The following is a 72089-nucleotide window of genomic DNA, read 5'->3' on the forward strand; positions in this document are numbered from 1 at the left end:
TTGTCCTTAGGAAACGAACCCTAACCCATTATCCGAAAAACCCCAAAATATCCCAAAAACCTCAGCCTACCCAGAAACAGTCTGTTTTGGAAAGGCAGCCCTCTTCACTGCTCAGAATCAATCACGTGAGTCCATCTGAGTCATTTAGGCGAGAAGAAATATTAAATGACATTTTCATCTGCGGCAAAATCAGGTTAACGAGAAGACTAATGTAGACCAACGGGAGCGTCTGTGTCGTCTGGTAGTCTGCTGTTTGTGGGGAAACAAAGACCTGCTGTGCTTTGTATGTAAACTCAAGGGCGCAATGCTGCTCTAGTGCGGTATTTATGGTTACAGTCTGAGGCCTCGTTTCAAATGCATTTTTTGAAGTGAATGCAGCGTGAATTCTTTTGTGTTTCTCTGATGTTGAAGGGATCAGATGTTTTTCTATTCATTCATTTCCTCCAAAGCCTCTTACAGTGATTTAGCCGTATTCATAGCTGGGATATCTTTTACTGGAAAAATTCAGGGTAAGTACCTTGATCAGGGGTACTGCAGAAGAAAGTGGGATTCAAACCCGCAACCTCCAAATCCAAACCTAGCAGCTTTGACCACTTCTACTTCTGCTGCCCTGTTTTCACTTTTCTAGTTTACAGATCCATAACTGTGAACTCCTCAGTGTCATAATCTCACTGACCAGTATTCCATAAAGTTCATCACGCCACAGGGGCTTTAGATCGTTCATGTGGTAAAGTGATGCACCCACATTGTACCACATACCCAGAGCCATGTATGATCAGAATAGTCAGCAGCCAAGGCTCCACTCAGGTACCACTCCGGTAGTGTATCACTCCGTGTTTCCCCGTCGCTGGTCTTCACATTGTATGCATTCATTCTGGGATCACAAGCATTTCTTATTATGAATGACAGGGACAGACAGTCACTGTGTCATATTAATACATATGCTACTGTATTATATATATTTAGATATGTATAATAAATACAGCAGTATATATAAATTAATATGTACCAGCTGTATTATTATATACTGTGCTGCTTGAAATTATGTTAACCCCACAGGGAAGGTCATTATTCTTGCATAAAATATTAAAATAAACATACAAAATCTAAATGTTAAACCTAAAAATTAACTTATAAAAGAATAAATGATGATTATTTACATACCTGATTCTACTAACCTCCTTGGTGTAACCAGTACAACTTGTGCTTCGCTTATTTTTGCACCTGCACTGCTTGCGTGTTTCTACTACATAATTTCCTCTAAAGCAACATATGGAATTGGTCTGTACACATATACATATACACACACACACACACACACACATTTTCAGAACCGCTTGTCCCATACGGGGTCGCAGGGAACCGGAGCCTACCCGGTAACAAAGGGCATAGGGCCAGAGGGGGAGGGGACACACCCAGGACGTGATGCCAGTCCGTCGCAAGGCACCCCAAGCGGGACTCGAACCCCAGACCCACCGGAGAGCAGGACTGCGGTCCAACCCACTGCACCACCACGCCCCCCATATACATATACAGTATGTGTATATATGTTTACACATATATGTATATATGTTTATACATTATACACATATATACACATATAAAATATTACACAGGTCCTTGCAGGGCACATAATATAAAACTGCAGACCACATGCACCCCTCAGGCCACACGCTAAACTCCACTGTGTTATGCCATTCTCTCAGCAAACTCTGCTGCTCTTGAGTAAAAGCAAAGAAAGCAGCTCTTCATATGGCCTAAAACCATTTTGTCAGTGTCTTCCATGTGCCAGCAGAACCATGTGATCTCCAAAGCAGAGGATGGAGGGAGAAGGTTTGGTTTGAGCAGGCCACAAGGCACATGTTCCTGCTTTCTGTCCTGATTTCTCCCAAGTTTACGATCTTGCTCCTCAAACCGCTCTGTTTCTCCGTGATCCTTTCCTCCCCGTGGCCTTCGGAGGTCTTCTGAGGTCTGATGCATGAGCTCAGCAACTAGACGCACACAGTGTACGACTCGAAAAAATGTCAGTTCCGCCTCGTTGATTACGGCGCTACAGGCAGTGTGTCGCGGCACTCGCAGCTCCCAGTCTGCAAAAGCGTCCTAGAGTTTGACAAGCTGCAGCAATTCAGCAAGGCATTGAAAGTGAACACTTCCTGCTTCGGAATGAATTCCAGTATCATCTGCTCAAGTCCCAGAATTGCATTCCAGTTATTCAAACTTTCTGGGAAGATCCAGCTTTAAAAGTGATGAATTCAGCTGTCATGATAATGAATGGGTATGGGCATGAAGCGACCTGTGGAATCTGCCGTCTGTCTGCGTGCAACACTAAGGGGTTACAGTCAAGGCTGGAGCTATGGTTCATCTATCTCTGCATCAACGAAGGTACACACGCATATGTGTGGCAATAATCATTTTATTCTTAATTTTAATATATAGACACCTACAGGTCATGAAGAAGGGATTTATAAATAAAAATGGGTATAAATGTTTTATGTAATTATGATAACGTGAATATTATATAGAACACAAATTTAAGCAATATAACACATACATTAGAGAACACATAGATATATACTTTTCTCTGTAAAGCCAGTTAGTTCCATAGGAATTGTGACCCACAGAGTTGCAACATTTCAAAGAGATGTGATGCGTTATATCATGTTTACTTAATATATAAGGTGGCAGATCTTCCTTAGTTTTCTAATGTAAGTTTCTTTAATAATAAAAAGCAAAAAAAAATATTACCAAGCATTTTTTCTTCCCAAATTACAATTTATTTTTCCATTCTAGTAATGAAATGTACTGGCCCAAATTTCGGAGGTTGCCTAGGTTCACCTAATTATAAAAGCAGCACTGGAAACAGTCGGTTGTCCTAAAGAGGAAAAGCAGAGTGGGAAAACAGATCAATGTTTAAACAAGTGAGATTGGTGGTCAGCAGTTACAGTATTTTATGGACAGCCGATGTAGGCCGTGCCGCCATGGGTCTCTTAATGGACCAAGTGCTGTAGCAGCCGACATACAGTCAGTTCTGCTATAACGCAATATTAGTGTTGAAACATGAAACATCACATTATACCAGTCTGCCTAATAAAAACACCAGTTTCGATGGGAAAGGGCAGGTTGGGGCAGAGAACACTGAATTCATAACCTACTAAAAATTCATAGCCTAACCAAAATCAAATTACAGGATAGGGCAAAACCAACCAAAAAAAAACAATCTTTTGCAAATAAATGCGAAAACACATGGAAAATAAAAGAATATTTGATTTGTGACGCTTTGTTCTTCTGCTTCTTTTTACCATCCAGGTTCTGCATTTACATTATGACCTTTCCTTTATAATCCCCACTTTGACTAAAGAACACTCCTTGACAGTCATCACTTGGACCAACCATGTACATTAAACGCTAAATTAAAAAAAAATGAGGTGAGGGGGTTTCAAATGTGATCACATTATTTTCAAAAAGCTGACCCTAAATAGTTCCTGTTTTAATTGCCATTAATTGCCTATTATTTATTTATTATCGTTAATATAAAACATTTAAAACATTTGCAGTGTGACTGCCTGACTTTTCCAGTAGCAGAACACTAATAGAAGTACTATTAGCCTGCTGTAAATATTAATAATCGGGATATAATTTCATTTCAGCTGAGTTTGTAGCACTATATGCAATCATGTTGACACGCATCACTTTGTGGTGATTTTTAGAAGCATAAATGCAAAAAAAAAAAAAAAAAAAAAAAAAAACGTTTTTTTGGTTTGGCATTAAATGTCATTACTTTTCAAATGGAAACACATTCACTTTACATTTATTCATTCATCTGACTCACAGTGATAAGCTACTTACAGTGATTGTTCTATTGTAACAGTAGGTAGTTTTTACTGTATCAGTTCATGGTAAGTACCTTGATCAGGGGTAGTACAGTAGAAGTGAAATTTGAACTTGGATCTTTTGGTGTAAAGTGGCAGCTCTAAGCACCACGCCCCCTGTTGCCAACATCAGAAACACAAATTAGCCCTGTCCTTCCTAACTTCTCAAATTCCACGTGTTTGTCCACCTTCACTTTTTTCTTTGCTTCTTGCATCTCCTGCATAAACCCTACATTTTTATGATTATCTGCAGTATAAAGACCATGGTATGAAGAGCCATCATCTCTGTCAGCCTGGTTGTTTATCAGCTTTTTCTTCTGAACTCTTTATCTGTGTCCTGATGGCTCTTGGGTAACAGCAACAGAGTTTTGATGGTGCTCTCTTTACCTGCAGATATGTGTCTGGCAAGAGGCTGTCCATCAAAAAACAGGTCTCAAACTACATATTTGCATCTACTCATGTGTACCTACGTCGTTTAAATAATAGCTGTTGAATGGATGGTCTGTGTGGACCAGGTTTTTCCATATCTCCAACCCCCTATGATGTTCCCATGATGCCGACTGTGGTCAGAGAGGGAAGCTGTCTGAGGAAGTGTATGGTTTTCTATGAACTGGAGAGGCTGTGTCTTACAGGAAAGCGTGGCCTGTGGGCATAATTTACACTGAAGTGCAGTTCGGACTTATCGCGCTACACACCCATGACAAGAAAAACAGGTCGAACGAAGACAAGTTAAAAAATCCCTGTGTCTTTAATGTGTTTCTGTCTTACTACCGTTCTCAATATACACTCAGTCTCAGAGCACAATTACTCATGAATGAGGTTTGGATATATATTATCAAAGCATATTTTTTTAATAATGTTTTGCTTTTACTTTGTTAATGAAATTAAAAATAAGCATTTTTTTTTCTTTTGAACGTAGCCATGAACTCAGTGAATGATGCTGATGAAACAATATAACAATATACAATTTTTTAACTGTGTCAACAGAACTAAAAGCAGTTCAAGTGTATGATGAAGAATACACACACACTGAAACCGCTCGTCCCAGGCAGGGTCGTGGCAAACCTGAGCCTAACCTGGCAGCACAGGGTGCAAGGCTGGAAGGAAAGGGGACACACCCAGGATGGGATGCCAGTCTGTCACAAGGAACCCCAAGCAGGATTTGAACCCCAGACCAACTGGAGAGCAGGCCCTGGCCAAACCCACTGGGCCACCACCCCCTCTGATGAAGGATATGGATATGTTTAATTTCACTATAATGGTGCGGTCTAGGTTTAGCCAGTACCTGCTCTGTGGCAGGTCTGGGGTTTGAGTCCTTCCTGGGGTGCCTTGAGATGGACTGGTGTCCTGTCTGGGGTGTATCCCCTCCCCCTTCAACCTTGTACCCTGTGTTTCCAGGATAGGCTTCAGCTCACCACAACCCCACTTGGGACAAGCAGTTGTTGATGTTGGTTGGAGTGGTCTGTATTGTTCTAATTCTATTTTCATGAAACATAACCAAGGAAACATGTTTCGATCACTCTTACATTTACCTGATACTTTTCTTCAAAGTCACTTACAACGTTAACGTACCTACAATTATTTACCCATTTATACAGCTGGATGGTTTTACTAGGGCAATTTAGGGTAAAACTTGCTCAAGGGTACTACAACTAGAGATGAGTTTGAAACCTGCAATCCTGGGGGTCCAAAGACAGCAGCTCTAATCACTACACTACCAGCTGCCCCCCTCTTCTCTGTAGACGTTGCTGTGTACGTGAGATCCCTGTCATGTTTGGTCATGTCAGGTTAGCAAAGCTACAAAAAAAAATCCAGGATCACATAGCCACATGGTGCACTTCTTCAGAATTTCAAGATTTAGAAAACTGTGGCTGGTTGCTCATCATTTTACAGAAGTGAGTGTGGCTCTTCGCTCACAGTTATGGCTTCCTAGAAATTCCAGTGTAATGTGGTGCCTACTGTGATGTACGTGTCCCCGGTCAGAACCATTCGTCCTGCGGCCAACCAATTGGTCTGGGTTAGAAACCACAACACTACAGTGCTTCCAAAGAAAGAAAGCACACTTAATTTTTTACTTTCTTTTTAATCGATTCGGCAACTTGACATTATAGAGTCATTTATAGAGTCATTTTGGATGATGAGTCATATATGTAGAGGTTGCAAATAAAACTTTGGTTCACGGAAGCTTCTAATCAAAAGGCACCTATTCCATGGCAAAAAGACCTCTTTGCTACTGTCCAACAGCTACCAGTGGCCATTTCGTTAAAATATGTGGCCAACTCGATAAGCGTATACTACATTATCTATTTTTTAAAAAACTGTGTAACGTACTGTATACTGGTTCATATGGTAGTATTTGAAAAATTGACAACTGAAGCAATACGTGTCTGCGTTCAAATCTCTCATCCTACAGGAGTGATCATTCTTTTTTTATTATCCATTGTGAGGTGACAGTTTGGGAGAAAAGTGTCTGCTACATTGATTAATGTAAATTTAAATGTAACTCGATTCAGGTGATATTAACTGGGGGACCCTTGAACAAGGTACCTACCCTAAACTGCCCCAGTAAAATTACCCAGCTGTATAAATGGGTAAATAATTGTAGGTAGACTGATATTGTAAGTGACTTTGGAGAAAAGCGTCAGGTAAATGAATAAATGCGATGTCATAAATGTTTTAATTACCACACAAGTGCGTCATTGTCGTAACACTGAAACAGGCCTCTCGGACGTGTTGTCTTGGAGTGCCGTGTTCAGTGGGCGCTAAGCAGTCCCACGCTGCTGTCAGGCAGTCCGGGGGAGACGTACCCGGTCATGGATAGGTACGAGTACGGTTACTCTCAGAGGCTCGAGGCCTGAGCACGCTGTCACTGCAGACCAACGCTTCTTGTGTGGCTCTTGGTTCAGTTTTATTTTCATACAAATCACTCGATGTGCCCTTTGATGCGCTTACGTAAATGAAAACTGCTAAATTGTGTTTTCAGTTCTGCACTTATTTTTACCGAACATGCTAAATGTTTACCACAACAAGAACAATTCCTCTTTATATTATTTTCGTCGTGCTCCATTTGGTCAGCCTATTGCGTCTATCCTCAGCTGTAAAGTCCCATTTTTAAGGTCACATAGAGCACTTCTCATTTTTTAACAAAATGACACATCCCAGGTACACTTTGACAAAAATCACCGATATGCGATTAATTCAGCTATGTGAAAATGACCGATTTGTGTTTCTGCAAACAAATTTGTGTTTTGCCTTTTTTCTGTTGCCCTGAGAGAGAGAGCCTCACATGTGGGCATGGTGATGCACGAGGTCTACATTGCTTAACTTGCAGCAGTTGCGGCCGTACGATAGCAGCATGACATGTCTGAGCTTGTCTGTGGAACAGGAAGTAGTACTTAGTCCTGCTTAGTAATGGTGACGGGGCTGTCTGATGAAATGAGCATATTTCAAATCAATTTACACGCAAATATCAGCTGCCAGAACCTTTCGGGGTAAAATTTTGTCCGCGAGTAGATTTTCATCTGACATTGTATAGTGCCAATCCACAACCTCCTGAGACCCACCCGTTGTTTTTTGTCCACTCTAGAGGATGCAGAGACGGTCCATTTCACAAACGGTATATTTACATTGTTGGGGACTAAATCACCTTATTGAGGAGAGACTATGCTTTTAAACAATATTACTGTACATGATTCGGCTGCAGCTTGGACGGCTGCCTAGAAATCCAAGAAATTTATACCATAGTCTTGTTTTGCTGGGTCTCCAGAGGACAAATATACCTAGCCACATATGAAGCATTTGCAAAAGCTGGTAGTAATAGTGAGCTGGACAACATCTTCAGCAAGCTGACTATAATTTACTTATCCTTTTCACACTGCTTTCTCAAAGAATGACCTCAGCTGAACATGGCATATTTACCGTAAGTTGGGCAACAAACTGTGGGTGAAGCCTGAATAATAATTACAAATTATTACTAGTTCATCCAGGTTGAAATTCAAATACTCACATCTCCAGCTGAAAATCCTCTGTTGCACTGATTTTGGTTATGTAACTTTGCTCTTTCAAGTTGTGTTTCACACCAAATGGTTTAATTTATGGCCTCTTGTTTTTAATGCGAACAGGCTATTTGTTGAAAGCTCTGCTGTACAGAAAGGTATCTCAGTCATTCAGTTGTTCTTCATAATGTCATTTAGTGCCGTTCCCAACGTAAAGCCTCAGAGTGTCTCAAAAATGGATATACATTGTAATAAAAGTGTCTAAATGTTAGTGCTGAACATTTTCAACAACTGTCCCGGTTGGCATTTCTCACAAATCCGTCTTTTGCCACTAAATACCAGCAATAAACCAAACATATGTGGTACAATGGTTATACATTTTTGCAACACATTGCAGTACAGAAAAGACATTCAACAGACATGTTACCTTTAACCTTTATTTCATACCTAATAGCAAAACAATCTGGCTTTGTCATGGGCAAATAGGTCAGAGAAAACCTGGACCGACTATAAAAGCAGGGTGACTCAGGTGAACCTATACAATTGTCGAGTCAAAATTCACAGATAAAACACAAAATAAATTATAACAAAATAACAAAATAAAAACCCTTTCTTAACAATAAACACTTTTATTAGAAAGTTGAAAATCTGCCATCTTATATATGATGTAAATATGGTATGACGCATCGCAGCCGCATGCCTTTGAAATGTGGCAGCTTTGTAGGTGACATTTTCTATTAAACAAACTGTCAATCTAAGCAGCAAATAGTTTATGTAATTACACAAACACAACATTTTTTTTATAAATTATTTTTTTAATGGTCTGTATGTATCTACTGTACATCTAAATATAAATCTAAAATTTTTCATCATATAAAAATGTGTGCGTATGTGTGTGTGTGTGTGTGTGTGTATGTTGTGTACCTTTATAACTATAAGTCTAAGAGGTGTTGATTGATTATTGTCTAAGGGCACCCACAACCATAGTGTCTGTCCTGGGTGCACATTTTTCAGTCTTTAAATAAGGCTACTACATGCTGGGATGAATCCACAGCTGAAATGACTTTAGGTTCTTATTTTTGCATCTTTCTGGGCTTTTGTTGTATTTATTTTCTCTGCCTTGAGGCAGCCTGTCAAGGAAGGGTGCTATACAAAAATTGAAATTTGCCTGAATTGAGTTGACTAGAGAGGTACATGACAAAAGGTGAATGTGATATTAGTTGTTAGGTATGGTGGAGAGCAGCTAGATGTATTCCTTGCAGCAATGCCAGTTGTCTGTAGTCATAAGTCATAAGTCACAATTTTCCATTGCATCCTCGAAGAATTGAGCACAGACTTGATCCAAGGTGAAAGAGTGGGTTTGGCATGCCTTCAGCCCTATTTCATGCATATTTTACTTTCATTCTAAATGCCTAAAATGCTTAATTTTAGGTGTGGCATGGAGCCAGTTCCTTCATGAGTATTATTAAACAACTGCATCACATCAACCACCACTGGGATCTATGAAGGAATGTAGACCTTCTTGCCGGGAAGATGTTCAAAGACTATTCAGACCTTCACATCCTGGATGGAATGTAGTCTTATTATATTTAGACAGATTATATATACACTGGCTATGAAGAAAAGCACAATCAAATGGAATTCTTGAAATTTCTTCCGGAGTCATTGCATTTTTCACTAACTAAACACCCCAGTAGTGCGTGTATTCCATACATTTCAAACGATCTGTAGCGTATATACAGGAATGCTATAAGTAAACCAGTCTTCATCAACCCTCGTCTTCATCAAAATCATTTTTGTGGAATTAGTAACTCTTTTAAGCTCATCCCATTGCTGTACCTTGATCACAGCGCTGTAGTAACTAGTTTATGTGACCTTTTACTGTGATCTTACTTGGTTAGAGCACCAGTAGAACACAGTACAGTAACATGGATTTCTTCTTTAATGTAATTTGCAGATATGTGCGGAACAGCTGCGTGCCTTTGCTTGTCGTTTTAGTCAGTAATGAACGCCATCGAAAGTGCCTTGTAATGTCGCGTCACAGGTCAGGCCACCTGTGCTGATAATCATTCGATTTTGGATGACATTTGCTTGCAGAAAGAAGAGAAATTGAGTCTCATGGCTAGTTTATAAACACAGACTGTGCATTTTCTTAGATGGAATCTTATGAGTAATCAGTCATATGGAACATCTCTCCCTCCTTTAAAAGCAGAAATGTGCTGTTTTTTCTGGAATACACTAGCAAAATTATTCAAAAAAAAAAAAAAAAAAAAAAAAAACTATATGTGCATCGTTTCCATGTTCTTAAATGTGGAAATCTTTCTTTCCATTCAGATGTAATGTATTTTTGGTGACAGATGCTACTAACCAATGTTATCTGAACTAATTTCAATCACATCCTTTTCAGATATATATAAATAAATAAATAAATAAATAAATACATTGGAAAGGGGTCATTCTGCCCAGCTATGCCATTTTACCTTCACACTGAAATGATTTATTTAATTTTTAAATAATAAACACAACACAGAGTCTTTTAAAAAACATTTCTATATGTACTCATTGTGTATGACTAGAACAAGTTATTTTGTATTTCATATTTTAAACAGCAATATATAGTGTTTTATAGTCTTTTGCTTCTACAGAAATCTATGCATTTAGCTTTTTTGGCTCCATTAATTATATATTATGCAATAATCAAAATGAATTCTCCGGGTCAAATAAAACTGAAATCAACACTGGCTCGGTACTTTGAGTGTAAGCTCTAATTCTGAAACTTTTCTTTTCCTGTTTTCTTGTACCGTTTTAGGTAGCCGTTGGTGTTTTTGTGTTCTCCGCGCCTAAAAAAATCCTCACAGTGTTTTTTTTTTTTAAATCAGAGTTGTGCAACATGACAGGAGATTTCATCATACACTTAGAAGCTGCTCCACAGCTACATCTGATCTCTGCGAACCCTTTTTAACACGTGCTTCCCTCCCAACAATGCAATGATTCAAGGTGAACAAGTGTGAGTTGCTGTTTTCACCTTTTCTTTCTCACTTTTCGCCTTAAAGTCTGTTTTTACACACGTGTGTATCGCCCCCCCTTCCGCACGTCGCCGCGCGGTAAGGCCCGCACTGGGAGGGGCGGTGCCAGTGTGCTTCTGTTGCTGCTCTCTGATAGGACCAAAAGTGGTCCGGTGCTCTTATGCTCTTTCCGATTGGATCACTGATTGGAAAGGGGGGGGGCTTTCATTTTTTTCTTTTCTAATAGGCCCAACCTCATGCCACTCACATTCCTATTTTCAATACAAGGTAACGATGCAGCGAATACGAAGTGTTTTTGCGTATACTATATATTTGATAATAAACGAAATATGGCGTGAAGCCCGAATGGGTTCTGTGTGGTATTGCTGCGCAAAGCTGAAGCCGTACTTAGTACCTCGAAGTTTGAACGCAAGTGGAGCTTTCAGGCTTGATAGAATGAGTGCAAAAGAACCGAGTAGAATCCCAGATGTTCCGACGTTATTCAGAACCGAGTGACATTTTTTCCCAACCAAAGTCATCAAATCAAGTTTCTCATACTAGTTGACGTAGTCGCCCGGGTTGTTCCAGGTGAAAATTAAACGCGAGTGTTCAGTGGAGGTTTTGTGGTGCGTCGGAAGCGCTGGCATCAGTGAAAGTGTCATTCTTGGCAATAAATGATCAATGAGGGTAGTTACTGTCTGGTTCCCTGCGCTCACAGCTTATAGAAGAGCGGCACGTGACAGGTCAAACCCGTGGCGCTCTCTCTACGCCGTTTTCCCGCTCATAAAATAAAGTGCGAAAATGGCCCCTGGTAGATTTTCACTTTGAGAAAAGAGGGGGGGAGTAAAATGAGAATGAAACACGTGAGTCATTTATGCACGGACCCATCATTCTCTGTTAGTAACTTCTTTGTTAGTGCTAATGCTGCGAGACACTTCAGTCTCGTGATGAAAAGGGTTCAAATGCGATATAATTGACAAAGTCACTTATTCTGTGTAAGACCTCTAACCCTTTAATTGCAGTTGTGTATATAGGACATGGGCCTTTTGTTTCAAACTTGAATTAACAGGTCTAAATATCACCGAGTTGAAGGCACAGTGGACATTTAATATTGCAAAGATGCACTTAATCTTATTTTGGAGGTTGATACCCACCTACATGTTGAACATGTAACAAACACAAAACGCTGTGTAAGGTCCATTTCTTTTATTGATTTTAAACACGCATTACAAAATGCACAAGTACAATATTGTCAGGCTCAGTTTGCAACTTTATATGATTTGCTTTTTTTTTTTTTTTTTTAAAAAAAGGACCATCCCAGCATTTAAAAAAAAGCTTTGGACAGTCATAAAGAAACCCATTTTTTCCTAAATTAAAAAAAAGCTTGACATAAATAAGTTAGTATAATTTCTCAGTGTCTTTACACAGTTATATACACAAATACATTTTTGAGGTTTTACAAAAATACACAGGCAGTGTAATTTTTTGAAAAGGACAAATTCCACGTTCAATATAGTGCCATGTTATGACGTACATACATTTCTCCAAATATAGTTATTCTGCACTAACGTTTGTATTTGTGTTTTTTTTATATACATTTTGCTGCAGTATACTTCCACAGGTTAGCCAGTGGCTATAGATTAAACTTAAAATACTGTCTGATTCTGACCCTGTGTTTCATTTTTAATAATCTCAATCTTTTACTGCATTTAAAACAGCTTAATATTTAAAGGAATTTTTTATTTTAGTGACTAAGATGTGGCTTATTAAAACAGATCCTTAATGTACAATGCTTGGATGGAGAGAGAAAAAAAAATTACCCATAAAATGCATTACCCACCTTCAAAAAAAAAAAAAAATAAAAGACAGCATTTTGGAAATATGTAGGAAACTACATTTCAAGTCAAATCAAATTCACACAATTTAACAAAGGAAATTTGTTTCTTAATAAAAAGAATGTGCTACATATGAAAAGAAAATATGTACAGGTGTAAAAAAAATGGGGGGAAAAAATGAGCAAAAAAGGAAAACCTAATTGCACAATGCTACATTGACTGCTTTAGAGGCAAATTGAACTGAGTGCCGCCACTTTTAGTGTTTATGTTCAGTGCTTTAAAGAGCCTCCCTGTCCTTGGGAAAGTCGATATGTACTTTTCATTTAAACTTCAGTTCCTCTTTACTTCACCAAACACTGAGGCATTCGATGAAAACAAGGAATTACATCTTCAGTCCTGCAGGGGACAAGAATGGGGAGGGGGTCTTTATCAAGTCTCATTCTTAGAATCATTTCAGCAAGCGATTAACGTCTTTACGAATTACAGCGATAGTAAAAATGATTGTCACGTGGACGACGACCGAACTGCCTGTACTGCAGATATATTATTATTATATGCGGCTTGGCAAACACACCTGTTTTCTAGCTCTCGCTGCTTTTATTGCTCGATTTGAATGTGGTGAGAAAGGACTCCACCGTGTTATTACGCGACGAGACCGTGACTTTTACTCCCTCGCAGGAGAACGAGCCGAGGTCTCGCCGTCCGTCCTCAAAGCGCTACTTGCTGACGTGTAACAGCTCGCGCGCGCAGTGGAAGTGACTGCTCAGCCCCCGTCGGCCGGAAACCCCGCGCGGCCGCGGCACGTTCAGTAGCAGAAAGAGCGGCACTCGTAGTAACAGCAGTAGTAGTGGTAGTAAAAGTCGTGGTTTGTTTTCTTTAACCCTTTACGATCCCGCGTGCTGTAAAATCGCAGCAAATGACGATTTCTTTCCCGGTCCTCCCGAGTTGCGTCATAACAGTGGAATATTTAAGGCTTAAATATAAACTAAAGGCAAGGAAGCAAAACTGCGACAAACTAAAAGCTCTTCGATCAGTGATAAATGAATGCTAGGCAGCAGCAGCAGCAATAGAGCTAGACAAAGAGTAAATAATTGCAGGCACTTATTTGTGTCTGGCTCCGGAGAAAAGCGTGGGCTACATGAATAAATATAAATGTTTTAACTGCACAGTATAAATTCTTCACAGCGCGTCCTTAGGATGGACTTTTACCACGGTTTTAAGAGGTTTTAAGTTGGGGGGGGTGAAAAAAAATCGTCAATCCTCAACAAGACTGTTTACTCGTGAGTTATCACCGAGACACGCTGGACTGCAGTCCCCCTCCCTCAGTCCCTGCGCGCGCGCGCGCGCACACACACACACACACACACACAAAAACAAATCGAGGCAACACCTTCCAGCGTGCCGTACGTGACAAAAATCGAGGCGTGAAAGAAATTCCACACGCGCCCCCCCCCCCCCCATTAGTGACCGCACGCCATCGCAATACGTGTGAGTCCAGGACGCGTGTCCACGTGCAGATGATCTCTTACCTGTCCCGTGCAGCTCTCACGTGTGGGGGCTGGGGCTGCCCTTCCTGGGTGTGTGTTCCACGCACTGTGTCAGCTCTGCGCAGCCCGTGTGTGACCGTTTACTTTGAGAAAACAGCTCTGAAAGAACAAATACATGACGTCAGGTTTTCGGACCCGACCCCAGTTCTTGGATAAGCTTGGGTTGTTTTTCCTCGCCACGCACGTCTCGCCGAATGCAAAACCATATATTTCCGTGGAGCAGAAACGCTGTAAAACGGGGTACACGATGGGACAGCGATACAGCACACGAAGCAGCGTGGCTCAATGAAAGCGAACGCAGAAGACACCACACACACAGCGCGCGCGCACACAGTGCAGGGGGCAGAAAGGAGAGACACGGGACAGGGTCAAGTGTCGAGAACAATCCGTTTCGTTTGTTTCGTCTCAATTTACGGCTTACATACAATCGTCCCGTTACCCAGTTCACTATTATTACGGTGTGAAGCTTTGGCGCTCGTCCACATCAATCATGGTGACACACTGAACTCCGCACGCCCGGTACAGCAACATCGTACCGCTATTGTACCGCATATCATCATATGTACCTCGAACGCGCGGCTCTCATTGGTCGAACGCCTACGGGCTCTTTAATTCACAAACAACCTGGACGTTCAGCACCGGCGCAAAGTGACGGTACCGTGGTCCGCCGGCCTCTTCCTCCGAGCGGGGCTCTGCTTCTCCTCATCCTCCTGGTGATGAGTGACGGAGACCTCCTCCGGATCCCCCCGCTGATGGTGACCCACAAAGACCGCCGAATGGCCGGGCTGCTCTCCCGACAGGGAGCCCGAGTTCTGCTCTACGCGGTCACCCGCCGCGCGGCGCTCGCGCTGCTCCCCGCGCTGCTGCCCCCACGCGTGATTCGCATTGACATCCAGGCTTTTACTCCCAGGTCCACGCTGCAGTCGCTTATAGAAATCCGGCAAAAGGTCGCTGTCCACCGCTTGCCACTCGAAGGGCCCGTTCGGGATCGGCCTGTGCTTCACGAAGTCGAAGCTCCACTTTGCGGACGCCGCCTCCTCCATCTCCCGCAGGCGTCCCTTTAAATCCCGGTTTAACTCTTCGTGATCGAGCAGCCCGAAGAGGTTCCTGCAGGCGGAGGGCTTGGGCTGCTCGGCCGGCCGCACCTCCATCCTTTCCAGGGTCGGGCTGCCATTCGAAAGACGGACGTCTGACATTTTCGGCGCGCGCGAGACGAATTCGAGTTATTTCGCACAAAAACACACGCGCCGTGACGCGCAGCTTCCTCGGTTTTCGACGCAATGAACGGGAGACCCAAGAGCGCGCAGTCAGCGCCGACGCGCGCGTGCCATGCGTAACGCAGAGCCCGAGGAAAGCCGAGGGAAACCGCTCCCGAGCGATCAAAACAAAGCGCAGCGGCCGCAGGAGCCACTCCTATCCGCGCGGCGCCGTAGTACGAGGACCGTGGAAAAGACAAGCCCGTTCTGCACCCAATATGGCGATCGGTAGGAGGCTGAGGGCGGAAACAAGGATGACTGTTTAAACACAGCTCGCGGTGTGATTGGACGAGCATATAGCCCCGCCCACACCGTTAAGGTGGACTTTGAATACGGCGTCATAAACTGATACCGTACGCCATGGACGTTAAACAGAGGGGATACGCACGCTTAAGTACCGTGTAATTTCTTTTAGATAGGTTTTACTGCGATGTCGTAAATTATATTACCAGTTGCCTTCGGCGGCAGCTGTCCTCAGCAATAGTAAAAAAGTGCATGTATGTTTTACTACGTGATTATAATGATCAACTAATCGCAGATTAGGAAAGAATCGACGGATTTACTTGAGATCGCACGTAGCCAAGTTTCTCTAGCATAAAGGTTTTATCGCTATATAGATTTTAGACAAACCCGCCCATATGTTTTCTGCGCTGGGCCACAGTTTCCACCTTAACTGTGCGAAGTGAGGCGATTCGACCTTCTTGCCCCCATCCGCAATTCCCCCCCCCCACGGCTGTCAGGGTAATAAACAAGTTGACCTGGGCACTTGCTGCATGCTAAGATTTACTGAAATAAAATAAATGAATTTAAATAAACCGATTAAAACATTTCTTCTTCCTCCCTTCTTGTTCAGTTCATTCGGTCTTTTCAGATCTGAGAAAAAAAGCAACAGTGATATTAACACTTGCTGGCAAACGCAATATTGTATTAAACTCAAACGAGGCAACTCATTGCACTGTCCACATACATCATCATGTGATTCTTGGAAAGAACCTGTAAGAGACGCCGAGGCAAAGGCTGCTTTAGATGTGAATCCTACACTTGTTTTGCGGTATTATACGTGTAGGCTGGAATACACTACATTGTTTCTTGACTCTTGTGTTTGGTTCTTCTTGAATGGAAGAAAGCACAGTATTGGATTTTTTTTTTTTTTTTACAGTTATTATAAACAGGTGGATAAAGGTTACATCTGCACATATTTTGATTGTGGATAGTATTTTAACCATAGGTCTACAATATCTGTCAAGTGAGTGACCTGTGGGTTTGCAAACTTATTGTACATCTGTAAAATAGTAAAGAAAAATTTCTTCCAAGTCACTTTTGCTGATATCAGCAACAGTAAGGCCAATATAACATCTGAATGTGATCTCGGCTTCTTATTCGTTACTTTGGCCGGGCAAAAAGCTTCTGCGATGCTAGTTATTAATGCAGTCTTTGTAACTGTGCTTATGTACAAATTTTACGATTTGCTGAGATTCTCATCAAACTGGCTCTGCATCTGCGTTGAATTGATAGCATCACAGCTAAGGCTTATCGCTGTCAGACTTTGGCACAGTAAATACAGTTGCGTGTTTGTCAGGAGTCTTCATCCAGATAACACTTTCGAGCTTGTTCCCTTTTATGACTTATTTGCTAATTTTGAAATCATCATGAGGTTGCATAGCTATGAAATAGTGTTATATACAAGATGAGGTCACCCTCATTAAAAGTGAGAGATTTGATTCATTATGTAATACCACAACAACAGAGCTCTGTGTTCTGGAAAACAGTTGTGGTTTGCAGAACTCTACCTGTTCTTCCATGCCACCTGGAATGGCTCTTGAAACTGTTCTGGATAGTTTGTTAGAAATATTTTTAATTTCCTGTTGTAGTCTTTACATTGCTCCATAAAATCTAGATTATCAGTAAATATGTGTCATAGAAGAAATGACAGACAGATGTTTTTGGTTTTCATCAGGTGAAGGCTTGAAAGGCCAAGACATAGGACAAGAGACTCGTGACAAATCTGTGTAACCAGCTGTCTGTTTAAATAAATGTGGATGTAACATGAAAATTGAGATTCATAATAAATCAACAGCTTCTTATAATTGACATACCCCATAAAATAGCAAGATTTTATGAACACAGCGGGATTTTCTCTTGACAAAGGTAATTGTCCTCAATATTTTTTTTCGCAGGAGTAATTTATTTTACATTATTAAAAAATACATTAAAAAATGAAAACTAAAAAACTGAATGGCGCACTGCACTCACGTGGTTTTTTTCAGGCCTCATTAAATAAAAGATTGCTTCTGACCCCTAGTGGTCAAACGTGAAATTGTACTCTTGCTCAGGTGATAAAGTATTCAGCTGTATGGATTCTGCTAAGAGGTACTCTTGTTCATCTGAGCTTTTATTATCAGCTGTTACATTATAAATCCATAATCCTTGGAAAATATTCCATTCATTCTTCCATTTTTAAATTGGTTATCCTTGTGATGGTCTCTGGGGCAGCACATGCTGAGCAGCATGGAAGATACCGCTCTGATTCTCTGGCCAACTCCTCCTGGGGGGTCCCCAAGTATATGTAGGCCACACAAGATTTTGAATCTCTCCAACATTTCCTCGGTCAGCCTCCCCGTAGGGTATGCATGGAGGTTGATGGGGCATTTTCACTACATGCCTGAACCACCCTAACCGGCCTGTCTCAATCCTGAGGGACAGAAACTCTAGCTCAAGAACCTAATCACTGAGTTCCTCACTCTGCCATGTAGCATGACCATGCCACCCTGCAGAAGAACCTGATTTCTGCTGCTTATATGTATGATCTTGTACTTTCTGTAACCAAAGCTTGTGACCGAAATAAGGCAAGAGCTCTGCACAAAGCTGGCCTGCATGAAAAGGTGTGAAAGAAGCATTTAAGAAAAAATCTCAAAGCCCCTTTGGAGTTTGTCAGATAGCAATAAAGTGATTCAGCTAAGATATGGAAAAAGGTAATTGCCCGCATGCCAAAAAAATCACCATCCCTAAAATGGAGTGTGGTGGTGGCAGCATCATGCTGTGAGGATACTTTTCATCAGGAGAGTTTGGTAATCTAAGCAGAACTGGAAAAAGGAATGGTGCAAAGTACAAAGAATACTATGAAAAAACATTTAACTCACTGGTTCTGTCATGGTCAGGAACTGCTTATAACCAATGATGTTCTCCAGGGCATCTCCTGTACCTGTTTCAATTTCAGCTTTTCCTCCACCTCCTTCCTGTAGATGTCCTTGGCACTCCTAATCCTCATGTTCTGCTCTCTTTGAGCATACCTCACTTCCTACACATTTCCTACCCTTTAGGGTTTCTTCTTCTGATTAAGATGAGGCTTTAAGTCACGTGGGGCCCGGGGTTTGTTATTAGAGAAGCAGGATACAGTTCTGCTAGCTATGATGCGTCCATGCAGAAAGTGACACAATTAGTATGTTGATATCCTCCCTACATTGCTAGGCAAAAACACACTATGTATTTTGCTTTTATTACAAAAGTGCAAAAACCAGGAATACATTTTATATACATAATTGACCAATGTTACTATAGCATAAATGTCTAAAGAAAATTACACTGTTATGAACAGGGTAACATTTAAAATGTAATAAATTCTGTACACATTAATACACATGATATGGACACTTTTTTTATTCCTTATTCTGATATCAGTTTAGTACCACAAGCTGGAGCTGAAGGCTTGCAGAGGAGATGTTCACACATGTCACAGGTTTAGCCACTTGAGGATGTAGTAGTTCCTCTTGCCCACCCTGAGTAGTGTCAGGCCATTGGACAGGATGTGTTGGCCTGATATCAGCACCTGGTCTGGGTTGGTGGTCCGGCTGTGGTTGATCCAAACAGCCCCCTCTGTGATCATGTTGTACCTGTTCAGTACCAGAGCGCCAAGTTAGCACCAGCGACACACACTGGTAAAGCAATTAAATGCAAGGTTTGAAGGACACAATAGTTTGAGCTCATCACCTATGTCCATCTACATGGGGGTTAATCACTAGTGGGTCTTTCTTGGATGTCACTTTGACAATTTAACTGATGCTTTTCTCTGAAGAGACTTCCAATGACAAGTCCATTTATACAGCAGGGTACTTGTTACTGCATCAATTAAGGGTGAGTACCTTGATCAAGGGTACTACAGCAAGAGGTTGGATTTGAACCCAGATCCTTTGAATTGAAGACAGCAGTTGTAACGATAACCTTACCAACTGACACCCCAAGAGCAACTCTGTGGTCACCCCTCTGAAACCACATAATGATGCCAGGCCCACTGTGCACAATCTATGGAGTATTTCTGTTTTTAAAAGTTTTTCTTTATTTTAATTAAATGTAAAAAATGACTTCATGAAGACAGATTAAGGATAAAAAAAGTGAAAACAGATAGATACTACGTGTTAAAGTTACTCCATACTGTTTGGGTTTGTCCTAAATCTAACCCTAATCCAAACATTTAAAAGGTAACCACAAAAAAAAAAAAAACCTAGAAATAACAAGAATAAAACTCATGACCTGTCACTTCAGAGACAGGTAGAGTGATAGAGACACTAATTTGAAGTCAATCAGTACCCAGTTTTACTACTGGCAATAACTGCTTTCCTTTTCAATAATACCTTTAACCAACTGTACAAAATGGAAGGGGGCATCTATGCTGAACAGGGTCAGCAGTACCCACCCTCTGGCGCCCTCAGGGATAGCCCTGGCCTGTCTGCAGGCATCCAGCACTGTGGTTCCAGGCTCCACCAGCAGCTCCAAGAACGGAGCCTCCCTGAACAGCTCCTGCAGCTCCGTGTCACTCATCTGCTCCAGGGCCTGCAGGTTCTCCTGGTATAGAACGCTGGTACACCTGCCCAGCAGATGGTACATGGGGTCAGCGTGGCCCTGGCGAGGGACATAAAGCGCCCCTGGAGCTGGGTTCCTACCTCTTAGCACTCTCCAGGCCCTCCCTGCCATGGACCAGCTTTGTGACCTCCGCAGCCAGGCGTTTTTGCGCAGGCCGCTTGCTAGGATCCTGCCTCTGCTGTTCCATCACATGGTCCACCTCCGCTTCTGGGAGGAACGTGAACAGCCTGAGGTACCTGCAGCGAAAGCACGGCGCACTCTGACGAGGGAAGCGGTACGACAGAGCAGGAGCCCCAGCACTGTGGGCATTTAGGATGTACATTTTACACTGAACAGCAAAAGAAGAACCATTCACTTAATTTCTGCAGGAACCTACTGGAGAAACCCCACTGTCTCATTTAGTTATCACCCACAACTTTTGTAGTGCGAGAGATTGAGTGTGAAATCCAAGAATCACAAGGTGTCATGTTGATACATTATGTTTAGAAACTCTTCTTATTGTTATCATCATCACTACAGCAGCTTCTCCTAATAATTGTCTGATGTCATCGAGTTCCTGAAATTTCTGCATCCAGCAGACAGAATGTAAGCCACGCATAATTGCCAGGCTGAACAACAAATCGCAACGGGAGTGTGGAACCACCTTAATTCCACTACCTTCCACAATTCTTACAGCTCACTTCCGGTGTTTATAAGCATCAGTGTTCAGTAACAAGACATAATTATATTCATAAAAATGTCTCTCTCTCTCAAGTATATAAATACACACACACACACACACACACACACACACACAATTATAATTAAACAGCATGACACATTATTACCAGACAGTGGAATTCCAGGATTTACACTGAACCCAAAGCACTGAGCCACAGTGTAGGAAGCTTTAGTGGTTGGGCAGTGGGACCCCGTCGCGGCCCCCACGTCACGTCCGCACAGAACTCGGAGCACCTGCCTGTCCACGTTGGCATCAGGCTGCCGCACGAAGTACTGGTACAGCTCGAACGGGGAGGTGCGGTCCCCGTTCAGCCACACGGCGTTCCCGGCGGACTTGCCCAGCTTGTCCCCCGCCGTACTGGTCACCAGCGGGACGGTAAGGCCGTACACTTGTTGTCCCGTCATCCTGTCTCGCAAACAGAAAAGGACAACATACAGAGCAGCCTGTACTCGCTATCCCACACTCTGGCGTTGCGTTTTCCTTTTTGGCACCGTGCTTATATTTTTATTAATAAATGATGATGATGTTGGGTTACTTGTGGATGAGCTCGTGTCCGGACATGAGGTTGCCCAGTTGGTCCGTGCCCCCCAGCTGGATCCTGCACTCGTGCTGCTGGTTCAGGTGGTAGAAGTCATAAGCCTGGAAGACCTGGTAGCAGAACTCGCTGAGGCTCATGCCCTGCGGACTGCGGAGGCGCGACTGCACGCCCTGTCGGCTCAGCATGGTGCCCATGCGGAAGTGCGTGCCCACGGTGCACAGGAAGCCCACGGCGTCCCAGCCGCGGTACCAGGCGGCGTTGTTAAGGATGCTCACGGCGCCCAGCCGCGGCGATGGGCCGCAGAAGTGCAGCTCGTGGTTGCTGAACACCTGCTGCAAACCGCTCCTCACCCCTCTGATGTTGGCCTCCAGGACCTCGGCGGACAGCGGCTCCCGCTCCGTGGTCCTCCCGCTGGGGTCGCCGATCTGCGCGGTCGCCCCCCCGATCAGCGCGACCACATCGTGTCCAGCCTGCCGGAAGTGCAGCAGGCCGATGATGGCCAACAGGTTGCCCACGTGCAGGCTGTCCGCCGTGGGGTCGAAGCCGCAGTACACGCACTGCGGTCCGGAGCGGAGGAGCTGAGGGAGCTCGACCTGAGCAGCCGATTCGGGGAAGGAGTCTTTCAAAACGCCCCGCCTGTGCAGCGAGGGCAGCAGGTCAGTGCTAGTGGAGGCGGAGGCAGCAGAGAGCAACCTAGGCTGGCGGTCGAAGCAGCGGTGGTTCTTTCTCAGGAGCAACCGCCATCCATAGCGGCTGCCACCGCGAGCCATGTTAGACACAGGCGCCGCCATGTTGTCTTACGTCACGAGCGCAGCAGGCAGCTCCTCTTGACTGGCCGCGGCCGCCTACGTCACATTGACAAGCTCTGTCTTGATTGGAGCGGTTCGGTTGAAAGCATTCAGTAACAAAAATGCATAAAAAAAGGCACTCTAATGAAGCTTGTTTTGAAGAAACAGCAAATGAAATATGCTTCAAAATATGGAGTTCCCTAAGAGTGCATATTGTCGAAGTATCTGGAATTGCTCTTCTAGTTTACAAACACCATTGGGACTGGAATTCTGTACATAACTTGATTTGTTAGGGCCAGGTAACTTTGGATTTAAGTGATGATGAATAAAAATGTAAAAATGACATTCCATGATTTGAGTTAGACGATGTAAAAGCTCAGCTGGCTTCACTGTGAATACATGATCACATCAAATGAAATACTTGAAACAGGTTAAAATGTGACAAATACTTTTATTATGAAATCTTGATACAAAAGGAACAACCATGTACACAGTCATGAAATATTACATGTCCAAGGACTGCAAAAGTAAAGCAACACAAAATAAATGAGACATTTTATTTAGTTCTCCAGCCACTCCGCTAATGATAAAGCATGAAAAAGCCTCACATTATTTTATGGAAAGGTTTTAAAAAAAAAAAAATAGGTTGCCTCTCGACTGTCTACAGATGTCACGTAGTGGAAGATGTCTTCAGGGAGCTCTTTTTCTTGGCCAATTCTGTCCGAATTTGCTGGGGGAACTGGTCCAGATATTTGTTCACACAATGAAGACAGAAGCGCTTGCTATAGAAGAGGCTGCAATCCTAACAGAAGGCAGAGAAGGTTGGTGGTTGTGAGAATAAACCAGAAATACCACTCACATCTCCACCTTAATTACACAATATCGTACACACAACATACTGAGTAAGCTAAACTATAAATCATACCTTTTAAAATATTACAATAGTAATCTATCATTAATTTGAGTACAGTGCTATACAGAATATGGGTATCACATTCTTACTGTGAACCATGTCATAACTATATTATATATTATGTAACTATAAAGGGGCCATAGGAATTTTATATAAATGCCCATTTTAGGGCAAAAAAATCATTAACCAAAAGGTTAGTCTTTGCACAAAATGTCATGAGATTTGGTGATGTTATGTATACCTACTTGGGCTCACTTTTCAAACAGATGCAGTATTTTTTGCAGGTACAGTTTTACTTCAGAGACACACTATAAGTTGAATATGGACAATCAAGGAAGGAAATGTGAGAATAACTAACGCTGTTCATTTGCATTAAGCATACCGTGCCAACACAAACTGTCCGGTGGCACAAACTGCAGCTGGAACCCAAAATGAGAAACTTCTCCTTCTCTGGGCTGAAAGGGTCCTTCATAACAAAACACTCTTCAAGGAAGCTGGGAAAGTAAGCCAAAAAACATACACATCACGCCAACAAAACAAATACACAGAAGAAGAAAACCAACTGTTCTGTGTACTTAACACTGTTCTGACTGGCATGTTAAAATGCTTACAATTTTTTTTTTTTTTTTAATTAATAAAAAAAAAAGGCTGCTTTAAAATAAATAAGGCTTCTCTTTGCTAAAACACCTTTGCTTGGTAACATTGCCGGGGAATTTCCACAATAAATCATGCAGGGAAAACTTCATCACAGATCGTGAAGCCATTGAATTCGACTAAATAATGAAATCACAGAATGGATTAAAGATTTTTTTTTTTTAAAAAAAAAGTTGAAAATACTGTTGCAAGGAAAAAATACACCCAGCCACTTCATTATTTTCTATGAAATCAAGAATAAACCAAAACAAAATCTTGACACTTAAAACATTCGCATATATCTAAGTAAACTGAGAGTCCATAACGCTTCGTAAGCAAATCTTTGTGAAACAAGACATTCCAGTTTACAAACCCGATTTTGCAATTTACATCACGAACTAAAGTAAAAACCAGTTTGTGTAGAAAAGTTTACTGTATTGATTTTTCATACTCAAATACTGAACATTTCAAAAATTTTGACACAATACTAAGGGTAGATAGAATAAGTATGAATAATATGTTTAGCATTTAAAGATAAATGTTTAGTTTCTGTAAACAGCCAAAAGACACACTGCTAATAAAACTGCAACAGAAGGGGGGGGGGGGGGGGGGGAATCAAAAGGCCTTGGTTAATGTTCTGCAGTTTAAAACAAACACTTGATTATAGAAATATGGAGCTGTATGATTGAATTATGCAACAGTAATTCATTTGTTTCATCCTTAGCTAAGTGATTATATTATAGTGTAATTATAACAGGTTACTAACATTCAAGTTCATGCTGGGACAGATGCTCTTGGGAGAAGCTTTATAAATGAAATACAAAAGTATCTAATTTGTTAATATAATTACAAAGGTTTATTTGGATAATAAATTCACCAGCCAAGCTTGTAAGATTTTTAATAAACCAGGGATAGCTTTGTTAGTTTAACATATCTTTACATTTATTGCTGCCATCAACATTGTCCTGATACAAAATGGCAGAACATGGTACAGAGTTGAGAGTTACGAATTTGTCAAGATACAAACACTTCTCCTCAAATTATCTCTCATCGCATTTCCTTCACTCATACTTTTTAAAGGATTTGTCACTGAGCAAAACCTCTGTGTTTGAGTGTATTAATGTATAAATGGAACTTTATTAATCCCAGAGGGAAATTCTGCTTGGCTGCGGCAGCACAGGATATACAACATATACACATACAGACATACAGAGAGGCATACACACTGAAGACAGAGATAAGTCGATAAGTGATAAAATCAGATAAACGAGGGCAGTTGGTGGCATAGTGGTTAGAACGGCTACCATTTGACCTGAAGGTCGCAGGTTTGAACCTCACCTCCAGCTGTAGTACCCTTGACTACATTAAACATTTACTCATTAGCTGATGCTTTTCTCCAAAGCAACTTACAATGTTAAGCTACTTACACTTATTTACCCATTTATACAGCTAGGTAGTTTTACTGGAGCAATTTAGGATAAGCACCTTGGCTCAAGGGTACTACAGCTGGAGGTGGGAATTGAACCTGCGACCTTTGGGTCCAAAAGTAGCAGCTGTACTACACTAAAAGTTCCCCCCCCCCCGTAAGACACTTACCCTAAATTTCTCCAGTAAAATCACCCAGATGTATAAATGGGTAAATATCTGCAAGTAGCTTAACATTCTAAGGCACTTCGGAGAAAAGTTTCAGCTAAATGTACATGTGTAAATTTTTTGCGACCGGTCGCCATTTAGGAGTAAAGCACACTGAGGAGTACAAGTTATGGATGTAATGAGAATCACTGCACATGTTTGAATTGGTTAAAAAATAAATAAATCACTGTCTGTGCAAAGAAGATATTTCAGTCATTTTGAATGTACTTGGCAAAAATGTGCTATGAGTTCCACAGTATAAGCAGCTACTTGTGTAAAGGCCAGCAAAGGCAGAGGTACTCGATAAAGTGACTGCTTCAATCACCTGAAACTGTTCTCCTGCTGTGAAAAACACTTTTACTCTGAGAGTTGTGTGTCACTTTGGAAACAAGGGTCCGCTAAATAGATACATGCGAATATTAAGTATTACACCTTTGTCCAAGACAATCTAACAAGTTATAAACGGAGGAATGTTGCTATTGTCAAGCTTTGTCTGAGAGGAAGTTAGTGGTAAAAGTTATGTAGTGTGGATTTACGAACAGACCGAATTACGAACGAACCGCGTTCGTACGTCGAGGAGTCCGAAGTGTATTTAATTAGGATAAACAGGATTCACTCACTCATTTTTGTCCGTTAATTTTTATCCATATGATATGAACTCCGTATTAATAACTAAAGTGCAATTAAAAAGAGCGTACACACAACGTAAAGATTCGTTTACCGATCACCCCACACTCTCTGCTGGGCCGTACCGTACGAGAATTGCTTACCCTCAATCAATTTGAACTGCTGAGGATTAAGTTCGGCTTGACCGATCTTCAATCAAGGGCACTACAGCGGTGGATGGGAGTCAGGCCTGCCAGCTTGAAGGGGCAAGGAAGGCGGCAGGGTATAAGCACCCCGGAGTCGCTGCACAGAACGGTACTGTACTGTACTGTACTCACACGACGGCTCGGGTGCTGGGCGGTTTCTGTCCGAAGTAAGAGAATGGCGCCGTTAGTCCGCACAGCTCACACAGGAACTGACTCCGCGCGCCTCCGCCCTCCATCATGTGTGTCACATCACCGTGTGCGGGACGTCACTCTACAGCTCTCTGACGTTACATACAGTTCCAAGAAAAAGACAAAACACTACAAATTCAAGTCACGCTTACTATACAAACATCGACCATAACAGTTTTCTACGACAACGCATGGATATGTTCTACTTCCGGCGTCACAACGGTGGCCGAAGGAGGACAATCTTTGCGTAAAGGATGAACGAGGTGTTCGCTTTTTGCCGCCTGCGTCATTTCGCAAGCGCTAAAACGAATGAGCTGAAGTTACACTATTCCCTCATCGGTAGAAGAAAAACAAACAAACAAAAAAAAAAAAAAAAACTCACCCTATAGGAACGAAACCTGAGACTTGTAAAGCAAAAATGCTATTTTTTTTTGAACTGCCAGTACATAAATCTGGAGACAACTCTCCCAAATTTAACATTATGTGATCCAAATGAACGTTTGGCAACCGCATCGAAGAACGACCAGCTGATGGTAGTAGGCCAAGAATGTTTTGTGAAGATCAAGAAACATGAAGCAATGGAGGGCAACATAATTTTTCAAGGAACTGATGGAGTCAGGATTTCTACCACCAACCATGAGCGAAGCCAGTGCACATCATAGCACGAGTGTGCAATGTGCCCAAGCCTTGCCGCTGAACTCTATACGCACTGCACTATTACATACTAGACACGTCACTTTTTATTAGTGGCCACGTCTTGCGATAAAATACAGTAGTGATTAGATAACCGTAACGATAGTAAGATAAATATGAAATGTAGCTGATGAAGCATTACTCCAGCCAGGTTGTGCAAATGAGTAATACACTCAGTGGAGCTACTGGTCTGGATCAGGAATACTCATTGGCGACTGCTAGCAGCCTGGTAAGTAGTAAGGTAATTATAATTATGTTATTAATACATTAATGCGTTTTGCCTAGCTTACCCTCAAACTCCCTTTGTGTGTTGGACCACCTTCGTTCACTTCTCTTCAAATGTTTACATCATGGGCTGGTGCTCCCCATGCCTGGTTTCATTCTGGAGCCAATTAAACCTTTGTTTGGACCAAAAGTTCCCACTAGATGGCAATATAACATTTCTGTTATCATAAACAATGGGCCAACAAGGAAGAGGATTAATTCCAAGTTCCGCAAAAACTCCAGGAATTTTTAAACATGGGGTGGAAAGTCTGCCGAGTCTCCGCTTTCTTCACGTGCTGGACCAACGTCTGTAAATACCCCGTCATCAGGAGTGTCCAAAACACATAGAAGAGAGTTTTTAAAACATTTTGTGATGAAGAACAAGGAAAACAAGTCATTCAATGACTGCTGCACACTCGCTTAGTTGCTGGGTTCCTGTGTGTGGTCTGTATTCCTACATTGCAACACCTTCATTCTTTGTCCCCCCCCAAGAATCTTCCCGTTGGAGCATTACGCGCATTTTCAGACCTTCGCGGACTCTCGGCAAGTGTTTGGGGTCAGGACCTGAGCATCCATCCGCTTCGCTGCGCTCCCAGGGCGGTCAGTGCGAAGCGGACACCACAGGAGAGGTAGAGCCGCACTCATTCTACAGTGAAAACGTTTCAGAAACGTTTCTCAGTAAATGGAGATCCGTGATTCTTCGTTCAGCAGCAGTTACTTCAGGTCAGGTGTGGTTGCTGTTCACTGATGACTTGGTCAAAACTCGCAGCCAACATTTCTGTCAGATTGACACAAACTGTTTTTCAGTGCAAACAAGCAGACTCTGTTCTCTTCGCTCAGTCACTTGAAAAATCTGTTCTAAATGACTGCAGATCACTCAATCACTCGCACACTCAGCCCATTATTCAATCCCTCCTTAACTCGTTCAGTCACTTTGCCAGTCTTTCAGTCACTCACTACAAATCAGTGTTCAACTGCTTAGTTACAGAAGAATCAAAGAAAATCCAGGAATCCTTCCAGAGAAAGTCTGGATGAGCTAAGTGAGTTAGTCAAGGTGATAAAATTATCTACAATAAACAGACAATGCAAATAAGAAATTAGGAAACTTTATTGCTTATTCAATGTGCAGGTCATATCATACATAGGTACTGGGATAAAGAACATTTAAAGACCATCACAGGTTACGTAGCCTAGTAAAAACTGATTAGTGGTTTTTACAGATCTAGTTATTCACTTTGCTGCGGAAAAGCTGACACGGCTGTGAACGGAAAATATGGCAGAACATGATATCTCCACGTATGCGTCTTCGCAGCCTGGAAGGGGTTCCATATTTATGTGTGCAGGACGACTGCTCTCCAAGCGAGGGACTCCCGAGATGGCTGCTGCCAGTGTCTGGTGCTGCATTGCTGCCGTTCAGGGAAGGCAGTAGGTTGTATAGTTATCACCTGATGGGGCAAAATCACTACCCTGAAACCACACAACCTACTACCTCACCCTGTGCGAACATCAGTGTGCTTCAGCAGTGTAATTAAAATTAATTTCACTTTCGTTGACGCATTTAGACATTCCCGTGCTACTAAATGACTATCGCTGAAAGAGAAATCAGCTGTTGATGAGCAGTATGAAAAATAAAAATCAGTTTGACTACATACAATGACTTATGGGCAAATTGCAGCTAGATCTGTTCCACGGTCTCCTGTCTGCAGGTTGAACAGTGTCGGCTAAACAGGATACATCACGTGAGTGCTTCCATCCAGCGATGACATGACAGCCACTTCAGGAAAGACAGTAAGTTGTATAGTTATCTGACAGGAAGGGAATAACCCTAAAACTATACAACCTACTACCTCACCCCAAAGGACACTTTTCCAAGGAGTCTGGTCCAGGCATGGATACGATGTTGTGGAGGGCTCTGTGTGTGTGTGTGTGGGGCGGGGACAAGAATATGTATGACAGCCTGCAAAAATCCAACAAGGACAATGACTCACCTCGTGCAAGTTCAACACCTGATGTACCTTGGTTTCTGAGATGGTGCTCCTTTTTTCTTTAAAAGCTTTAAAATTAGTCTTCATGCTACACATCCTGATGATCTGCACATCCTCATCATCTGAACTCTGAATGGATGGAAGAGGGAAAGAAAGAATTTAAAATGAGTTTGCAATGTGGTAATTATTTCAATTCATTCATTTTATTTTTATAGGTGACACAGAGTGCTGAACAAAGTTCAGGATATAGTACAGATTATAATGCAAGAACAAAATACAGAGTAGCAGCAGTTACAACTATCAGGATAAACCATCTGCTAGCTGTGGAGAGGAAAACAAAAAAACTCCCACCATGATGAAGGGAAAAGTAGACCTCTGGGGGTTCATTTACCAGTGGCTTCCCACCCCTCCTGGACATTCTAACGTGTTAACAAGGGACCTGTATGGGTACGTCCAGCACTGACACTAAGACCAATAACACAAAGACTATATCCTGATACATAATATATTAAACGGTTTTCTTTATTCAGTTTATTCTTTACCTGTGTGATGATACAATTTTAAATTACTGTTGAAAATATTTAAATTTAAAGTATTTAAATTACTTCATAATGCAGTCCTTTCAAAAAGGCCACACTGGTTTTTGCCACACTTTTTATCATCAGGAACAATAGACATGAACAGAACATGACAGGAAGCAGCTTTGTTCTATAATTCTATATGCATTTAAGTGACAGCACTATCTATAATGTATTTCAACACCAAGCTCTCACTTGAAACTGTATAGAAGGGGAAAAAAGACAATTTCCTGTCTCTGACAGCTTCCAACTGTGACCCAAGGCATTCAGAGCTTCTAACTCCTGGACACACAATCTAACAAAATCAAACTAGTGCTCACAGACACTGACTCCTAGAAAAACAGAATCTAACAGCCCCCAAACTATATTTAACAAGACCAACTCCAGCAAAACACAGCCTCTAACTCTTAGATTGTGTACTATAACAGCTTCGGACTGTCTGAAGTTTTAAACTCTTGAATGTAAAGCTTCCCACTACCTCCCGGACTGACAAAATCCAACACATCAAAAGCCTTTAAGTCAAGCACAAAGTCTTCGAAAGTGTGTGTCTTCTGCTCACTGCCTCCAAAACCTACATAAATCCTCTGCATACACAGTGGCAGAGTGGTGCTCTGCAGCCAGAATCCCACCTTTGCATGTTTTGAAGAACTGCCCACACCGCTTCCGTGGCCCCGAGGTGAATCCACAGGTCCAGCTACAGATAAAACAAGTTAAAAAGGATGTCACAGAGTCACATGTCTCTTTCACCATTCTATCAGACATCCAGCACTTCACATCTGGCCATTGGTTAACGCAACCTGCAGCCTTCAGTTAATTTGGTTCAATAAATCCCCAACAAGGAGAAGGACCACAACAATACTAAGACAGCACAACATAAAACCTAGGACCAAATGTGCTCTTCCTGGTGCAGCTGCACTAATGAGACAAGGCTGTCGAAGGGGACTTCGCATTGCATTTGGTCTGAATCCTAGAAGCTGCTTCAGACTCTGCCCCCAACTGCAGCCCCACCCTGACTGGACTGCCCCCAGCGTGCCCTCACTCCTATATTTAGTCCCTACGAGTAACCCGGGTGCATCACCCTCGCAGGCCATGGGGTCGCGCCGCGGGTGGATGGGTGCAGACAGAAGGAATCCAGACCGGCGCGCAGTGTGCTGTAAAAAGGGAAACGTATCCTCATCTGGGCTAACTGAGGGGGATGAACACCTATTTATATCAGGACTGGTAGATAACAAGGTCCAGTTACGCACATGAGGCCAAAAAAAAGCAATGGTGGAAGGAGTGCGATTCTGCTCGAAGTCAGACAGAGTGACCTCCCTGTAACCTCCACAGTTCATAGGAGCCTGGGTGGCAGGAAGGCATGAAGTGTCTTTGTGTGACCTGTGCAGGTAACCCCTTTTGGGATGGGGTCCACAGGCTGGTAGTGATGAGCAGAGATGACCCTGGTGAATCAGCACTAATGAAGGAAGCTTATCAACTGAGATGCGTCTCACCCTCTTGACTGAAGCTAGGTAGTTGTTGCTCCATGTTGTACTGAGTCAGCACATTTGGTGATAGGTGGCTGCTGACCAGTTCAATGTGTGACTGGCCTTTCCTACAACAGAAAACAATTACCTGGTTCAGTTGATGTTCACTGGCTCAATAGCAGTCAGCTCTTCTTACTGGTATAAACATGCTGAAATCAACAAGTTCAAGTGCAGAGTTTGTGTTTTGTCACCCAAGACAGCAGCAATAAAGGAAAGCACAGAAGACTTTGTATCTCAGCACAAACACCATTCCTACAAATTGTGGAATGGGATGCTTAACATTTATGTACTTAGCTGGAAGTTTTCCCCAAAGAAACTTACAATAATTCACCCATTTATGGTGAATGGTGATGGTGACGAGTCTGCATACAGGAGGGCGGCTGAACAGCTGGCTGGTGCAGTCAAAACAACCTGGAGCTGAACATGCTCCAAGCAGTGGAGATGACTGTGGACTTCAGGAGGAACCACCCTGCAGTTGCCCCCCTTCACCATTCTCAACAGCAACGTGTCAGCCGTGGAGTCCTTCAGGTTCCTGGGTCCCACAATCTCCCAGGACCTGAAGTGGAATGCATATATTGACTCCATCATGAAAAAGGCCCAACAGTGGATGTACTTCCTTCACCAACTGAAGAAGTTCAACCTGTCACATGAACTGCTGATCCAGTTCTACTCAGCTGTCATTGAGTCTGTCCTGTGCACTGCTATAACTGTCTGGTTTAGTTTAGCTACCAAATTGGACAGAAATGGGCTACAAAGGACATTTAAGATGGCTGAGAGGATCACTGGTGCACCCCTGCCTACCCTTCAGGTCTTGTACAAGTCCAGAATGGGGAAGCAGGTGGGCACAAGCATCACTGATCTCACACACTCTGGGCACAAACTCTCTACACTTCTCCCCTCTGGCAGGTGTAACAGAGCACCGTCCACCAAAACGACCAGATACAAGAACAGTTTTTTTCCCCTCAGGACATCACTCTCATCAACAGTTAACACTCCCCCATAGGTCCTGTCAGTGCAACATTATCCAACCACTTTTTGTAATTTAATTATTTACTTTTTTGCATTTATACTGTTTTTTTATTCTCGTGTTTGTACACTTGTTAAATATGTTATTTATTCTGTTATTCTGTGTCAGCTGTTTGTCTGTAAATACTTGAGGCACCTAGAACCACAGCAGATTCCTTGTGTGCGTCAGCACACTGACCAATAAAACTAATTTTTCTTCTTCTAGCTGGGAAAGTTTTATTGTACTAATTCAGAGTAAATAGCTTGATCAAGGGTACTGCAGCAGGAGGTGGGATTGGAACCCGGGTCTTCTGAATGCCAGATGCCACCTCTTACCACTACACCACCTGCTGCCCCCATTTCCTATAGGTACTGATCCTAGGACAAGTTAGAGAACACAGGGTGTATAACCTGAACAGTTTAGTTCAAATCCTAAATAAATGGACATTTAGGCCGACGTTTGACATTCCTGACGCGCCTATGAAAATCAAAGGAATGTCTACAGAAGTGTAAAATCCATTGAAAGTGTCTCTTCTTTCTGCTACACAATGGAAATAAAGTTAATGCTCTATGTATGAAACCCAAACTCCTACAGTGCATTCAAGCTTGACAGCAAAGACAGGATCACTAACTTACACTGGAGCACAATGGCAGACCTTGGTGTCATTTTCACAGCAAACCTTCAAATCCCTTTTTTAACCACAGACACTCAGAAATAAGCACGAAAATGCTCCCACCTGGATGCTCGCCAGAGTCACAGATAGTACCACCAATGGCGGCTAAGGGACTGTTGCTGGGTGAAGAGCCAGGACGATCCGTTTCCCAGGCGTGTGCAGATTAGACAGACTCCACTAGCTTGCTCCCAGCATGCTCCTTCGCACCCCCGCCCCCCCGACAGCACACCCCCAGGCTCCAGGAACAGCCCAAGGCTTGAGTATCGGTGCCCTCTGCTTCTCTGGAAGCCTAACAGGCACCTGGAAATAGGAGGAATGACAGCACCTTCGGACACGCTCACCCTCCTCTATTAATAAACCGCTGTCCTCTCCTGTTGGCCACCCCTCAGCACCCCCAGGGCCCCCATCATACCTTACATCGTCCTTGTGAAGACGGGGCTACACAAAACTTTGATCTCCAGGCAGCTGGCATGAAGATGTTTGAATGTGGAGCGAAGCATGCTACGGAAAGGAGGGAAGTCGCAACCGCACACAAGAAGAGCCGGCAAGCCAACACACACCAGCCACCTCAGCAGCTAAGTGGCACATCCCAGGGTACAACTGTGCAAAAGGGCCTTTCTCGGACCCAACGTCTGCTGCCTGCAGTGTGCCACAATGCCCCCGAGCATCGAGCAGACGTGCGTGTGCTGCGGGCTATTTATAATCTATCTGACAGTCGAGCCTTGGGCCTGTGAGCATGGGCCACTTTACTTCCTCAGGCGATCAGACTATTGAACGGTAAATGATCAGTCTGCTAAGCAAAGACAGCACAGTATTACTTTGCACACATTTGACATTTTATACTCAAAGGAAGTTACACTGATACTTATTTACACTACGTGTCTATTAACCACTACATCTGCTTCTTATTTAAGGATCTCCTACTGTATTATAACCGACTGAATGTAAGTTACCACTCCATCGCAGATCAGTGCCTCCTGTTCTTGTCTCTCTGTCTGTATTATGTATTTGTAATATATGTCTGCAGCTGTACTTATACAAATGTGAGAACGTTTACCAACGGTCCTCAACTTTTGACAGACATATAAACAAGTAACATGCAGGAATACATGGGCTCTGTTACATTTTTTTCCCACCAATTTCACACATTATTCATGCTAAATTAACACTAGTATTGAATAATTTACATTACAGTATTAATTATATTTTCACATTCCACTGTTTACACATTAATTTCAAAATTAATGTGCAGCTGGTAGCATAACCGTTAGAGCTGATGCTTTTGGACCTAAAGGTCACAGGTTCGAATCCCACCTCCAGCTTTAGTACTCTTGAGCAAAGTACTTATCCTAAATTGCTCCTGCAAAATTACCCAACTGTATGAAAGGGTAAATAACTCTAAGGAGCTTAATATTATTGCTTAATATAAAGTTGCTTTGGAGAAAAGCATCAGCTAGATGACTAAAATGTAAATTTGTCAGCACGAACAAAATACCCACTTTTTCACTAGCCATTTAGTGAGAACACTGCTGCACGAGTTGTGTTTGACTTGCCAAAGTGTTCTTATTTATCTCCTCTACTTGTTTCTCTGCACTGGCTTCCTATAGCTGCCCGGACCAAATTTAAGACCCTGGTGATTGCCTACAAATGCATCAGTTGAACTGCTCCCAGCTATTTACAAGACCTGATCAACCGCCACACCCCAACCAGACCGCTTCGCTCGTCTCCTTCTGCTGGAGGTTCTCAGTTCTGGCTCCGTTGTGGTGGAACGACCACCTCCTCTCACTCAGAACTCCTGAAACTCTGTCTACATTCAAGAAGGGTCTGAAAACTCACATTTTCCTGGACTCACTTCGCCCATGATCTCTCAAGCTCATGTATGGTGTAAATGTTCATGCACCGTAACTTTATGATCATGCCCAGATGAGCCTTTACACAGCCGCTATTCCTGTATTGTATGTACTGTAAATGTTTGTGTACCTTTAAAAAAAAAAAATGTAGAAAGATGATCAGGATTAGTCTATCCTGAGTTTTATGCACCTACTTGAGCGATGAACATCGGTGCATAAAGTGCAAAGAAAAACTAGGTTTACTTAAGAATTACATGTCTGCAACTACATCTCTCTTTCTCCTAATATAATGCACAAATTGTATTTTCTCTGAGATGTACGTCGCTTTTGAGAAAAGCATTTGCTAAATTAATAAATCTAAATTCAAGTTCCTCATTTTCACAACCTTTGAGATTAAATGCCCAACAACACAGATGTGCAAAGGACACCCTCTGGAGATAATAGTCATGAACGTTTTCAGTAAACATTATCGCTGTAATTGCTGCTCATCTTCACTGTGTAACAATACCAGGCTAAAGCACAGCATGCTTCAAAAAGTGCCCCTCCAAGGCCTCCGATCCCATCTACATTTTGTTTATTAATCAGTCTATCAATCGTTAAGAGTAAAAACTTGTGGCATGAATGTTGTTAGATCACATCCCAGAATATGCCCTACTGTTGCATCCAGGGCCAGTTTTATACTTCGGTGAACCTAGCCAGTCGCCTAGGGGTTGTCACATTTTGCTACTAAAATAAAAAAATAAATAGTAATCTTCCCAAAACTTAATTCAAAATGTGCTTAATAAAGAAATTGCTTTATTAGAAAACTGAAGATCTGTCACCTTACACATTATACAATTTCATGACGCATCGCTGAGTCATTTTTTAAATGTTACAGCTTTGTAGAAGACATTTTCCATAAAACCTGATGTTAGTCTATGAAGTAAATAGTACATTTTAATATATCTATTTTTTTCTTTAATTTCAGTCTTCAAAATAAGTTGAGTTTAAATGTTACATAACGTTCACGTGTTATCTTAACATAAAAAATAACATTTTATTTATAATTTCATTTTCTATTCTTCAGAACATGAATGTATCAATAGCTAAAATAAAAAATAATTTGTCATATATGTACATATACAGTATAAGTGCATATTTTGTGTATACCTTAATTTAAAGATAGAAAGCTAAGGAATGCTGGATTGATTCTTTCCAAATGGAGCCAAAAATCCTTGCACTGGTCCTTACCCCAAACTGTATGAATAAAATAGACAGCAATTTGAATTTGAACACTTTCAAATATTAATGTGCATGCCTAGCTCATACTCGGAAAACCAAGAATAAAAATAATCTGTTTAGATCCTTGTTTTCTGCACATCTATGTGGGCATGCATTAGATATGCACAGTGTTCAAGAGTGAGCTTAAATATGTTTTTAAGCATGTATCTGCATATGTAATACAAGACAGCTGGAAGCAGGTCTTTCATTAAACATGAAAATATCATCTCCTGAAATATAATACCCAGCTGACATGTTGAAGCTCAGTCTGCATGCTGTGCATTATCCATAACAGTGAATGCTTTGGACATATGCTTTTGAATGTGTTAAAAACGTTCTTTCATACAATCAACAAAATGATTGTATGAAATTCTTTGAAATGTGGGAGGACACTGGATTCCCTGGATCCCTGGCACAAACCCAGTAAATACAGGAAAAACATGCAAACTGCACAACACCTGTGTGTGGAAGTACCGCGTATCCTCCCCATGGGGCGGAGCCTCTTGGCAAAGGGGATATAGTGACCCCTTCTGGAGAGCAGGGTGCTAACCACTATCTCTTCACTTTTGTTACGATGACATTTGTTTAGCTGACACTTTTCTCCAAAGCAACTCAGAATTATTTACTGCTTTATACAGCTGGGTAACTTTTACTGGCACAATTAAGGCTAAATACCTTGCTCAGTGTTAATACAGCAATAGGTGAAATTTGAAGTGACAGCCTTTGGGTCAAGAGGTAGCAGCTCTAACCAGTGCTCTAACCACTGCACTACCAGCTGCCCCCACTGTGGCACCTTCCCGATCTCTGTTCCCTATACTCTCCCCGTAACCGTGTGGCAAGACCTCCAAAACTAAAACCACCTCTTATTTTACTATTTGATAATCCTCTCCATGACTACAATAGCACTACGTAGTATGACAAACAATCAATACATTCCTTATAACACCATTTATGCACAGCACTGTTCCAAACTTTTGGGAAAAGTTGGGTTTTCATGTCCTTGTTAAGCCCCGGGAGAAGCATTAAAAATAAAGTGTTAAATAATGATGGCTCCTTTTATTCGGACTTATGAGCAAAGAATTTTTAGCATAAAATTCGCACAACCTGTCAGCTCACACTTAAGAGAAATGCCTTACGACTTCTCAGTTTACAAAATGGACTTTGGTATCACTGAGCGCCACACAAGGTCTGCAGCTCTGCGATTCACATCCATGGATCTTTGACTTACCACAAGGCTGGCTCACGGCGGGGTTCTCCGAATGGAGCACTTTCGAAAACCGAGGACCACTTGCACATTTACACATACTACTTCGAAGCCAAGACCCGCTAACCCCTTTCCTCCCTCGACAAAAACAGCATTACTGGAGATATTTTCAACGGTAAGATGAAATGATACCCGCACTGCTGTTGTTTTGGAAGCTAATGATACGCCAACGAGATGCTAAGGCCTGGATGGGCTAACTGTTTGCTCTGGAAGCACCAGTGAGGCGAGAACAGGTGCACACACTGGAAACAGAAAGACAGGACACCATCTTCACAGATGTGTCCCAGACAAAGCCTGGACTTTGTCTTTATTGAAAATTAAGTACTGAAAGCTCAATTAATCCTTCATTTCCATTTCCATTTCCACAGAGAGCAGGGGTACCCGGGAGCTGACGGGCCAGGCACTTGGCTTGGGGGGATGGTTGGATCTGGGGGACAGTGGGGTGACGCACCAACAGACCCCATCCTTCCACACTGACACCTGAGGGCTGATTCCCCATGGCTGAGGAGTCGATGTGTTTAAACAGGGTCGGCATGCGCATGAAGGAATGCTTGTGCCGCAAACCAGGCTCGGTTGTTCATGGGTTCGATTTACGATGTACGTAACTTCACGGTGACTGACTGCTCATGCACTTCTGACTTAGGAGTAAATCTGAAGAAAGTGCCACGAGTCCCTAAAGATTAAATTAACAACACCACCAAAAAAAAAAAAAAGCCACCTTTCACAAAGCTCTGCATGTGTTCAAACGTGGATGAGCTAATTGAGAAACCAAGCTGAAAAAAGACAAAAAAACAGTCGCTTACAATAATTCAGTCATTCATTTCTTTACACTGTTTATTTTTCCTCCAAATTTGAGCATATTTGGTAGCTTATCAATATGGCGTGGTCATAATTTCTTGGTTCCACCTAATATCTTCCTTGGTTCTCAATCAGCATCCGATCAATCAGGGAAATCACATTTTAAATATATTCATGTAAATGTATTTACTAACAGTTACTCAGTATTTTGTCAAATGATATGGATGGATCCAGTTATTTAAAGGTGGTCAATGCATCATAAAATATGTGACGTACGATCATTCGGACTCACGATGGTCATCCCATTACGTTTATTGTATTATTTATAACAAACACAACATACATCAAAACGCAAACACAACAACAAAACATTATTTTCAAGTCCCGCTATTTAGCAACTGCATTTTCAACAAAACTTTTCATTTGTGATTCCCTTCAAGTTACTTTGTATTTAAAATGGCTAGCAGGCAAAAATGTGAGTGAATTACTCATTAATGAATACTGTACAGAATTAACTACAGTATTCACAAATTACCTGCATTGTATAATTACTGTACTGCAAATATACTATTACGTATTTGTACTGGCATGAATGTTTGAAATCAAGAGGAAAAAACAAAGCTCTGTTATACAATGTAGCATTGATGCATGTTAGTTGTTCATATATCCTTATTATTCATATAAGAGTATGAGGGGATTTTCGACTTACGATGGGATTGTCAGAACAGAACCCCACCATAAGTGGAGGACCACCTGTATAGTTTTCCCCTGCTATGGCCTGCGTAGCAAGGACACGACTGCTGTTATGGTGCAAAGTGTCGGCTCACGGAGAACACTAGGGCAGCCAAACAAAGTGGCAGCGGCTACGAGGGCAGCCGTTCCGCTGCAGCAAGAATGACCGATTCCTAGATGACAAATATGACCCAGAACTGCAAAACTAAAGATGGCACTCCTGTTAGAGGACACAATTCATTTCCTTTTTCCCCCCTTAGTTCTTCCAAACTGAAAAAACAAACACTATCAGAAGAACAATGCAAACATAACCAGTGGTGAGTAACTTGCATCGCAGTCCCACTATATACCATGGTGGGTGGGTGGGTGGGTGTGTGTGTGTGAGAAAAAGCTCAAATAAAACTGAAAACCAAAGCATATCAATTAATCTGGATGGCACAGTGAGTATTGCTGCTATCTCACAGCGCCTGGGTTGTGTGAGAGGATGTGGGTTCGATCCCCACTCAGTCTGTGTGGAGTTTGTATGTTCTCCCCGTGTCCGCATGGGTTTCCTCAGGTTTTCTCCCGCAATGCAAAGACATGTTATTCAGGTTCACCCATAGTGTGCGAGTGACAGAGAGAGTGTGTTCCACTGATGTATGGATGAGTGACCCAGTGTAAGTAGTGTATCTAGCAGTGTAAGTCACCTTGCTGAAGAAGGTGTGTGGGCTGATAACACTACAGTCGCTTTGGAGAAAAGCATCTGCTAAGTAAATTAAGGTTATCTGGCCAAAATGGACTTTTGGAATTAACAAGGATTTATATTAATTTATGTCCTTGTTCATGTTGTATTAATTGATGTCCTCCTCTTGAACTGAACGCCTTGAAATAACGCAACTCTACGCTCTTGCTATTGAAGATTACGAATGAAGACACACAGCCAACCTCTTGCTGTTCTGCTAATCATTCTCTCAACAGTTTAAAACTCATATTTACCTTTTTTATTTGTAAAATTTAATCTATTAGCTATCATATAATAGTTTCAAAATGTTAGTCAACCTCTCACACAAAGACTGTGGCTGCAGTACACAAAAACACTCAAGTGCAATTTTAATAAAATGAGATCTGTAACTGTACATTTAGGGAGTTACCCATGAGAACATGTAAAATAGTCAAATATGAATTGCATCGCATGAATTGCAGAAAGTCCATATAAAGCGCAAAATATTAACGCAGGCTTTGAACTCATCCTAACGGGCATGTGGGCCAGGTATTAGGACGGCAGCGAGAGCCGTCAAAAGACCAAGCAAGAGTGAGTCTCAAGAGACTGGCGTTCTACAAAAATCTGTACAGAACAGTGAAAAATTTGGGATGAATTAGTACAGCTTCATTGTAATTTTTCATCTAATGTTCATTTAAATGAAGTTTTCCACTAAACTGTTTTTCGTGGGTTATTAGATTTAGACTCAGTAAAGAAAAGAGAACGTGAAGAAGAAAAAAAAAAAGAGGAGAATATTTAAGTGTGCTGAAAAACAGGGTGTTTGCTGTAGGTTTTGTACTTTATCTTGAACCAGGTGGTCTAAACACTCAGTCTCCCTGATCACACCAAACTATTTATTTTTCAGACATTACTTTGTCTTGTAAATAAAATGAAATGGCTTAGGACAGCATTAAATGTTTGTATTAGCACTAAAGAGAGAATCTTAGTTTGCTCAGGTAATCAGCTGTATTTAAAAATGTATACAATTCAATCAGAACGATTCTATATGACTATTTAATGAAGTAACAATTTGGGTGAATTTAAAACAAAAATTCTCCATTCCAAAACACTCCGCTACAGAATAAACGGATAGTTTCGTTCTGGCTGTGACTCTTACAACAGGCTACAGATAAAGTAAACTATTCCGAAAAAAAATATTTAAAAGCTTTTGCACAAACTCTTGCAAACACAAAAAAATGGATTTCAGAAAAAAAGTGAAGGGGAGACGATAATGTAATTAATGCGGATGTGCGCGCGCACCCACACACACAAAGAGTACCAGACAACTACTTCTGTTTTCATTTACAGAGATGGTTTGCGCTTTAAAATCTTTTTTCAAAATACACCTTGTGCATACGAGTCACGTAATATTAGACTGACAAACCTTCCAAAGTTTTGTTAACGTTATGCTGCACTAACTTTATCACATGAAAAATAAATACGTGGTACAATAAAGACTGTTCTCTACGAGAAACATCCATAAAACTGAAAAATGCTGATTTTTTTTTTTGCACAAAACTCTGCAAAGTTATACAAAGGCATAAATACAAAAAAAAAAAATCTAAATAATTCCACTAAAAGTGTAAAATTTCTAAATTTTAGTAAATTGCATTGAAAAGTGGTTTCATAAGGCATTTTTTAGATGTATAATGAGTAAGTTTTATAAACATCCTAACAGGTTCCAAGATTCTAAAATTATTCTGTAGGAACACATTTTAAAAACACGAAAAGGAGAATTTTAAATTAAAATTCATAGCAGCAAAAATACATAAATAAGACAATAAAAAAGTTTTTTTTCCAAATAAACAGTAAGTTTTAGAACACCAAGATTTAACTAAAAAGGATTTAAATATTATTATATTCAATCAACTGATGCTTTTATTGAGTCGAACACAATTTAAAATGCTTGTGTAGAGCATCCATATACACATATTAAAATACAATATACATATGTATTAAAATCCAACATTAAAGCAAAATATTTAAATTAAGAAAAATAATTAATAATAAAAATTACTCTGAATCTATCACTTGTGGAGCCTGTCCTACTGCCAAACGATCTCTCTCTCACACACACACACACACACACACACACACACACACACACACACACACACACACACAGATGCTCTCTCACACAGCCTTGGTCTCCATGCCATGTCTGCTTGATACAGAGTTCAAAAATAAACAAATGTTGTTGGATTTTTCCCACAAACTGAACGGCAGAGTAGTCTTTTGTTTCAGCAGCGCATTCAGTTCGCCCCTGTAAAGCGGGCCCTTCAGGGGCCAACCTCCTTGGCACACACCCCCACAGCAGAGTGGCAGCGGAATATTAAATATGTCTCCAAAAACTCCACCTGCTACCATCTGCACCATAAAAATGGTGTTCAAAGTGGGATTTGACACTTGTTTAGTAGCTAAAATGAGAAAAGAAACTGAATTCCAAAATAAATGATTACAGAGGCTACAACTGTCATATTGCTTTAACAGTTCTAAAGCCAGTAATGGATTTATAAATATAAATGAGAGGTTTTATTGACATTAAAACATACATTTATTTTAGTTTCAGTAAACTGTAGATGTTGAAAACATTTCTTAAAACAGAAAATGCATAAAAAAAACTGCCGCAGGAAAAGGGAAACTAAACATTTTTTAAAGCTTCACATAAATTCTTCAAAGAATCAGGAGTGAAACGCAACGAATGCGGAAAAAAAACGTTAAAAACGTGAAAAAACACAAAATCGTTGCATTATCGACACACTTTTGTTTCGATACCCTGGATCAAGGAGATAACCTCACAGCACCAGGGCCAGAACACGGTTGTACCGAAAGGCTGAAGTGTACTTTAATTTTCTTACGCAGAACTGTATACATTTTGATGACATTTTGCTAGAATATCTGGAAGTATAAAAAGAGAAACAAGAAAAAATTTCTACTATACTAATATTGACTAATATACGGATTAAAAATTACTACCGTATTCACGTCTAAATCATGACCGCCGCATTAATTTACAATAGCAATGGAGAGCAAAAGAGGCCGACAGAAAGAAGCTCCTTTTATGAATAGCTGTCCTGCTCACGAGGAGGCTGTGACATAACAAGTAACGGATGTTCATTACAGCCAATGGGAGTGCAGCAGGCTTGAAGTAGCTCCTCCCATAGGGCAATCCAAAATGCGGCACGTAACATGTCTGCATGAACACACCCATCCCCAGGCGTAACACACTCTGTCACGAGCGCAGGATAACGCATGCACGTACCCCGGGCCGAAGGGAGATCCGGTCCGTTAGCAGGCCCGCGCTCTTGGGTGCGGGTGCGACTGTGCCCGCCTTGAGGGGAGGGGGAGGGGCTGCGTTCCGCCATAGGGAGGAGGTGCGCTCCAGGCCTTGGTAGCCCCTAGACGCAGCAGGCTGAGACCAGAGCTTCGACGACCCTCCGACGCCCCGCGACCCCCCGTGCGCTCATGGCCAATCCAGCAGTGCTGCGGTGGACGTGCGACAAGCTGCGCGCCACTGCGTTTTGCACCGATGCAGCACGCAGTGCGGTCAGATGGTGCTCTTCACAGGGAGCACGACGCAAAAATGCTGAACAGGGAAGTGTCAAGGATAAGCAGAGAAAGGAGAAAGAGCACTTGCTATAATAAGCCCTGAGAGAATACTCACAGACAGACACAGAAACAAAAATGCTCAGCTCAGTGGACAGAATATTTTAAAATGCAAACTAAAGCAAAATTGGTGCTTTCGTATTTTGTTCTCAAGACGCAGTGAAATAGTAAAACAAACAGCAACGTGTCACGTTCCCTAGTTGGTCATACATTCTTTTCACCAAGCACACGTTACAATTGCATGTGCAGTGGTGTGTACAATGGTGTATTCTATACACTTGTATGTAGAAAATAAGGGTATTGTTTTGACAGTAATGAGTGTATCTAAGAAAGTAATATCGGCAGAAATAGGCCTTTCACCGTTCATTTATCTGCTGAGACTCTCTATTCTTGTTTTAAATAGTTTTAAAGAAACGCCACAAGTTGTCCTTAGAAAAATTTAATAATTCACAAATATTGCAGCTCTTATTCTGTTCAGCCACCTGAAAATCGCAGAAAAAGGTTAAAGTCGCTGTGTGTGTCTGTCTGCGTGAGAGAGGGTGTGCAAGGCAAGCAGAACTATACATTCTTTAAAATATTTTGGAATATTTTCACAATGCTTTCTGAATACTATTAAAATGCGTTTAAACCCACACAACAAAATATATATATCTCTATAAAACAACATGTATTTATCCATTAATAATATTTTTTGGTTTTTATTTGTGATGTCTTAAAAGTATCTATAAAAATGCACATACATTGTCATAATTCATAAACATGAGTAAAAAACCTACATGCACCTAAATTGTCCAAACTGTATTATGGACAAGCATTTAAATTACAGGTTAATACAAAAATAAGAGAAATTATTCTTACGGTATTTATACGCAAAATTAGATTTGCACGCTCATTAGAAAAAAAAAAAAAAAAGTGATTCATCTGTAAAACTCTTACAATAATTCACCTGCTTTTAGACCAGAGTTCAAGTTACTAGAGCAGAGCTTAAAGCATATTCCTAATATTTTTGGAGTAGGAAAAGCTTTCCCACTCTGGCAGCGGTGTACGTTACCGAAAGAGGCCGAAGAGAACGTGGTACTGCATCACATTTTTTTTGTTGCAGACATTTTTTTCCAAAGTGAGAACTTACATTTAACTTCACAAACACAACAGGACTGAGTACAGTACCTCTTCATGTATTTAAAAAAAAAAAATAAAAAAAAAAAACCTCCAAAATGATATGTTAAACACTGGGGGGGGGGGGGGGGGTGTGTGTGTGTGTGTGTGTGTGTGTGTGTGTGTGTGGGTGGGTGTGAGAAAGAGAGGCACTCTTTAGCTGTAAGAATACAGCAAATGATACCGTCCTATATAAACATACAGATGTACATACAATGGACAGAGTCTGTCAGTGGTAACGTTATTACGGCAGGGTATTCACACACACACACACACACACACACACACACACACGTACTCATATGACTTACAGCAGTGTAAAAACGAAGCGAGGTCCACGTGAGGCGCTGCCTGCCGTGAAGTAGCCTCCGGAGAGCTGCTGGGGTAGGCACGAGGTGTTTGGCTCCACGGCCATCCGGGGGCCCGAGGCCTGTGGGCGCGGAGGCGGCCCCCGGCCAAGGAGTGCGTTAGCCTTGAGCGAAGCGTGTCGGCAAGCAGACCAACTGCATGCTCAGCATATGCTAAGAGCGGTGCCACGCCAGAGGCACCCATGAATGATTCATCCATGTGAAAGCGGGGCTCCCTCTCTCGCTCCCCCAGCTGGAACTCCTCTCCCTGCACAGGGTGCAGGAAAGTGTCCGGCGAGGGGTGCGGGGCCGCAATACGCCCTCTCGACCAGGGAAGCGCGCCCACATTGAGCGCTCGTACAGACACGAGGAACTGCAGAGTGTCGCTGCTGCCGCTGCCTCCGCCGCATCCGCCACCTCCGCGTTCCAGGCGTCGACCTCGTTCCGCTTTTTGTGCGCCCCTGGCCCCCGTCCCAGAGGGTCCGGTCACCCCGCGGTCCCCGCGCTGCCCCTGTGGGACGGCCGGCTGGTCGAGAGAGCGGCGCAGCGCGGGGGGGCATGCTCCGCCAAACATGCTTGGCAAACAGGAGAATAGGGAGAGAAGTGTGTTACCGCGGAGCGTCCCAACAAGAGGCAGTGACGAGGTCCTGGGTCTGAGAAGGAGAAGTCCAGAGAGTCAACGGCACTTTGGCACTGCAAGGCCACAAACTGCTTGAAAACTGCAGCAGAATAAAAAAAATTTAAAAAAAAAAAAAACTGAAAAATGCAGGCAACACTCAAGGGGTGAAATGAAACACCCGGGGTGGTGCTGGGGGGGAACTGGGAGCTGCACAAGGCAGGACGGGGCGGGGTGGGGGGGCAGCCCCCGAGAGCAACTTGTTGCAGCGTTCGCGGCTCCGGCACCGCTCTGCACACAGCTGAAGGCAGAGGGTTAAAATCCAGCAAGCGGCTCGAACCCTCCCTCCCTGTCACAGCCAGTCGGAGGAGAGGATCTCGCTTGCCAAGCAGCAGCAGACCAGTCTCTTTTCCCCTCTCTCTCTCGCTCTCTCTCTCTCCTAACTGCTATCAGCAACCTGCCCCCCCCACAGACGCCATGGCGGACTAGCAGTCTACAGGAGGCACACAGGGCCTGGTGAGAACGAGCGCCGCCGCTTGGGGGAACCAGCCCAGATGTCGAACGGGGAAAAGGAGACACAAGGGAGAGAGAGGGAGGGAGGGAGATGCTGGAAAGGGGTGGAGGGCAAGGGGTGGGTCACAGGCGGGGCCCCACCCACTCTCACCGCGCAGACGCAGTCCACACACTGGCTCGCGCCATTTTAACACATGCTACACCTTGATTCGACCAAGGGGATGAAAAGAAGCAAAAGGGGAAAAGGGAGGAAAAAAAAAACTGCTGCTGAAGAATCCAGAACCGGGAGAACTTCTGAGATGATTAAACACCAAACTTTTTCTGTGATTCTTTTCACAGCTCATGAACAGAAAACACATTTTTTTCAAAAGAAAAGGATAAGTGGGGGGGGGGGGGGGCACGATTATATCACATTTATTCATTTAGTAGACGCTTTCCTCCAAAATGACTCAATTTTTAATAACTTTTACTTAGTGACACCTTTATCCAGGGTGATTCACAGTGTTAGATACACTACAGTTAAGGACCTTTAGTCATTCACATACTTTTGCAGCAGAGCAGTATAACACACATATGCACACTGAATGATTCAGTCACCAATCAACCTGATCACATGTTTCTGGGCTGTGGGAGGAAACCAGAGCACTCGGACAAACTGACTGAGCTGGATCCAAACCCACAGCCGAGGACCTGCAAAACACCAGTTCTCATGTCTGTGCCGCCCACATTAAACGATTTCACCAACTTCGGTGAGAGGACAACGACTGGAGCCGTGCGAACCAAACGTGCGACTGTTTTCTCTTCCCATAGCCACTTTGTGTCCAGCTGACGGGACGGTGCGTCACGTCACAGTGAAGCACTGCTCAGCTGTAGCTGTTCCAGGATGTAGTGAAACCTGGAGCAGATGGCCCTGGTACAGTGCCGGCAGCACACAAACGTGGACCACAGATATTTACCTTTACAGTCAGTGGACAAAATAACACAAACTCCCAACAATATATTAATATGAGGGATCTAATGAGGACCACCACCACCCTTTGCCTTCAGAACAGCTTCAGCTCTTCTTGGAATGTTGTCACACATGTCCTCAGCTGCATCTAGTAGGATACTGCACTGTTCTCTAAGAAGAAAAGCCTCAAGTTCTGTGAGGGAGGAAGGAGTTGGACATCCACTTCATACTCCAGAACCTCCCATATGGGTTCGATGCTGTTTAGATCTTGTGATTAAGGAGTCCATGGAAGGTTTTGACCGATCACATTGGTCAGCCGTGTATATACATGTATTGTCAACCTGGAACACGGAAACATCATGAGGGAACATGCTTGCACCTTGTCCTGTAAAATGGCCTCATACTCTTTGGTTGTTATTCGACCATACAGAGCAACCATCAGACCTACCGACATCTGTGGGATGGTCCATATATGACGGATCCTCCGCATTAGTTAGGCATTGGTTACTTCAGCGTTAAAGCCTTTGTTTCATGTGGTGTCTGTTATTTTGTCCATGCCCTGTATTTGATACTTTTCTCCACAGCAACTTTCATCAAGCTACCAACAGGGACTCACCCATTTACACAGCTGGGTAATTTTTGCTATAATTATCAGTTGAGGGTAAGAGCCCAAGCAAGTTCTACAGCAGGGGGTGGGAACCAAATGCTCTGACCACTATGCCACCTGTTGCCCCACACAGTTGCCACTTGATCAGGCTCCAAAAATCTATATGTCTCTGTTCCACTTTCCTATAATACTCTGGGCACAGCTGTGAATGAAAATACTGGTGTTTACACCTAATGTATACAAACTTTGCCGCACACAGGAAAGTATAACAGCATAGAAAGTGTCTGTAGTGCCCCCCCGTCAGCTCCACCCCACCCTCTCTCTTACACACACACACACACACACACACACAGGCATCCCCCCCCCCGGAGACTCATTTCTTTCTCCTGCTGCCTTGTTCTCCTCGTAAGCAACATTTGCGTTTTTCCCATTTGTGGCAGATTACTGTATTGCTATTGTAAAACGACTTCCTGCCTCCTCCGGCGGTGCTGCCAGACCAGCGGCTCGGCTCGGCTCACAGCCCCACTCCCCCGGCAGCAGCAGCAGCACAAAAGACACGGGAAAGGGAAATGCTTTATCTAGAAATCTCTCTCCCATTGTGGACTATGTTAACAAGCTAATTTCGCTCGTTCCTCTTGTTAAAGCTGCCGAGAGGGAAGCGTGGGGGACGGGGACTGCGTGCGGGACACAAAAAGGTGGGGGAACTTTTTTTGTGCTTCTCAACTTGCAACTTCCTTCTGGTTTTTAGGGCTGCTTGTGCGCTCTGCCGGGAGAGCTTCTGTGCAGGGTTTGAATATGGCCGCTGCAGGGCTCACACGTTGTGGGAGTTGTCTGCTACTGCTGGGTCCATGTCTGTCCACGAGGGGCTCCGTCCCGGCCTCCCCCCGAAAACCCCCTCCGCGTCCCACGCATTTTGAGCCGCGGCTGTAGTCCCGGCAGGGCTTCACACGCACACGGACAAAACTCTGGTGTTTTCGCTCTGCCTGGATTTGGTCTTGTTTTCCTGCAGCACAAAGCAATGGTGCCGATGCGAATGTTTGGCAGAAACCGGGACCCCCTTCCCCTGCGGAAACCCGCTACGTCACATCTCGCCACGTCTTTTAACCAATTGAAAAATGCATGGGTGCGAGAAACATTATATACATTTAGCTTTTAAAAAAACGCTGATGCATAAGCGATGGATTCCAAACGGCTGTACCACGTTTTCCTAGAAGTGTACCGGAATATTTACGCATCTAATTGGCTCATTGTTTCCCGAACTCCCGGCTGCGTTCTCTAATCTGCGCCTGAAAGCCATAACCTTGGCAGAGGCAGCGCACTGTACATAGCAGGAAGTTCACTTAAGGATACGGTTCTGGTTTTGGGTCGCCTGCCAGCTCTCAACAGTGCGCTCCTCTATGTGGCCCCGTCCCTCATGAGGCAGGGCCTGCCGTGTGCGGATCACACACACTTTCGCAACTTCTTCACACAGCTCTCTCATCCGTCACACGCGTCGCCTTCCCTGCACAGTTCAGTGCTTTACTCTGTTTTCACCACTTACGCATTTTAAGTGTTTGCAAAAGCCTTAAATATATATTAAAAAAAAAAAAAAAAAACTTTTCAAAAAGTTGTCTTTAAACATTGTTTGTATTAAGAAATCGAAAGAAATCCACAATAAAATAATAAGCACACTTAAGCAAAATTAACCATTATTAAATCAGTTTTCAGCAGCACATGAGTGCTCATTACAAATTTCCACACCAATAGCCTGCATATTCAAGAGATCAGCAAGCTCAAACTTGTTTTCAAGCGGCAAAATGCTAAATCAGAGATAATCCGGTCACACTGGGCACACACTGCAAATATTACAGCAAAATGTTTGGTGCAGCCAGACAGCAGCTGTTAGCACTGTAAAGTCAGTACTTATTGTAATGTTCAGACTTTTCTTTGTCCACAATGAAAGCATTTACTTGTATAAATTACCTTTACAGAGAGACATATATAAAATGTACATGAAAAACTGTGCATTACCTCACTTATAGTCAGAATGATGACTGGCGATGTGCTATTACTTTTTTGTAGTGAGATATTAAATGAATAAATAAATAAATTAAATCACTCTGTCCCTCAAAACATTTTATTTTTTGCCCTGACAAAATTACTTTATAATAGACATTCTCCTAACAGTCTTTTGGGCCTGGTAATACCTAAAATCATTCCACATCAGGTAATACCAAGCGACAGAATAATCAGCATTAACATATAAAATGTATCCCGGGGATACAACATTTACTAACATTAATTACCATTTTAGAACAACTGCACATTTCAGTGACTGTCCTTCTGAAGAGAAACATTCAGAAGCTGTTTATTTCATTTATATATAAAAACAAATACACACACATTTAATAAATATATATTTACTTTCAGATTACATTGTATTGAAAATATACCATGTGTCAAGTGAGCTGCAGAAAGCTGCACTTTGTCAGCCCAATGGGTTGTACAAGTCTAGAAAACCTTCCTCACAGAATTTACTGTAAGCATCAAAATAACTGCCCTGCTTTCGTTCATATACATCATTAATATTTAAAGAACAAACACTGCATCGCCAAATGTGAAGGAGGAGGAAGGCAGAAATCTGGACAACCGCAATCATGGTGCTGTGACCTAGCCCATATGGGAGAACAAGAGATGCAACCTATCATTTTATGAAATTACACATACGTACATGTATTAGGTATATACAGCATGTATACAATATAAATCAAGTTTACTGTAAACGTCAATTAGTTACTGCACGGCTAAAAAAAATTACATTCATTTCTGTTAATCCAACTGTCAAAGCAAATGGGATAGGATAGGGATGGGATTACTTAAAAGTAATTTTATATATCTTTCCCTCATTTGTAATTGCTAAGTGCAATTCCAATTTTCCATCGTTACTGACGTAGCTACATGTCAGTTACAAAGTTCACACGTCATAATTTAATATCTAAGTTTTAATTATGTGTGTGCATGCATGTTGAAAATGATACCTCATTAAAGTGGACGGCAAAAGCCACAAATTAAATGTCTAGTGCCATGCTCCAGGTGATCAAATGTCAATATTAAAATAAAGACTGCTAATTAAATAAAACCCATAAAACGTGATGGCCCGCTCTCCCTGTTCTGTCTCCATGGTGGGCTTAATGTGGTGGTCTCATTTGTGCCGCGCACGTGGCTGAACAACTCCTGCAACCTCAGAGGTCACCCTCTATTGAGAGGGGAACAAGGGTCGTGACCCTGGGGTCACAGGGGCTTCCCATGGGAGCACGGTGCCTCCATTGAAGTGCAGTGTACTGTTTGCTTTGGGGAGGTAAAGAGCACTAACACACTAACTGAAACAGATTAGAGGGTCACCCCCTCCGGGGACCCCACTCCGAGCCGCCGACATCACTTCTTCATCACGATCCTGGCCCTTCTCTACCACTTCAATCTTTGTCCTACATAACAGAGCTAGACCGATATCGTCCACAAGGACATAAGTAACATGTCAGCACTACGAAATACACCGGACATCATCAATGTAATCCCAATTTAACGTAAACAGAAAGTCTAAACGTGCAAAACACAGCAGAAGGCAGAAAATATTACCTAATTTATTATAAGGAACCTCTGGAAATTAGAGGCAGTTCTACACAATCACTAATATTCACATAATATGCAATTATCATGTAGTGAAATACCTATTGTGCAATACAAGCAGATGTACGCTATAATACAAAATCCCAATCACTACAACATACGATCTCAAATTAACGTAAACGGAATGCCTAAATATACAGAATATGCCTGCAGAACGGTAGGCCAAAAAGGTTACCTAGTTTATTATAAGGAGTGCTGAGAAATCAAAGGCAATTCCACACCATTGAATATATACATATAGCTCCTACATACACAGTGTGTAATGATTAGGTAGTATTTAAATACTACCTATTCTCCAAAAGAAGCAGATGTATGCTCATAAATGATTAAAACTGCATGACAGCGTGCCACAAAATGGGAGTGTACACGGTTCGACTCACAAAATGGAGGCGGAGAGAAGCACAACATGGAAGTCTGCAAGCAACACATTTCACACAGCTCCTGCGACTGAAAAGAGGGGGGAAAAAAGGGGGGGGAGAGCATACACGCAATCTGAAAGAGCAGCATCTTTTCTGGAAATACTTCCTTGTATTAATGCTGATTAAATGCATTATTGGCACCTAAAATGCTATCTGTGCTATTAAAAGTAAAGCATGTTTTTGCCCTGTCTTTGTAGCTGTGTGGAATATACAGTGCAGTTGTGTGAGGTTAAGAATTACATTTACAGTTCCCTTTTAAAATTCAGCCATGACACTCAACAGTCTAAATATCTAAAATAATTATATATGTATCTCTCAATTGCTTCACTAAACAGTGCTATTATATAAATCATTTAAAGTGTACAATGGCAAGCACTGCAACCTCAGAGTGCATTTTTAAAAGAAAAAAAGTCTTAATAAAATGTAGTAGTTAAAACGGTCTCTTTACATTATCATGAAGTCTAAATAAGAACTAATTTTATTTTATGGACTGTTTATAGGACCGTAAAGCTGATATACAATTTAAAAAAGTATACTAGATACACAATTGGTTTTAAAAATATCTATAAACTTAGCTTGGACTTTTTATTACCTGTCTGATATGTGAAAGATGGCTGTAATAAAGCACTTGCAATATACACAAATATTTGAATGAAGGCAATTTTTGTGCTCTTCAAAAGAAGCAACAAGGGATGATTTAATTTTCTCAGCAGTAATGTTACTGATGTTCACATAACTTATTCAGACAGCACATGAAGTGAAGAAAACAAGAACTGCAAAAACAACATTACATTATTTCTAAGGAAACGAATCATAAGAATGAACAAATACATCTAATAAAAGTAATTATTGTATAGGATTATACACATGCGTATGATATAGATTTGTAAATGATTAAACAGCATACATTTTAAATTATTGAACCAAAAATTCCCCAGAAAACCAATTTAAATAGATTACATTAATCCTCTATCTTTGGAATGAGTAAATATGCAAAATGGTTCACCTTTAGTTTAATGCAGATATTTGGAGAAAAGGTTCTCACTTGGCCTCCAATACTGTCACAGTACAATCCACTGATGTATGGATGAGTGACCCATTGTAAGTAGTGTATCTACCAGTGTAAGTCACCACGGTGAATAAGGTTCGTGGGCGCATAACACTACACAGAGTTCATCAGAAGTAGCTTTGGAGAAAAGCGTCTAATAAATAAATAAATGTAAGTGTTAAATGTAATACTTGGGCACAGACATACAATAAGGGTTTTATCATTGTTTTATTTTTTTAAACTCACTTCACTCAAGTAAAAACCTGATATTTAATTTAAACTGTATTCAAATCACATTGTGTAAAGCATTCTTTAAATATACATTACTGCATGATCACACATGAACGGAAAATACACCAGATGTAATCATGATAAAGTTTTTAAGAGCATATTTAAAATTTGCTCTTGTACCGCAAAGCTGAATTTATACTTCTTATTTAGCATGTTTCTTGTCTCTGGAGTATGCTGCAATTCAATAAAAAGCCCAAGAGTATTTTTAATAAATAACAGAAAGGAAACTGAAGCGGCTACTTTTAAAAATGTTAATAGCCTCTATTCCAGGTGGAAACTCTTGAGTTTAAGTATCTTTTAAGTGCCCTTTTCTCACGAAGGAGTACATGAATTTGCGGTCACACAAATTGCAAAACAATACACGACTTCTTAAATTATGCAAGTTATATACATGCAAGGCATTTTAATGTATGAAATGTGTACACTACAATTTAACAAAATATGAAGTAATTTGTGAATAAATGGAATATGATTTGCCAATATGGCCGGTCATAGTTCTGTTACTTTTCTGTTGTCACTGAAATGTCAGTGCTGAACACTGTCATACGCCTGAGAAAATGTGCCTTCTTTTACATTAAGATCTCATCACACAACGTGTGCTGAAATTAAAGAAAATAATTAGCTGAACAACATTTATAAATTCATTTTAACAGGAATAAGGTATACATAGTAAAAAATATAAACAGAAAAGTCTCAAATGTCCACATTTGTAGTCATTGTTACAGTAATTAAAGTGTCAGTGTGCTGCTGAAATTCCAGTGTGAGTTACACTACAGGTTTGATTTTTATTGTATTACTGAATTATTATAATTTGAGAAGCAGGCAAGGAGGGGGTTAAAAGATTTCCAGTAACAGCAAAATTCCACATGCTGTACGATGCAAGATGTCATGTACAATCTCTGTGACACAGTAAGGTTGAAGTGAGTGCTGATACGACTGTGGGACACTGCCCATCTGAACCCCGGGATTCTGCAGAAACACTACTCTTATACTGGTGTACCAGCCTTACTTTTAGAACACTGACAATACACAATATGTACAATAGATATTTCTCCCGTTAAAAAACTAAAAAAAAACAAATGTCATGGTGCTTTATTTTCTAACACAGGCCTTTAAAATAATGACAAAACCCTTACATGTTAAGAATTCTCTAAGACTAACTACTGATTTGTTAATTTGGTAAAATTAAGAAATGATTATAGTACTGAGCTATAGAATAAAACTGTACAATAATTTTCCTTCTATTAATTAAACTAAAAAATTACTATTAATTGAAATATATGGATAATAGCAAAATAAAAAATATTTCTATAATTCTATACACAGAACATACATTCATTTTTTAAGTATTTGTTGATTGTCCTTATAGTATCTTAATCACACAATTGTTACACACAGATTCATACAGAATCCACTTTTTAAAATTCTTCCTTAGGTTTAAACGAGTAGCTTTTTCCCTGTATAAAAATGTTAGATACTGTGTAGCAAAACATCAATTACCTTTCTTTTTCCGAGTACACATCTAGTTATAGAATACTGATGAAACACTAAATTTGTCTTCATAAACAATAAGAGGCATTAAAAAGACATCTGATGTCTAGAATGCTTCTGAGAACCAAAATATTCCTTCAGATAGAAAATTTCAAATCTTGCACTGACACATTAAAAAGGGATATTAAAATAAAAGTGAGGAATAAGTGCTGAAACAATAAACTCTCAAAGTCGTTGACAAACTTACCAGGCTGCGAGAGCAGCACATCCGAGGGACGTGAGCGAGTGACCGGCAGTGCGTACCGAGCCTGACTTGGTCCAATACCGGCAGAGCAGCCCGTACAGCGCGCCTTGGGATCCAAACACATCTATAGTGTGACTAACCAGTGTATTATCCTTCTCCTGGCACTTAAAAGAGAGTGGACGGTGTCGTCCAACGTGGTGTCTAAATCAGTAAACACAAGAGATATTTCTGTTTCAAAAGTGGACTTATCTTCTGGAAAAGTAATAGCCCCTCTTGCATTCAGCACAGCCGCTTTTCACAAGATCAATTCGGAGGGCACCCTCTTTTTACACACTTTTGAAGGTCGAACATGCTTCTCTGTCCAAAAAGGACAGTGATCGATAACTGGATAGTAATAAAAAGAGCTGGGTGAATATATTTTGGTCCCCATGTCCTTACTATGGGACACACATGACACCGATATACTGATTCAGAGAGAACACAATGTGTGTGAAATGACAGGTCGGTCACACTGTTCAGCAAGAGACAAAAAAAAAAAAAAAAGGAAAGTGACAATGTAGTACAATAAAGCACACAGTATTTCCGCATACCTACAGCACCGGAGCACTACACCTGTACCATGTTATCATATATTTATTGACAGATTTCTAAAGAGTCAAATTGAAACACATATTCTGTCATATGCCAAAAAATTCAACGGCCTGACAACTACTTAATAGCAGTGCTACATTCAAGTTTTCTTCTGTTCGACTGCTAATAGGAGTTTTTTTTTTTTTTTTTTTAAAAAGTGTATATATAATATTTTGATATGATTAACTACTTCTTATCAGCCAGAACTTTTGACTATAAAGGGTTTTCATTGAAAGCTCCGAGACCAATGAAATTAAGTTGTGTTTAATAACAGAACCCTACCTGCTTTGGCAGCCTGGTCATGTGATCCCATGTGCGCGGCACGAAGGTGTGGAGGCTCGCTGCCGGTTGACGTTCCTCTGTTCTCCCAGAAGGTTCCCCCAGCTGAGCCCTGCACACCCACCACGCCCCTCTCCAACCCACCACCAACGTTCACAGCACTGGTGAGAGGCGCTCAAATGTAGTGCACATTCGAAGCGATGCCGACCGAAACCTAAACCTCGCCCGGAGTGCCCGAAAGCATGACGAGGGATGTTCGGAGGTCACTGGAAGTCCGTTGTCTATTCGTCTGTGACATGCATCATCATTACTGGACCTCCAGTACCACTTTGCATCGCTTAGCCAACAAACTGTACCCAAAGAATCTTACAACACCATTTTACACAGATTAATACAGCTTGACCTTTGGCTGCTGAAAGCAATTCCTGGGGAGAGAGGGAATGAATGAATGAATGAATGAATGAAACGAAACGAAACTAAATCCCAGAAGGAAATTGCACTCAGCTTCAGCACCATACAATGTATGACATACACACACATGCCATACATACACACATACATATCAATTGTTAACTGTATGTAAGTAAATATCTAATAAAGAAGCAAGAATATTCATACAGAGAGTGCACTGTGAAGTGGCATGGTATAAAGTGTAATAACCTTCAGGTGACAAGACTTTGTCCTTATGTTCTTTAACCCATACTGGCTACTAGTAACCTCAGCACTCAAGTTCTTGCATTCACACAATGCTGATATGAAGGGCGGACCTCCAAGAGTATTTACACACGACACACGAGTACTGCGATAAGTCAATTCGCTGCCTCTCCAAACTGATTTTTTTTTTTTTTTTTAAACACTTAAGACAGTACTACAGTAGCACCCGAAAACAGCATCTGGCAAAGCGTCACACCAGCGGCAGGGCAGCAGGTAGCCTACTGGTTAGAGCCCTTTCAATCAAATCCCGTCTCCCATAGTAGTACCCTTGATTAAGGTACTTATTCTGCACTGATACATTAAGAATTACCACACTGTATAAAGGGGTAAATTATTGTTAGTAGCTAAACACTAAGTTGCTTTGGAAGAAAGCAACTTAAAAGATGGATGAAAAAATGTAAAATCAATTTAACAACAGAAGAAATGGGGGAAAAGGCACCAAAGCCATGTTTTTTACTCTCCACTGTCATGTTCAGGGTTGAGCTTGTGGGAGATTTTATTAATGACTTGGGAGACCACATTTAGATGTGTGTTTCAAACAGGGCCATAGTAGTCCAGAGCTTACATCTCAGAAGCACAGGGTACTAAGTCAGGCAGGGTTCTCCATGGAATGGACACTAGTCCATCATAGGGCAGCCGCACACGCACATTTACGTACGTACTAGTAATTCAGGGCCACCAGTTCACCTGAAGCATGTCGTTGGACTGTGGAAGGAAGAAGAGCACCTGGAAGAAACCCACACAAACACAGGGAGAATGCAGAAACTTCACATACCATGAGCAGCAGTCAAACCCACATCCAATTAGACAGCATGACACCTGTTAATATATATGAGCTTTATCAAAACAGACATATAGAGTACTGTTTAACCAAAATCCCACCAAACAGTCAAAATTAGAAGCATACAGAAAGACATGCGAGGCGTACAATGCTGCCGAAAAAAAAACACTTCCATTTCAGTCATTAACTCATTGCGGGAGCAGTTCCACTGCCTAGATATTTAGTAATGTATTCCACTTAAGGTGGTGAACATTTACAGGACATACTCAGGCATACCCAAATAATGTTCAGTACAACATTTAGAGTATTAAATAACAAGGGACACCACAATATGTACCAGATCTTCCAAAAACATACAAGGCACAGCGCACTCCCGTCTCGAAGACAACCCTCCCAAGGCTTACAAGGAACTCAGCAATGACAGACGTGCCTATTCACCGACATTATGGTAAAACCTAGTGAAATATATAGCAGGTGATATTTCAGGTGAAATATTAAATATGCATTTCTCTCTAAATAATATTTAAAACTTAAATATATTACCTGTCTAAAATATGTAGAGAAATATTTGAATTTCTCTGCATATTTAACTAAATACATAGCATAAAATTTAACTGAGTAAAAGGACCTTTTGCATCATTTCACTAGTTAAAAAGTGTTTCAGAAGCTGTCTACACAATATTATAACCACGCTTTCCCCAAATTTTCTCAAATCCACAGTGAGTACTAATTTGTCCTTAGTTAGTTGCCTCTGACTGAGACAGGGATCAAAATGGGCCACCTAGTTCAAATCACGGTAAACTGAGAGCATTTAAGTCCTTCAAGTTTCCAGGAATGTAAAACTCTCTCTCACACACACACAGACACGCAACGTCTACAACCACTTGTCCCAAGCGAGGTTGCAGCGAGCCAGAGCCTTTCCCAGCAACAGAGAGCACAAGGCCGAAGGGGAAGGGGACACACCCAGGACGGGACGCCAGCCCATCGTTAGACACCCCAGGCAGGGTTCGAACTCCAGACCCATCTATTTGAGGAGTAAACAAGAGCAAAAATAATTTGTTAAAAAGTGTTTCCACGCTTCAATAAATTGATGATTATTTAATTGCAAAATAAATCCAAAATGTGTTGGTGCTTATAACCAAGAAAATGTTTCAGTTATGCTTCTTTTGAACTTAGTTTACATGTATTCATTTAGCTAACACTTTTCTCCAAAGCAACTTACAATGTTTATCTACCTACAATTATTTACTCATTTATACCGCTGGGTATAAAATTTTACTGAAGCAATTTAGGGAAAGTACCTTGCTCATGGGTACTACAGCTGGAGGTGGGATTGCAACCTGTGACCTTCAGCTGCAAAACCAGCCGCTCTTACCACTACAGTACCATCTGCCCCACTGGCTACCCTTAATGCTCACAAGTAGTAGCACTGAAACGTAGCAAAAAATGACAGCGTACCCTCATCGACCTGTTTACATCAATGTGATTTAATTTCTGCAATTCCTTCAATGAGATTCACAGTCAAAAAATAACTACAAACACACAAGTGCTGTGTGCACTGTGGTGCTCGGCTTTCTGAACTAGTATTTCTGCTCACTCTGTATTTGCACTTTTAAATACTTGTCTAAATGTGACATTTCCTCTATTGTTTGTACCTACAGTATGTTGTAGACTATAGGTTATAAAATAAGATCCTGGTCTATGTATCTATGTATAAGCTGTCATGAATTAGAGCTGGAGAAACTTATCGTGAAGATCAAGCTAAAAATTCTTAAGTTATTAGTCTCTGTGCAACCATTACAGCTACACTGGAGATCCATTTTGCCCTTTATTAACAATTGATACAAACAGAACCAAAACCACTTTTTAGCATTTTCTCACTAAATTTAATTGCAATAGTTGAACACTTACTCTGCGAAAACAGCTGACTGACACCAAGCCGTAACAAGCAGCCCTTTTCTTTCCAGTTTGCACACTCCTGTTTGTCTGCCACGCTCCCCTTACACGCTTTTGGAGCCTGCTTTATATATATGTATGTATCAGCATTATATATAAAGCAAGCACGAAAAGATACAAAAGCAAATTAATTGAAGCAAGTAAATCAATGTATATGAGCCTGCACAACTAGCCTGAGGAACAGCTCCATTCCCAAGACTGTCACCCATATAAACTCTCAGTGTACACATTATTCCCCCCAGCTGCTTTAGGTTTGACCAACAATGTCACCTATATCTCCAATCACTGCTTATTTTCACTGGTTTTCACTCTGTGCTTTACTCTTTTCTATTGCATTGTTTTTGTACAGTACAGGTGGTCCCCGATTTACGATGGTTTGGCTTGCAATTTTTTCAACTTTACGATGGTGAGCTGGCAACAGACATTCAATATAAACTGTACTTCCAATTTTGAATTTTGATTTTTTTTTTTCCTGGGCAAGCAATACGCGGAACGATACTCTCTAGCGATGCTGGTCAGTGACAGTGATTTGCATCTCCCATTCTGTCACGCAGAGGTGTGTATTACGTGTGTTACATGCATTTTCGACTTCAGATATTTTCGACATGATGAGTTTCGGAGAACGTAACCCTTTGTAGACTTACACCATCCAGGATTTGTACTGTATAAGGAACTGTGTTTACCTTCACTTATATTTGGTGTTATTGTACATCATTTCAATATTGTTTTCTACTATTTATTTAGTGCATTGTAGCTGAATTGCCTTATACTTGTACATTGATAATAAAGTCGAGCCGAACAGAATTAAATTAAGCTGTACCTGTGTTTAAATGCAGCGGACTCCTCGTCACGTGCTACATGCTGATCATTCACATGACAGGCATGCATGGGATGGAACACACATTCGTCATAACAGAATATCCATGTTCTGTATGGAAAATCCCCAAATGTTCAAATCTGGGTTTGTTTATATGTGCACTTACATGTACGTCGCTTTGGAGGAAAGTTTCTGCGAAATGGATAAATGTACACGTCTGAAATTAGATCCACTCAAATTACATGACTGTCTCAAAGTTGATTTAACACTGTGGATTTTACCATGCACAGATGACACTATGTTTAACTTGGCCTTAAGTCTAAGAAGTGTTGAAAGTTTGTCAGATTTCTTCCATTTATTTTTGTGTTCCAGTTCTGAGACTCTCCCTTTCAAAAGAGAAAAAATGCTTTTACTACTGCACTTCCGCCTTTGATATGACTCGCAATAAAATGTCAGGACTCAGTGTCAGTCAGTCTGATACACTGCCATATGATGATTTTGCCATTTTTATGACTGGCTAATTTGAACTACATCAATTCAGAGTGAGTATTTTGAAAGGTATTACAGCAGGAGGTGGGAATCAAACCTGGGTCCTTTCAGTGAAAGGCAGCACTGCTAACCACTATGCCACCTGCTGGCCCAATATATCTCTGCTTTTCACAGAATGAGGATGGTGGAGGGGAGCAGTGAAGGTGAAGGCTTACTTGTTCTACAATGTGTCAGCACATAATCCTGCGTTGAGCGAAAGCAGTACGTTCTTTTAATGAAGGGGGGGGCCTCCTCTAGCTGTTCATTTTCACACTGAGGGCTGCCTGGTGGGAGATGGTGGGGCGGGACATGTGGGGAGGAGGGCAGCTGAGATGCCAGGAGGAGCCATGTACACTCAGCCTGCAACAAAAGGCCCTTTGACGGCAAATGCATGCAGATAAGGAGCCTGCTTTGTATGCAGGGTTCTACACGTCCCAGATGGGGATCCCAGAGCTTGGTCTTCCACGAGACAGCGCCATCGTTCTGCTAGGAGGGGCACTACATACGGAGAGCCACTGAGTGGTAACTTGAACATTATTAATATGTGGCCTGTTTTCACTTCAATAACGCAATATCACCTTTTGCAACATTAAAAAGAAATGTGATGTTTTACATTCTCCATCCCTTACTTACTCATATTTTGTATGTCAGGAAAAAAAAAAAGTTGAGTTTTTCTTTTTTTTTTTTTTTTTTAAAAATAATGTATGTGCAAAAATTGGTTTAAAAAAAGGTCTGAGTCACTAGGCCAAAGTTGTATTTAAATAATCACAGGGGACATTCTAAACCAATTAGGTTGTTATTACTTACTAAGCAAACTATTTAATTTAGCACCTCTGCCCAAGACAACTTACAAAGTGGGATTTGTATAGAAAGCTCCTTTCACTGATTCATGTAACTGGGTAACGTTTGCTGTGCCAGTCCTGGGTAAGTACCTTTATCATGGGTACTACAGCAGGAGCAGGGATTCGAACCTGTGCCGTTAGTGAGCCAACAGCTGTACTCTACATCAAGTGTGTGTAAGCCATCGTTAGTCCTGTTTGCTTATCTGTGTCCTGTTGCTATTTGTCAAATACCAACAGAGTGCAGCAATGGGGAAACTCACTGTATTCTATCTTCATGTGGATTAATAGCCTAGTGTACCTGAAAAGGTAAACCAAGTTTACACCAACAAATACATCTGAGAGATCTGGGGCAATTCAGGATGGAAAGTAATGCCCTGTAAGGATATTATCACTGTTTGTAGGTTTCTACAGTCAGGTAAGTTTTTTTTTTTTTTTTTTTCCCCCTTCTTCTTTTTCTGAACCGCTTGTCCCATACGGGGTCACGGGGAACCGGAGCCTACCCAGCAACACAGGGTGTAAGGCCTGAGGGGGAGGGGAGACACCCAGGACGGGACGCCAGTCCGTCGCAAGGCACCCCAAGTGGGACTCGAACCCCAGACCCACTGGAGAGCAGGACCCAGTCCAACCCACTGCGCTACCACGCCCCCCCAGTCAGGTAAGTGTTGGATTAAATCTATTACTGTAACATTAACAGTAACAATAGTCTTCCCCTGTTTTACGAAAGTAATACATTTCCCCAAAATCCCCTGTAAGGTAAATTCTTATAGATTCAAGATGTAAATGTCATCAGTTTGCCCTGCAACTTTCAAACTGCTAGATTCACAAAAGACATTTGGTTTAAGGTAATATGAGGAGAAAACCCAAAGTCCACAATGCTGCGGCTCATCCTGTAAGAGAGGATATTTTTCTAGAAACGGGCTCGTTTCGTGCGCTAAATTGAGAATGCTTCAAAAATGATTCAAAAGGTACTTCCATGTATACACGTTACAGCACACCCCCAAACTGCCAACAACGTGAGCTACTGCACCTTTTGCATTTCAAAAAAGGCTGTTAATCTCAGCAAACACCCATATTTGGCGCATTACTATGCTGTACATTATTTATGGTTTATAGCTCCCCTCATGATTTCTTTTCACATTCACATGTTAAAGCTGCATTAAGGAAAAGCAGCTGCATGTTTTTGTTAATACTGTTGTGTTTACATACGAAATCTTACAAAAATTACAGTAATTAAATTACATTTTTATTTGACATCAAGAAAGGCATTTTAGAATCCTCACTCTTCAAATGCATTATTGTATATAACTTTTAAATGTATATACATATGGTTTAGAAAGGGTCCACACCCAGACTGCAACAACAATTAACTGCATTACAAAACAGAATGGTAAGCAAGTTCTGTTAACCACACAAAAAAAAAAAAAAAAAAAATCTAATTCCAATGTGTAACCTTGGGTAGCAAACTGTAGTAATCTGAGGACGAACACTTTACAGCCTCCGTATACGTTATAAAAATATAAACTGCAATTAAGAGCCAACTGTATATTTATTTACAAAAATAAATTACATAAATTGCATTTGACAAGCAAGAAATGAGGAAATAAAAAGAGGAAAGCCTTTTCCGGGCATAAACACTACAGCTTGGACTGAAGGTGACCAAAAGTGACATTTGAAATACTGTGTCCAGATCTGAAGGTTTTGTGTTTTGCGCGTGTGTGTGTGTGTGTGTGTGTGTGCGCGCGCGCGCGCCTGTCTACAGAGTGGCAAAAATCCCAAGACCAGGTCAGCTGACAGGCACTCCAACACAGAGAAAAATGCAGAAGTGCACGCATCACCAACACACATGCAGAAAAGCACACAGAAACACTTATTTACCCTCTGTGTCACACAGCAATTCTGGTGTGCATTTCTGCATCAAGTACACATAAACACAGACGTGCCAAAAACACAGACGCACGCAGAAAAGCTCACGCATATGTGCGGGACAGACACACATGTGCAGAAAAACACACAACAAAGCACATGAACATAGGGTGAGCCAGTCAAAGACGGCAGCCCTGCATTTGAGCTGCGAAAGAAAGCTGGCACGGGTGCGAGCTGCCATCGCACGCCCAGCTGGTATGCCCAGAAACTAACAAAGGTCCCAGACTGGCTTTGCCATATATTCACCCCTGGTAGACAGCAAGACAGAACGACAGAAAGAGAGGGTGGGAAGCGCCAGCGGAGGGAGGAGAGGCGGTGGTTCGGACAATTCCACGCCTGACAGCCGCAGAAGATGAAGAGGGGGACAAAGAAAGGCCAGAGAGGGGAAAAAAGAAAAGCGTTTGGTGGAAAGTCACGTTTTTCCAGTCTGCCTCCACTGACCTTTAACCCGTGTGACTGGGATACATGCAAATTCAGCGAGATGCCCAAACAAAATGCTAAAAGCTATTTAAAATGGGGCCTGGTTGACACTGCAGAGATGTCGGGGGCCTGCAAATATATAGCCCGACATTGTTGGGGGTCGAGTCTGGGAGTCTGCACTGCACACTGCCTGGGTACAATATATCCCATCATGCAGCTGCTTAGTAGATGCTTTCTGCCGAAACCTGCTTTGTTTACACCTACTGCACAGTATTACAGAAACAAATGAAAACCTTTATTTTTGATCAGCTCAAATACAACAAAACAACAGCCAGGATTAAGGGGAAACAAATCGAGCATCGTACCCATGACGAATGTCAAGCCGAGTGTTGACTCAAACATCAATGTTTCAGCATTCATTACTAAATCTAACCCTAACCCTTTGCACCCATCTCCACCAGGTAGTGGTGCCACTCCAGGCAGGCTGTCAGTTCCACAGCACATCCCACAGCACGGTTAAAATGCTCAACCATATTTTCTGGTTCCTCACACATAAAATCCCAATACATCCGACACATCCAATTACAGGTGGTCGTCCACTTACCATATGTGCAACTTACGACAGGCTAAAAAAAAGGGATGAGTGTTCTGGTGGTGCAGAAAATAAAAAACAAATCGATTTAGAAAGTAAAAATAATAGTAATAATAGTGGAGCATGAAAACATAATACTGTATTGTATTTATACTGTAATAGTAGTATTATGTTAACATGAGTAATGTGTGAAATAACTGAAAAGTTGAAACAAAGCCCTATCATGCAATGTGGCATCCATGCATGTTTATTATATAAACCATAAGAATATACAGTTAAGTACAAGAAGATTTGCGACTCACTATGGGGTTCTGTTCCAACAACTTCTTTATAAGCTGAGGACCACCTGCATTGTTATTACTACTACTACTACTACTGCTGCTGTTGTTATTGTCCACTGGTTTAGTTTATGCCTTTGTCTAAGCAATACCTTAGAGTGAAAGCTTCATATAAGTCAAACCACTGCTTACAAGAATGAAGTCTGACCAGCTGATAAGGGTCCACGATGGAAGTGTTGCAAAAAACACAATCAAAGTCAAGACAACGCAGTTCTCAACTGCTGTAGGAGTAAAAAGCTCCTGCTAAGTGATGCTCATTTCCCTGCTCTCAGAGTTATATTAAGTCGCCTCTGTGTAACTGTGGTTTATGATCATTCTTGGCATCAGTGAATGTGGTCCTGCTGAGGAGGACCCATCTGCAAAAGCTGTATTTTACCATTTACCCTGCCAGTGTGCCCAAGCACTGCTCTCACCAGAGGTCATGTGACACCCCCCCCAAACATCTGGAAAACACCTGCAAGTTCATGTGACCCAGGCTGTTGTGCTGAACAGAAGCACTGAGACTGAGTGTGTGTGTGTGTGTGTGTGTGTGTGTGTGTGTGTGTGTGTGTGTGTGTGTGTGTGAGAGAGAGAGAGAGAGAGCTGGTCGACGAGAGGCTGGCTAAGTGTCACTCTAGAGCACGTCCCACTCTGCTGATTGGTTGTTGCCTAGCTACAGCCCTGTGAAGGCGGAGCTTCTGTCACACAGAACAGCAACTGATACCAGAAATGACAGATTTTACAGAGTTGGGACAGACTTCTTCCTAACTTTAAAGGCTGAAGATTTTTTAAAATTAAAAATATTACATAAATTTCAAGCAGCGCACACATTTTTAAAAAGTTTGTCATTTTGAATTGGCCAAAAATATGAGTAACACATTTAATGTACAAAACAGCTGTTAGTGACATTATGAGTACACAGATGCATCCAATAATTATTATTGGGCATAATGTTAGAGTTATACACACTTCTGGGGAAAATGCCAGAAGGCAACAGAGGGAGGAAACTAAATTCCTAAAGTTGGTAAAGCATAACAAAAGCTCTGGGGGTCCAAGGCCAACTGGCTGTCTGTTAACATTTCATAATTGAAGAAGAGCAGAAGGGTTCAATAGTCAAAAACAGTACTTAAACAAAAATATTGTTTCTTTAAGAAATACTGAAGCAAAAATGCTTCTTAAAACATTCTGTATTTGAAAAAAATCAAAAATAGCATCAGGTTAAAAAAGTATCTTTTTTTTTTTTTTTTTTAAGTTGTGTACCACCAAGCATTGCTAACAACTTCAAAAGAGATTTAACTCATGGAAAAACATCTTTTCAATAAATTAAACGTGCTGTGTAAATAAAATTAGACTGTAATTTAGACTAGTCAAATAAACACAAAAGAACAGACCACACTCTATCGGGTATTATTATTTAGAATTATTTTAGCTGACATCTTTGACCAAGACACTTTACCATCTCAGGTTTATATACTAAGCTACTTACAACTATTTACCCATTTATACAGCTGGGAAGTTTTTAGCAGGGCAATTCAGGTTAAGCACCTTGATAAAGGGTACTACATCAGGGAATGGAAAATTTAATTTACGTCCTTTGATTACAAGGTAACTGTTTTGACCATTATGCTGCCCCTAACAGCTATATTGTTCATTCTCCATTAAGCAAACACCTTAATACAAAGAAATGTACAACCTTTTATCGATTTACACATCTGGTTATTTATAGGGGAAGAGGTAAGGTTAAACACTTCCAAAAGCAATACAGAAGGAGCAGGATTTAAACCAGCAACCTTTAAAAGAAAGTATTAACCGTAACCGCTGCATTACCAACGATGCTGTAATAAGAAAAACAGACACAAAGTAACACTACAGCACAACGAAGAAATGAAGGCCAGACGTTCAAACTGCAGATAAAGACCTGCAGAGTAAGTCACATTCTATGAAGGTCCTTTATTCAGTCCTCTGGGCTGATATAGTTATATATGAAATTATTTAAATTAATTCATTCAGTAAACACTCTTCTCCAAAGTGATTACGAATTACTCTTTAGCTGACACCCATAACCAAGGTGACTTACAATGGTAGATACACTGCACTGAACTCCCTACAGCCATTCACTGCCCTGCTACATAAGCATCCTATCCATGGTGTTCCTTCTCCAGCTATGTTTATTAAAAGTATACAGCTAAGATAAATGTAGCTGTATTCTGAACTCTAAGCATTGAATTCGCACTGCACATTCCATTGTTTAATTTACTATATTCTGTCTGGCCTTGGGGACTGATTTGATACCACTGGATTTTAAAAAAAAAAATTAAGAAAAATTAATTAATTTTAAAAGAGTTAAAGAGTGTTGTTTGAATTGCCCTGCACTTCAGGTTCTCTCCCTTCTGGTATCATTTGACAGCTGTATTATCATCATTATTATTAATCTGCTGCTTAGCTGAAACATTATTCCAAAGCAACTGACAGTATCTGGCACATTTACACACTTGAGTGTTTCAGCAAGAACAAGTAAAAATGTTGCTCAATGGTACAAAAAATATCTACGTTTTTCAGCTTCCAACAGCTGTTATGAATTTTCTTTTATAGTGAAAATTTTCTTCCGCAGATCTCTCCTTTCTCCTTTAGACATGGGCAGTTATCAACAAACTAAACTGAACTGAAGGTTTTGCACAAACCTGAACAAACCGACGACAGAGGTGTACATGGTACATCAGTGGAATACGCACTGTTAAGAAGAGGTGGGCAGTTGGGGCAGTAACAACCACAATGCCACAAACTCTGTTGAACACTTTCTAAAAACTACAGAGGGCTCCGTTTCAGAGTGAAAAAAAATAATGCAACATCCTTAAAATTTTAACTAGTGGTGATTCTCGCTGATTTTTTCTAGCAAAGCATCAGGACCTATAAGGATTCAGAGCAAGGGATGAAGACCCCTCGGCAGTGTGATGTTGGGGGGCTCAATCTCACCTCTCAGCGGTCTTAAACAAATCACCTGCCGGATCACCCCAGTTTAGCCTCGTCCAAAAAGTCAAAGGTTAAACAGGATGCTAAGCTCTGGGATATGGATGTGAACTAAATACAGGACAAACAAGAATTTTGTCTTTGCATCTAAAAATACATACCTCTGGAGAGTATTATCTGACTGAGGGTCATAAATGTTTGCACAAAAGTTTTTTATATAATAAAAAAAACAGAGCAGTTATGGGGAAGGCTTCTCAATGGAAAAATATTTTGAAAAAACCCTATGTTACTTTTATTTTAAATAAGGAACCGCTGATTATTGGAACTAGTGGATGGATAGAACAGCTGATTAGAGTATTGTAAACACACAAACAGTCATTTTATAACAGTTTGTAGCAGTTTAAAATAGTTTTACACACTAAGGAATTTGTACAATCCAATGCAATTTCTCATAAGCCCTTCTTTCTGAAATCCTATTCATATCGTTTGATAACAAGTTTGATAACAATGACCACCTACAGTGCTCATAAACCAATAAAGTAAATATATTAAATATTTTTAAAGAAAAGAGCAAAGATTTAAACCAAAACATACACAGCAGCAGAGCACAGAGGCTGAAACCAGAGAAGCAGAAAACCCTGGAATAAGAGATCAAAGTATCGCACACACAATCCATGCTTGTTTTAGCTAGTTTAATAATGAAGAGTCATTTTAAACAAGACGGCAAATAGCAGAAGCAGTAGATGGGGAAAGTCAACAGCAGGCAGAATCTCACTGGTTCGAGGAACCCCTATGCTTATTCAGAAAGTTGTAATGTCTTTTGAAATAAATTTAATCTTTTTTATTCACGTTGTTCCTTAAATACAGTCTTAGTCATTTTAAACACTACTGTACAATTTTAGAAACAATGAGATATGACAATGGGGTGAAGTTCCAAAACAGCTCATTCAGCTGTAGGTTCAAATCAGCTCCTGGTGTGTGGAGTCTGCAACTCAAAGATGTGTTCAAGACGGTTCAATGGTAAACCACCTCTCCACCTTAAACAAGAAAACTACACAAGTGATCACCATGAGTGAGACTCCACTCAGCCGCACTAACCCTATACCAACGACTGTCCACATCAAGAAGAGTCAGTGTTTCTCTGCCCCGTGTGCTGGGATACTGGACCGTTCTTCAACAGCGCAGCTCTCCAGCTCTCTTGGGGACAGAGGCGGCGGAAATTTACTCTGCATTTCAGAACTTCCCATCAACATTCAACAACATTTAAAGAAAGTGACCGAGGAAGCTATGGCAGATGTTTCACAGAACCATGCTTAAATCTGCTGAGAAATTGAAGTAACTTTTGGCTTTCTCCAAACATAAACCCATCTGGATATTGAGGAGGGGAGGGGGGAAAAAAAAAAAAAAAAAAAAAAAAAAAAAAGACAAAGATGACTTTCATTACTTTTTTCCACTGCTCAGGGGTCCAGGATTTGTGCTCATTATGCCAGATAATGTTTGTCTATTGGCCTTGGACAAGTGGTTTCCAAATGGCATCTTAATTTAATTCACCTGTGCAGATGGTTTTCGAATAACGATTTGGTTTATTAAGTGTTCAAGTCATTTTTATATTGTGTTTGTTATTTTATGCACCGTATATATTTTGTTTAATTTCTGTCATACACTCTCCCACTTGCTTGTGTGCATGTGCGCACACACACGAAACCAAAAGCTTTCTTAGTTGCTATGAAACAATTGCTAAAACTCTGATGAATCATTACTTGTCCGAAAACAAAACCAAACATGGTGAATAAGAGGTTAAACCAAAATGCAATTCATTAAAATAAAAATAATAATAAATAAAATCACATCATCATCAAAGTTTAAAGACAAACAAGCCAGTTCCACGCCTTTTTTCTTAATGTGCCAGTTGATTTATGTCTAAAGGCACAAGAGCCAAAAGTCAATAGCTGGATAATTCCTTTATTTAACATTAACTGCACTGAGTTCTATTTTTTCCAGTTTAAGAGCTGATGTATAAATTATGTTACCATGTGTTTTATGTATTACATGAGGGGTAACTAATACCTTTTCCAAAAAAAAAAAAAAAAATTCATCATATGTAAGAAAACCCAGTCTTGCAGAGTTGGAACGTGCCCAGCATTTCAGCCAGGTACACAGAGACTTCAAATTAGTATCAAAAGGCAAGAAAAACGTTTGAATGGAAGATACAGACAACACAAAGGATATACATATTCAATATATACCCATCAAGAAACTTTTGAAAACACAAATTGGTCCAGTGTACATAGTTCTGTGTGTGTATATATGCATATATGAAAATCTACAAATGAGTACATACATATATGTGCAGAATTGAAATATACTGATGAAATCACCAGTCACATCCTATGGGCTGGGTCATAATGCTTTAATTTACATCTATTTATTCAACTGACACTTTTCTACAAAGCAACATACACTGCTGAGCTACTTGCAATGAGTGACACATTTACATAGTAGGGTAAATCTTACTGTATCACTTAAGAGTTAGGTACCTAAATCAGGACACTACAGGAGGTGGAATACAAACCCGGATATTTTAAGTGTAAGGTGGCAGTACAAACCACTACACCTGCTGCCCGAGACTCTTCCTCACCTCCGGACTTGATGCGTTCGCTCTCCCACATGATGCTTTTCCACTCCTTCTCATAAAACAAGATCTTGTGCCACACCTGTTGCCATCAAATGAATGAGGTGTGCTTCTGCACAAAACTAGTATGGTATTATAGATACATCTAAGCAGAGTGGGCTTCAGTCTAGGATATTACACACAGTGAATACAAGCAGCAAAGAAGCTCAGGCATCAACAGACTAAAGATGAAAACTTTAATATGGTAAAAAAGGAAAAAAAACACACACACACACACACACACACACACACACACACACACACACCGTTATGTCCTGAGCGGGGTCGCAGCGAGCCGGAACCTAACCTGGCAACACAGGGAACAAGTGTGGAGGGGGGAGGGGACACACCCAGGATGGGACACCAGTCCGTCGCAAGGCACCCCAAGTGGGACTCGAACCCCAGACTTACCAGAGAGCAGACACCGGCCAAACAAGCTGCACCACCACGCCCTCTATCAAAGGAAAATGCACACACTTTCTGAACCGCTTGTCCCATACGGGGTCGCGGGGAACCGGAGCCTACCCGGCAACACAGGGCGTCAGGCCGGAGGGGGAGGGGACACACCCAGGACGGGACACCAGTCCGTCACAAGGCACCCCAAGCGGGACTCGAACCCCAGACCTACCAGAGAGCAGACACCGGCCAAACAAGCTGCACCACCACGCCCTCTATCAAAGGAAAATATAATTTTGCTAAATTGCATAATAGTTTTTGTATCTAGCTCCTGGCCAAGGCTGCGATGACATCTCAACCTGGACTACAGCAATGCTCTCATATCTGGTTTTGCAGCCTGTGCTGTAACATAAATGGCTTTTGACATGCAAAATCATCCCCGCCTGTCTCTTTGCCCCTCTCCTCTGGCTACTTGCAAGTTCAAGACTCTGGATACAACCTACAAGACAGACATAGCATCATCACCCCAGTGCTTACACCACAGCAAGAGCATGATGAGACTGCATCTCACTCGGTCTCGAACAGCAAAGGGGGAAGTGGCTAGACAAGTCCAAACATACTAGTACAGGTGGTCGTCCAATCAAAACACCTCTTTTGGACCCATGGGCACCCAAACTCCAGGCAGCTTCATACGTTAGTCCATCACCACATTTATTCATGCATTTTTCTACTCATATGACCCTTCTATGTGTCGTCAGAAAACAGTGGTCTAATTTAAGGTCTAATATAACTGTGTGTTTGTATCTAAAGCCTTTGTCTGTTGTGGGATGCACTTTTCTTTGAGTTGTATGTCCCTCTGGAAGAAAATGCCAGCCAAATGCATAAATGTAAATTTCAATAAATCAAAGTGCAAATGGTTACTGGCACAATTACAAAACATGATAGAGGTGAGGGAATATTTCACAGCAGAGGGATTAACAACAGCTATTATCTGAAAGCGAAAACGTGCACTCTCTGCGGACAAGATCAGCAAGGAAAATAATCCCTGGGCTACCAGGTATCAATTTCACCAGCACAAAATTGTGACAAGCAATAGAATCTGTTCCTGACAGCATGTATGGCAAACAAAGAGAGTTCTGGCACAATGACAGGCTTACACAACAGTTTAATGAAGCTCCCCAAAAGTTAACATTCAGAACAACAGGGCATTGCTTTGAAACAAATGTGTAAAAAGTTTCTTTAAAAAAAAAAAAAAAAAAAAAAAGTCATTTCAAAAAAATAAATAAAACCTGAAACTGGTTTGAAAAATCTACATGCGCATTACCCTTCCTAAAACTATATAATTTTAA

At 41.4% G+C, this 72089-nt stretch overlaps 4 protein-coding genes across 5 annotated transcripts; all 4 read right to left on the reverse strand.

Moving 5' to 3' along the window:
- Positions 1–12070: 12070 nt before the first annotated feature.
- On the reverse strand, positions 12071–15740 carry LOC108935889 (cyclin-dependent kinase inhibitor 1B-like). The gene is made up of 3 exons (XM_018754856.2): positions 14910–15740; positions 14234–14350; positions 12071–13100 (listed from the first exon to the last, which is right to left on the reverse strand). Exons 1-2 carry the CDS (start codon positions 15445–15447, stop codon positions 14250–14252), a joined length of 639 nt encoding a protein of 212 aa, XP_018610372.1. The 5' UTR covers positions 15448–15740; the 3' UTR covers positions 12071–13100; positions 14234–14249.
- A 2576-nt stretch (positions 15741–18316) lies between these two features.
- Positions 18317–22423, reverse strand: yars2 (tyrosyl-tRNA synthetase 2, mitochondrial). Its single transcript, XM_018754976.2, has 5 exons — positions 21621–22423; positions 21323–21490; positions 20445–20600; positions 20198–20368; positions 18317–19397 (listed from the first exon to the last, which is right to left on the reverse strand). Exons 1-5 carry the CDS (start codon positions 22412–22414, stop codon positions 19238–19240), a joined length of 1449 nt encoding a protein of 482 aa, XP_018610492.2. The 5' UTR covers positions 22415–22423; the 3' UTR covers positions 18317–19237.
- Positions 22424–22842: 419 nt separating this feature from the next.
- cdpf1 (cysteine rich DPF motif domain containing 1) lies at positions 22843–28519 on the reverse strand. The gene is made up of 4 exons (XM_018754987.2): positions 27574–28519; positions 26534–26682; positions 23707–23818; positions 22843–23213 (listed from the first exon to the last, which is right to left on the reverse strand). Exons 2-4 carry the CDS (start codon positions 26638–26640, stop codon positions 23082–23084), a joined length of 351 nt encoding a protein of 116 aa, XP_018610503.2. The 5' UTR covers positions 26641–26682; positions 27574–28519; the 3' UTR covers positions 22843–23081.
- Positions 28520–32015: 3496 nt separating this feature from the next.
- LOC114910602 (uncharacterized) lies at positions 32016–46570 on the reverse strand. Of its 2 annotated transcripts, none has more exons than XM_029252497.1 (2): positions 45028–46570; positions 32016–32189 (listed from the first exon to the last, which is right to left on the reverse strand). In XM_029252497.1, the coding sequence occupies exons 1-2, from the start codon at positions 45635–45637 to the stop codon at positions 32158–32160; spliced, it is 642 nt and encodes a 213-aa protein (XP_029108330.1). In that variant the 5' UTR covers positions 45638–46570; the 3' UTR covers positions 32016–32157. The 2 variants fall into 2 exon arrangements, with proteins under 2 accessions (XP_029108330.1, XP_029108329.1); XM_029252496.1 differs by lacking the exon at positions 32016–32189 and adding an exon at positions 42941–43541.
- Positions 46571–72089: the final 25519 nt, after the last annotated feature.

The sequence above is a fragment of the Scleropages formosus genome, chromosome 5, assembly GCF_900964775.1.
Source record: "Scleropages formosus chromosome 5, fSclFor1.1, whole genome shotgun sequence".
NCBI classification, from domain to species: domain Eukaryota; kingdom Metazoa; phylum Chordata; class Actinopteri; order Osteoglossiformes; family Osteoglossidae; genus Scleropages; species Scleropages formosus.

What these genes read in the sequence shown, in the direction of transcription:
- LOC108935889 (XM_018754856.2), bottom strand. Translation starts at nt 15,447, where the DNA reads ATGTCAGACGTCCGTCTTTCGAATGGCAGCCCGACCCTGGAAAGGATG. An exon ending in GAAGAGGCCGGCGGACCACG is followed by an intron (nt 14,351 to 14,909) that starts GTACCGTCACTT and finishes TTGTTCTTTCAG; the next exon opens with AGCTGTTTTCTCAAAGTAAA.
- LOC114910602 (XM_029252496.1), bottom strand. Translation starts at nt 45,637, where the DNA reads ATGTTTGGCGGAGCATGCCCCCCCGCGCTGCGCCGCTCTCTCGACCAG. An exon ending in CGCTTCGTTTTTACACTGCT is followed by an intron (nt 43,542 to 45,027) that starts GTAAGTCATATG and finishes TTCCCTGTTCAG; the next exon opens with CATTTTTGCGTCGTGCTCCC.
- yars2 (XM_018754976.2), bottom strand. Translation starts at nt 22,414, where the DNA reads ATGGCGGCGCCTGTGTCTAACATGGCTCGCGGTGGCAGCCGCTATGGA. An exon ending in GGACACGAGCTCATCCACAA is followed by an intron (nt 21,491 to 21,620) that starts GTAACCCAACAT and finishes TTTGCGAGACAG; the next exon opens with GATGACGGGACAACAAGTGT. An exon ending in CCTGATGCCAACGTGGACAG is followed by an intron (nt 20,601 to 21,322) that starts GCAGGTGCTCCG and finishes CTTTCGCTGCAG; the next exon opens with GTACCTCAGGCTGTTCACGT.
- cdpf1 (XM_018754987.2), bottom strand. Translation starts at nt 26,640, where the DNA reads ATGATGGAGGGCGGAGGCGCGCGGAGTCAGTTCCTGTGTGAGCTGTGC. An exon ending in CCCAGCACCCGAGCCGTCGT is followed by an intron (nt 23,819 to 26,533) that starts GTGAGTACAGTA and finishes TTACTTTCCCAG; the next exon opens with CTTCCTTGAAGAGTGTTTTG. An exon ending in GGACAGTTTGTGTTGGCACG is followed by an intron (nt 23,214 to 23,706) that starts GTATGCTTAATG and finishes GCCTTCTGTTAG; the next exon opens with GATTGCAGCCTCTTCTATAG.